We start from the raw sequence: 72,089 nt of genomic DNA on the forward strand, positions 1-72,089 counted from the left end.
TAAGAACCCAGGGATACCTAATATGACTCTTCAGCCAAACATGACTCCACAGGTGAATGAAACATGAAGACATTGAGACATCTGCAAGTTGGAAGCATCCCAGGTGACAATTCACTATTAGGTAGGGCTTTAGACACAACTCCTGATCAAACTTGAGTAAGCTGTCATGGACACAAATGAATTGCAAGTCTCATATGCTGTATGAGCCATCTATGAATTTGATTCCTTTTAGCCTCATCACCAAAAGCCACACTCTAATTGTTGTCACGACATATTTTGCTCTCTGGGCTAATCCAAAGCTGTATCCGGTGTGTCAGACAAGTATTTAACAACACCCGTGAGATCCTGGGAAGTCCTTCATCTGGCTGAGAGGGTCTACCAGGCATCACCTTAATTATTTATGAATTCTTAAATATTTAAGCTTTGACTTCAGGTTTAATTTGACTTAGAGAATTCTATTTCCTAGGGAGAGTCTAGCTCAGAAACAGCTTTAGTTTTTACTTGGCAATTTGAAGATCTTCTCTATGTATGTCCTGCTTGTAGACTTACACTATGTACAGTTGATCCTTGAACAACATGGGGTTGAATTGCACAAGACTACTTATACGCAGACTTTCTCTACTCCTGCCACCCCTGATATAAAAGACCAGCCCCAAATCATCCTTCACCACCCCAGGCTACTCAACATAAAGATAATAAGGATTAGACTATATGATGATCCACTTCCACTTAATGGATTGGACATATATTTTCTCTTATGCTGTTCTCAATAAAATTTTCTTTTCCTCTAGCTTACTTTATTGTGAGAATACTGTATATAATACATATAACATACAACATATGAGTTAATCAACTGTTTATATTATCCGTAAGGCTTCCAGTCAATAGTAGGCTATAAATAGTTAAGTTTGCAGGAAGCCAAAAGTTGTACATAAATTTTAAACTGCATGGAGGGGTGGTTTTCCCTCACCCCCACATTGTTTAGGGATCTGCAGTACCTATGACAACTAGCTGTTATCTACAGCATACTGACTACAGATTTGTTCAGTTAAATGAAAAGTTTATTTGATACTTTTTTTTAACCTTTCAAAATGCTGTAGGCTATGTTTCTGCCATTTACTTTGATACTCCATGAAAGGGACTGCCATTTACCCAGCCAGCTCCAAAAGTTACCTCAATGTTTTCCCAGCCTGTGGTGTTTCCACGCTTTTCAGCTTCTTTCTGCCACTCTTTATCAAAGCCAATGAAATATACTATGTTAGTTCCCGAGTCCTAGATTCCAACTTCTGTATCAGTTAGCTATTACTGTTTAACAAAAATCTCAAAACCCAATTACTTAAAATTACCATTTATTTAGCTCGTGATTCTGTATTTTGGAAAACGTCTGGGTTCAACCTTTGCTAAACTTTTGGCTTTGCTCTGTTTTGTGTCTGTGGCTTGTAGTGGGAAGTTATCCTAACTTGTCCTGGCTCATGTTGTCTTTTATTTTCCAGCAGGCTAGACCATCTGGCCTCCTGATGACTCAATAGCTGATTGCACGTACATGAGTGAGCAAAGCTGGGAAATAAGAATCACCCATTTGAATTCAGATAAAATTCCCAACTCCGAATTTTAAAGCTAAATATGTGGTTGTTGTTTTAAGCCCCAGTATTTAAGGGTGTAAAAGCTAACTCTTATTACTACAGGACATGTCAAAAACCTATAGAACATATACTTCCCAATGTCTGTGGAATTAAGGCAGAAAGGCTACTGATATGTCTGCATACTTAAAAGTCTCTTGCGTATCTATATGGAAACAAGTAAAAATAAATGAGTAATAACTAAATAAATAAATAAACAGGAAGAAAGAATGAGAGAGAATTGGTTAGAAAAAAACTAAAAGAATAAGTGAAGGCCGGAAGTGGTGGCTCACACCTGTAATCCCAGCACTTTGGGAGGCCAAGGCAGGCAGATCACAAGGTTGGGAGTTTGAGACCAGCCTAACCAACATGGTGAAACCCTGTCTCTACTAAAAATACAAAAATTAGCTGGGTGTGGTGGCCTGCACCTGTAATCCCAACTACTCAGGAGACTAAGGCAGGAGAATTGCTTGAACCTGGGAGGTGGAAGTTGCAGTGAGCAGAGATTGTGCCACTGCACTCCAGCCTGGGTGACAGAGCCAGACTCTGTCTCAAAAAAAAAAAAAAAACCCACAAACAATAAGAGAAAAATGACTTGGACATTTCCAGATCTCAATAGAAAAGAACATAGATGCGATGTATGGGTAGAAGCAGCAGATAACTTTAATTTCCTTCTCCAGAGATCAACATTGATTGTTGGTTGCATGTCAGAAAGTGTGTATGGGGTTGGGACCTCCATTATTGTTTGGTTGGCTTAACAAGAGGTCTTGAGGAGATGAACTACTAGGACAAGTGTTCAGAAATAAAATTGCATCTAAATTAATGATGACTTTCCCTTGCACGATGGGTCCTTTTTTTGGTCCTGGAAACTGGACTCTTTCCATGAAAACAGAGACACATGGCCCCACTACTACAATGAAGAGCAGTCTTCAGGTACAGTGATCATATCCCCCCATGCACACAAAATTATGTTCTGCAGGTGTAAGGGAAGTATAGGAAAAATACTGAGACAAGATTTTCTTACTACTCCAGAGAACATGTTATCCTTGAAAAACCTAAATTACAGTTCAGACCATAGGCCTATCAGTCAAGTTAATCCCTGAAGAGAATGAAAAGATGAACTTTTAACACAATCATAACTCTCTTCACTCTATCTCTTGCCCTTTCTCTCTCTCGGTGATGACTTTGTTGAACGTTTACATAACGTAACAACTGATCAAATAATCTGTCCTATAAACATTTAAACTTTCTAAAGTTGTTACTAATTACAACCCTACTTTTGCTGCACTAGAAACAGATTAAACGCCATGACAATAATCCAATGCCTTATGATAAAGCAGTAGGTGCATTAGCAAGAAAAATGTGGTTGTGTTTAATTTAGATTCTTCTTGTAGGCTCATGGCATATTCTAGCATAAAACATTTACCTTTAAGCCTTGGAAACTGGCTTTATGGATCTAGGCTTTTACATTTAGTGGTATATGTCAACAAAGAAATCTTGTATTTTCCCTCACATCCAACATTTGCAAATCGATGGAAAGGTCACATTTAATAAGCCCTACGTTCCAAGTTGGAAAACAATAAACAAAATTAAGTTAAAGTTACCAGACGGTGGGTTAATAGATGCTGAGTAGCAAAAATAACATTGGCCACTATAATTAACATTTTCTCATGCTGAATTATCCTATCTATTAAACCATGCGATAACCAGTGCTCTCTTTTGGTTTAATTATTGCCAAGACGGGCCAGGGACTCTGTAGACACTTGGATTATACAGCACTGCAGCTGTTGTAGCTGGCTCCCTGCAGTGGGCGCAATAGAGTGCCTGCTGAGGGCTGATCCTCCCCTGGAGGAATATTGAAAAAGACAAAAAGACAGTAGTTGTAGAAGACCAGGAGACAGACCTGTTGGAGCTCTCCATTGAGGAGGTGGCTCCGGAGGCATGTGGGGCTAAATAAATCTTGGAAATGGAAAAAACTGGGTTTTTTACAGTAAAGAATATTTGTTTTAATTTCAAACTACAGGATCTTAAAATATATTTCTCCTTTTCATTATATAACCCCCTGCACCATGAAGATTCGTTGTATTGTTTTTATTGATGTAACGAACTTCACTGATATTTACTTACATACAGCTGTAGCAATATTTATTTTAATTATGAATGTACTATTTGGACAGGAATTGGCAGTAGGTCATTACTGCTCCATTTGGCCTCAGCTGGCTCTGGGGGTGAGAACAGCTGGGACAATGTCTCCAGTATCATTCCCTTTGTGGATTCCCCAGCACGGTGGCTTCAGGTAGCTGGACTTCCGGTACGGCAGCTCAGGGTTCCAAAGACACATTGTGAGAGAGTTAGAGAGAGAGAGAAAGAGGTGGAAGATGTAGCTCCTTTTCTAATTTAGCCTCAAAAGTCACAATGCATTGCTTCCACCTCATTCTATGCATTATATAAAAGTCACTAAAGCAAGTTTATATTCAAGGAAAAAGGAATTATTCCTCACCTTTTTATGAGAGGATTGCCAAACATTTAGAGGTAAGGTTTAAAACCCCCACTCTTTGAATCTTAATATGTTAAGATTCTGTGCTTTATATAAGTTTTATTTATCTTTAACCAGATCTTTGGACAGATGCTCAGAACTTATTCTTTAATAATGTCATTTTTAACTGGTGTACCTCTTGGTATGGCTGGATTTTTGTTGAACTACACAATGTGTATTCCACTGTCCCTCTGACAGTTGTCTCAAGTGATCCTGCCAGTAAGATAATTGGGAGGTCATGCTTAGGAAAAAAAAAAAAAGAAAACATAACAGGAGAATATATCAGGCCACAACTTAAGATACTTTCCAATTAAAAACTTTTAAATGGAGGGCAGTCCATATATAACTTCTATATAAATAATCTCAAGATGAGTATTTTATTGAAAGGAGCCATGTCTATTTTCTAATAATGTAGCATGCCAAGTACCTTGGGATATAACCCAAACACACTCAAGAAATGGTTGTTAGCAGGATGTATAGTCCTCTCAAGATAACCATTATAAGGAATGTAACCATTAGTATCTATTGAACACTTCCTATAAGCCAGACATTGGTACCTAAGTAGAATCCCATAAATATTTTTGAATGAGGTGAAGCACAAAACAAAGCAAATCAAATAAATAATAATGTATTGTCATTATTTGACAGGCTTCTTCCTGAAGCCTCTTCCGAAGAGCTCCTAGCACAGTGCTGAGCTCTAGAGCCATTTGTGTTTGTGTGGGGGGGTGGGGGTGGTGCAGATCCCCATGCCACAGCCACAAGGAAAGGCAGAGGGGGCTCAATAGAGGTACCTGCAGTGGGCCATGTGCACGGAAGCGGTAATGAGAGTCCAACTGTTGTTGCTGGGGGAGGACATTTCATGATAGAGAAATCAATCCCAGCGAGAGTAAAAGTCTTCCTGTGTTCCAGAACTAACTGGTGGAGGAGCCAGGATATGCCCACATGGTCTAATTCAAGCCTTTATTTAGTGAGTGGTCTCCAGAGCGGCATGGTCTCATGGCACTGTCTCCAGTGATCCTGCCAGATTTACAGATTGATCTACTGGGGTGTCAAAGTAAAATAGAACAATTGTCATACATATTTTTCTCACATTTTAAAAATAAATTACTTAATATGGTTAAATGTATGCACAAACACATATATAAAGACCTTAAGATATATATATACACACACATACCTATAGAAAAAAATGTTCATTTTTTTAAATTTACATGTATATGTGAAAATGTTTTAAGGTGATCACTGAATTAAGTCATAATTGGTGCTGCCCGCTGGTGTTCTTAAAGTTAGAACCACTTGTTCCAATATTTACATCAAGAACACAAAGGTTGGGCACAGTGGGTCATGCCTGTAATCCCAGCACTTTGAGAGGCCGAGGTGGGCAGATCACCTGAGTTCGGGAGTTCGAGACCATCCTGGCCAACATGATGAAACCCTGTCTCTACTAAAAACACAAAAATTAGCTAGGTGTGGTGGCATGCGCCTGTAGTCCCAGCTACTCAGGAAGCTGAGGCAGGAGAAACGCTTGCACCTGGGAAACGGAGGTTGCAGTGAGCCGAGATCATACCATTGCACTCCAGCCTGGGCAACAAGAGTGAAACTTCATCTCAAAAATAAAAAAATAAACAAATAAGAAATACGCAACATTTTTCTGAATTGGAATAAGTGTTCAATTACTCTGAGTAGCTTTCCAGTTGATAGTCAAGTGGCATGATTATTTCAAAAGCTATTAGTTCCTATAGATTAAATTATATCTAACACTCGCCACGCTCAACCCCATTAAAACATCAGGACATTTTATACCGTTCTCTCAGCTTTCTCAAGGGCTCCATTAGCATCATAAGAAACTTAACACTGAACTGGCAAGTAATTAAATGAAGCATATGATGAGCTTCCAAAGCCCTGTTTCTTTTTGGAGGAAACCCAAGTGTCTCACCTGAGTTGAAGTATCCGAAGATTTTTGTCATCTGGAAACATTATTCCTGGAGCAGGAAAGATCATATTCTATTGTTGATGGGGGGATAATAGAAAATGTGCTTATCAGGAAGAACAAAGTTATGTTACCTGGCATGGCTGAGCGTTCACAACCTTTTGTAGCAGAGCTAAGACAATTCACTTCCTTTCAAGACACTGTGAAGCACTTACAATGTGTCAGATCCTATAGAAAGTGAATAAGCCAAACTCCCTATCTTGAGGGTCTCATATTCTAGCACAAGAGTCATATAAACAATAAAAACTGTATAATGCTGTGTCATAAATTCAAGAATAAATCACAACATAAGGTACGTAACTATTGCAATTTCAAACGTGACCTACACTTTTTCTGACATGCCCCACTGTTCTGGCATACAAATGTCATCAGAAGACTCAGACACTGTCTTACATAATTGCATCAAGCAATTCATCAAGTGTCTTATGGGTTACAATAAAAATATATACAGAAAAGAAGAGGGAAAAATATTATAATATTATACGCTTATAAGCATCCTCATCCCGTATCTCCTGGAATTAACCACTGTTAGAATCTAGGCATCGTTATTTTCATTTTAAATTTAAAAAGTATATTTTGTCATAACATCATACATGGTTATTAAAAATCGAAAAGCATTAAAACAATGAAATAAATCACTGCAAACCTCATTATTTAAAAATGACATCAGGTGCTACCGTAACAGGTATCTTTCACTAAGGGTGAACAAATATTAAGGGGATTGGATATGTTGAAGGCATGGAATATTTTATAAAGATGGAATAGTCTTTTTCTTCTTTAGCTACTCTTTAATTTGTGCCCTCTTTACTGTCTATTTTTTTTTTTTTTGGCTAGGTAATCTCACTCATTGTACTACATTTTGCTTATTTCCTTAAGTATTAGATGAGGGGTTCATTTTCTAATACATGTTCCACTCAAGATAGGGTCTACTACATGTTCCACTCAAGATAGGGTCTGCTTCATTTGTTCTTACCAGTTTTTCCTTGTTATTTTTCTAAGCAATACTTATGTTTTTTCTAAGCAATACTCCTGTTTGGCTAGGTTGGGATAATAGTTTTTATTTGATTACTTTTAAACTCCTTTTTTTAGTTCATGTCATTCATTTTTTAATACTGATTGGATAACTTTGATTTGTTGAGCACCATGCCAAGTTCTGGTTTTTGTTCTCCATGAGGGAGAGAGATATAAAACAAATAAACATACAAATAAAATTATTCCAAATATGTACAAAAAGCACAAGCACAGTGCTAAGGAAATAATCATGAAGAGATCTTATTTATATTTGAGGGGAAGACAATGCTTCTCTGAAGAAGTGAGAATTGAACCAAAATCTAAATAATGGTACTCCCAACAGTAGAATAGTGCCTGTAATGTACTAGCTGCTTGATAAATATTTGATGGTTTGTAACTCAAAGGATAAATGCTTGAAGGGATGGTTACCCCATTCTCCATGATGAGCTTATTTCACATGGCATTCCTGTATCCAAACATCTTATATACACCCTTAAATATATACATCCACTATGAACCCACAAAACTTTAAAAAATATTAGAAAAAAAAATTTGATAAATCAATTAATGGATAAATACCTTAGTATAAGTATTAGAAGAACTTTTAGGGAGAGAGGTCTACAAGTGCCCAGAATATTTTACTATACTCATATTTACTTATTAATTCTCCTTTTAGTTTTGACATCTTTTATTACTAGAATGATAATGATGATAACTACTATCTTCATAGCTATTATGTATGTATTGACACCATAAAACAGGCACTGAAATTGTGCCTGGATCTGTGTCCCCACCCAACTCTCATGTTGAATTGTAAACCCCAGTGTTGGAGGTGGGGCCTGGTGGAAGGTGATTTGATAATGGAAGTGTTTTCTCATGGTTTAACACCATTCCCCTTGGTACTGTCATAGTGATAATGAGTCACTGTGAGATCTGGTTGCTTAAAACTGTAAGACATAAGACATGCCTGCTTCTCTTTTGCTTTTCACCATGATTATAAGTTTCCTGAGACATCCCCAGAATCAGAAGCTGCTGTGCTTCCTGTACAGCCCACAGAACTGTGAGCCAATTTAACCTCTTTCTTTATTAACTACCCAGTCTATGATATTTCTTTATAGCAGTGTGAAAATGGATTAAAATAGAAAATTTGTGCCAAAGACTGGGGCATTGCTATAAAGATACCTGAAAATGTGGAAGTAGCTTGGGAAATAGGTAATGGATGGAGGTTGAAACAATTTGGAAGTTTGGACTCAGAAGAAGACAGGAAGATAAGGGAAAGTTTGGAACTTCATAGAGATTTGTTGAATGGTTGTAACCAAAATGCTGGTAGTGATATGGACAATGAAGTCCAGGGTGAGGAGGTCTCAGATGGAAATGAGGAACTTATTGGGAACTGTTGTAAAGGTCACCTTTGCTATGTTTTAGCAAAGAGCCTGACTGCATAGTGCCCCTGCTCTAGGGGTCTATGGAACCTTCAAATTCAGAGTGATGATTTAGGGTATCTGGTAGAATAAATTTATAAGCAGCAAAGCATTCATGCTGTGGCCTGGAGGTTTCTAACCACCTATGCTTATAGACATGAGCAAATAAATGACCTGAAGGTGGAGCTTATATTTATTTTTTTTATATTTATTTTTGTTTTAAGTTCCAGGGTACATATGCAGGATGTGCATGTTTGTTACATAGGTAAATGTGTGCCATAGTGGTTTGCTGCACCTATCAAGCCATCACCTAGGTATTAAGCCCAGCACGCATTAGCTATTTTTCTTAATGCTCTCCCTCCCCTCACTCCACCCTCCAACAGGCCCCAGTGTGTGTTGTTCCCCTCCCTGTGTCCATGTGTTTTCATTAGTACTTATATTTAAAGGGGAAGCAGAGCATATAAGATTTGAAAATTTGCTGCCTATCTATGTGATTGGAAAGAAAAGCCCATTTTCAGGGGAGGAATTCAGGCAGGCTGCAGAAATATTCTATAAGTAAAAAGAAGCCAAGTGTGAGTAATCAAGACAATGAGGAAAAGGCCTCAAAAGCATATCAAAGACCATTGTGGCAGCCCCTCTAATTACAGACCGAGAGGCCTAGGAGGATAGAATGGTTTTGTGGGCCAGGCCAAGGGCGCCACTACCCTGTGCAGTGTTGAGACACTGCTTCCTGCATCCTGGTTGCTTTAGTTCCAACCATGGCTCAAAGGGGTCCAGGTACACCTGAGACCACTGCTTCAAAGGGTATGAGACTTCAGCTTGGCAGCTTCTACATGGTGTTAAGCCTGCAGGTGCATAGCATACAAGAGTTGAGGATTGGGAGCCTCTACCTAGATTTTGGAGGATGTATGGAAAAGCCTGGATGTCCAGGCAGAAGCCTGCTGCAGGGGCAAAGCCCTCATGAATAACCTTTACTAGGGCAATGTCGAGGGAAAATGTTGGATTGGAGCCCCCTCACATAGTCCCCACTGGGCACTGCCTAGTGGAGCTGTGAGAAGAGGGCCACCAGCCTCCAGACCCCAGAATGGTAAATCCACTGGCACCTTACATACTGCACCTGGGAAAGCTGCAGCCATTCAATGCTAGCCCTTGGGAGAAACTGTTGGGGGCTGAAACCTGCAAAGCCACAGGGCCAAATCTTCTCAAAGCCTTGGGAACCTGCCCCTTGCACCAGCATGCCCTGGATGTGAGACATGGAGTTAAAGAATATTATTTTGGAGATTTAAGATCTAATGACTGCCCTGCTGGGTTTTGGACATGTGTGGAGCCTCTAATCCCTTTCTTCTGGCCCACTTCTCCTTTCTGCAACTGGGTTATTTACCTAATTCCTATACCTCTATTGTATGTTGAAAGTGACTAACTTGTTTTTGATGTTACTGGCTTATAGGCAGAAGGGACTTGCTTTGTCTCAGATGAGACTTTGGACATTTCAGTTAATGCTGGAATGAGGTAAGACTTTGGAGGACTGTTGGAAAGACATGATTGCATTTTGCAATGCGAGAAAGACATGATATTTGGGAGAGATCAGGGTGGAATTATGTGGTTTGAATCTGTGTCCCCACCCAAATCTCATGTCAAATTTTATTCCTCAATGTTGGAGATGGGGCCTGGTGGAAGGTGAATGAATCATGGTGGGGCAGGATTCTCATGGTTTCACACACCATCCTCTTTGGTGCTGTCATGGTGTTAGTGAGTTCCCGTGAGATCTAGTTGTTTAAAAGTGTGTGACACCTCCTGCCTCTTTCCCTTCCACCTCCTCCAGCCATGTAAGACATCTCTGCTTCCCCTTAATCTTCTGTCTTGATTGTAAGTTTCCTGAGGACTCCTCAGAAGCAGAAAATTCTATGCTTCCATTACAGCCTGTAGAACTGTGAGTCGATGAAATTGCTTTTCTTTATAAATTACCCAGTCTCAGGTGTTTCTTTATAGCAGTGCAGGAATGGACTAATACAGGCACTCTAATCACTTTCATTGATATCTCAATTAACCATCAGAAAATTATAAAGTAAAGCTTTGTATGTGTAAGATAATGTTGCATTTGGTTTTGTTTTTCCAGGTGAGGAAATTGCAGCTTAAAGGAGCTAAACTAATTTAGCCAAGGCCACAAAGCAATAGGAAATAACCCAAAATTAAAAACAGGCTTGCCTTTCTGCAAATCCAATGATTGACATCTCCAAGCCTAATATGAGGTCCTATGTGGACAACTGCTTGTCTCAGCCCAAATGCCACAAAATATAACAGGTCTGAGTAATTTATCCACCTATATAAAAGGTGGGTAAGAGAATTATGAGAAAAGGTAAAGCAGGGTCAGTTTGAGATCCAGTACTGGGGCCAGGTATATCTAGATTCAAATATAAGTCCAGACATTTACAAGGTGACTTTGGGTGAATAACTGAATCCAAGTTACCTAGGTTTCAACACTTGTACCATGAAGACAATAATACATTGATGTTTATGATGATTAAATTATATAATGTAAATAAAATGCTGAGCTCTTGGCTTGACAAAGGGTGGTTTTTGTTTAGAGTGCACATATCAAGATAAAGGAAGTAGTTAATTTTTATGTATAGAAAGCATTTGGGTGACTTTTTAGATGAAATGACAGATAAACTGAGATTCAAAAGACAAATGAAAGTTTGCAAGGTAGAGAGAAGGGAAAAATATTCCGCATATAGCAAGTGCTATGCACAAAGACAGGAGACAAACTCCTTATGTGGAAACCACATATCAGTAATCATTTTTTTCTTTGCATTTTATAGCAAGTTGGGGGCACTGGAATGCAATGTTTCTGCTTAACAGAAATGTTGGCAATATTCTTAAAATAGTGTTCATGATGAGAAGAATTATAATAAAAGGACTTCCCAGAAAAGAATAAAAAATTCCTCCTTAAATTGTGTATTCATGTTGTATTTGCAAACGGGACACTTGTTTTACTTTCTAAACCAACTGGGCCTGAAGGATTTATTTTTGGCTACTTTTTTTTAAGTGCCAAAATGTCTTCCTGTATCTTCCTACATTTATTGTCCAGATTATAAGTTCTCCTAGGCAGAGAGTTTTCAGAATTATAATGTTCACTGAGCATTAAATGCTAATAATTTTATTCTTCCTTTCCTAACACTTTGCAGTTCCAGCTGCACCGAGAACTCAGGGTGTGAAGCTAAAGTACAAAAGCTGGTATGAGAGGTATTTCAGGAAAGGAGTACAGGCTGAAGTATTGCAAATGTCTTTGAAGAATACTGGTGCTTTGCTGTTTCTAGCTTAATTTAGCAGCCTTGAGAAATTAGAGGAGATTTTTATTAGCATCTTATCCCTTTATGTTCACCAGCACCATTTGGTAGGAATAAAATTTAAATCTTGCTAGCTATTATCTTTGTTAGAATCATTAAATACTTTCGCTTGGGAGGAATTATTAAATAGAAAAGGGAGTATCTCTTCCTGACAGCCTGCTTGGTGTCACTGTGTTGGTTAATCCTCACAATGTTGTAATAGTTAGTGTTGTCCCCATTTGCAAATATCAAATGAATGCACAAGAGGCAAAACTGCTAAAAACAGGCAGCACTAGGGGTACTAGTACTTCTCACACATTAAAGGCCAACTTTAAAGACATCACCATGGATCAGCTTAGGCTGATCATTAAATAGATGTGCTTTACTGCTAACAAATTCTATGCATCATAATCATGGACAAATGCATTGATAGATAATGAACAAAGGACACTCATACATTAGTTTTCTTTTTGTAAACATTATGTCACCATGTGAAACAGGATTTGGAGTTACATACTTTAAAAATCACATGCATTTTTGAAAAATAAAAGGATACAAATGCTAAACTATGTTTTTTAAGTAAAGAATTGTAGCAGGGGATAAGAAATAAATCAATTCAACACCTAAAGCAATGGAAAAGCACAGCATAAACTATTTCAGAAAGTCTCGTAATTAATGTAACAAAGCAAATTGCATTATATCACTCATTACTTAATAAAAAATTGAGCATTTGTTTTCCAGGGAAGATAAATGTGGTTGGGGTTCCTACTTCATAACATTTGGTGTGGATTTTTACAAGATTATTATGCAATCCGTCAATGGACTGTGGGCAGTGTGGGGGAGCACGGATTCCAAATATTTACAAATCACATGCATTACCTTGAATTGTGTTACTACGGCCTCCACAACCATTGTGCCATCAACTCAAAGGAAGAAATATCTTCCTCAAGCTCTATTTGAAGGCCAAATATATCCTCCCACCTTTGTTTCTACCATTCTAATTTATCACCTGGTCATTTTCTGACATCTCCCTTTAATACAGCTTCATTTTACACCTCTAGGTCTTTTGATGCATGCTGCACACATCCACAGTGTTATTTAGACTCACATTTTCACCTACTCTTTCAGCTTCTCTCACACCTTTTCTCAATGTGAGCCCTAGGAGTCATCCTAACTACCAAGCTTGGTTAATCTGTATTATGGCAAAGAGATAAAGTCACTCTCTTCCAAAGCCAAGGCTTCTAATGATCACGTAGGTGGATAGTCACCTGTTTATATACTTGTTAGTCCCACTAGATTGTGCGTACGTTTCATGGGACAGTGCATGAAGCTTGTATTATCTTTGAAACTTTATGAGGAATGCCACAGGTCCATGTGATATCTGCAGAGGTGAGCAAGTAGCAGATGCACATGGGTATGAAGGCAAACAGGCAAGATCCTGAAGGTTGTGAAAGGTGACATTCCACGCTAGTGGAGGAGGTATCACAGGGTGGAGAGCAAGCCTCCTGTGCTCCAGCTTGCCTGGTCGCATCATTCTGCTGTTCAGTATCCTTTCATGTCTCTTTTTCCAAGTGTACAGACCTAGATGCTCACACAACCTGAAAACTCTGTCATAGTTTTGCACTGTCTAGCTCTGCAGCCCAATATTGACTTTCCCCCTTTTTTTTAATCTGCTCAGCCACTCCGTCTCTCTTTCACTTCCTTCCTGCTGCCAGGCCTCTGGCTGACTCAGCGCTTTTGCTCATGATGTACAGAATAAGTTTCCCCATTTTGCCTCATTCATGCTCTTTCAGGTTGCAAGAATCACCTCAGGGCAGGTGTGGTGGCTCATGTCCGTAATCCCAGCACTTTGGGAGGCTGAGGTAGGAGGACTGTTTGAGCCCAGAAATTCGAGACCAGCCTGGACAACATAGCAGAACCTTGTATCTACAATAAATAAATAAATAAATAAACAAAAATCTAAAAGCATTTGCTGTGTGCAGTGGCACGCACCTGTAGACCCAGCTACTCAGGAAGCTGAGGTGGGAAGATTGCATGAACCCAGGAGTTTGAGGCTGCAGTGAACCGTGATTGCACCACTGCACTCTAGCCTGGATGACAGAGTGAGACCCTGTCTAAGAAAAAAAAAAAAATCACCTCACAAATTGCTTCTTCAGGGAAATTGTGTTCACCCTACAAGCCTCTCTCCATTTTGTTTTCTAATAGCAATTTATAATTTTCTTAATAACATTAATCATAATTTATAATCATGTATTATTTGGGTACATATTTTGTGCTCAGCAAGCTGAGGCAATATTCTCACCTTAGTCTCTGGAGTAGCTGGGAATACAAGTGCATGCCACCACACCCAGTGAATTTTTTATATTTTTATATTATTATCTTTTTTTAGAGACAGAGTCCCATTGTGTTGTCCAGGCTGATCTCGAACTTCTGGGCTCAAGCAATTATCTCATGTCAGCCTTCCAAAGACTATAGCTTTTGGAAACCAAGGTGGATGTATTTTTTAAACTCATCATTTTATCCTCAGCAACTAATAACTAAAAGACATCTTAAAAATATTTATGAAGAATAAATTAATATGTGTACTTAGTTATAGAAGGAAAAAATTAAAGTTATTAAGGGTCCAAGTGAGCTGACATACATGAAACACCTTGGAAAGATTCTATCTCTCTATTATAAGAAATTAAATCAGGCCGGGAGCTCTGACTTACGCCTGTTATCCCAGCACTTTGGGAGGCCAAGGTGAGTGGATCACCAGAGGTCAGGAGTTTGAGACCAGCCTGGCCAACATGGTGAAACCTTGTCTCTACTAAAAATACAAAAATTAGCTGGGTGTGGTGGCAGGCGCCTGTAATCCCAGCTGCTTGGGAAGCTGAGGCAGGAGAATCGCTTGAACCCAGTAGGCGGAGGTTGCAGTGAGCCAAGTTAGTGCCATTGCACTCCATCCTCAGTGACAGAGCAAGACTATCTCAAAAAAAAAAAAAAAAGAAAAAATTAAATCAAGTTCTGAATATTCTACTTAATGTAAATCAAGGAACAATCTCAATCATCATCTATAAAAGCTGTTGATAATAGGATGTCCCTTACAATTTTGCCATGATGATTAAATAGCACCATACCTGTCACAAAACAGGCACTTCATATTTATTGAATGTATGAGTCAAAGAATGCATGAAAAGCTGTTAAAATATACCTATAATGTACTAAAATGGTGAGGGGTAGGAATGTATTGATGGCATTAATAAAAAGTAATACAAGAAGACAGTAGGGAGGGTGGGCGCGGTGGCTCACGCCTGTAATCCCAGCACTTCGGGAGGCCGAGGCAGGCGGATCACGAGGTCAGGAGATCGAGACCATCCTGGCTAACACGGTGAAACCCCATCTCTACTAAAACATACAAAAAATTAGCCAGGCGTGGCGGCGGGCGCCTGTAGTCCCAGCTACTGGGGAGTCTGAGGCAGGAGAATGGCGTGAACCTGGGAGGCGGAGCTTGCAGGGAGGCGGAGCTTGCAGGGAGCCGAGATCGCGCCACTGCACTCCAGCTTGGGCGACAGAGCGAGACTCCGTCTCAGAAAAATAAAAATAAAAAAAAGAGAGCAAGAAAATAAAATGGAGTGGAAAGAAGACCACTTAGACAAAGAAAAGGAACTGATTTTTCTCTTATTTGAGGATATGAGGCTTCAATAGCAGATTTCAGAATCCACAGATCTCAGCAAGTAGCTTGAGATATGTTATTTGAATGTTTCCCTTAATACTGCCATGGGAACCTCCCCCAAAACAAATAAAAGTCTCCAGACTTCCACTTAAAAATCTCCCTTGTATTAATAACTCACGGATGGTTGGCAGAATCTGTATTATTGACCAAGATCCATAGTCTGTTTGATGATGGGTCACATGGGGAAATACCTATTGGGGAAGTGTTTTCTCAGAAGAAGGCACAGCACTATGCCACGTAAAAGGAGGGGGACCTGTAAAGAGGAATTTGTACACCATAAGGCCATTCGGTTTCTATATAAAGATTGATTTTATGTTCACCAGACCTCCCAATAAAAAGCAAAGCTCATTAAAATATCTGAATTCCATGCCCTTTCTACACTTACTATTTAACTTCAGGCAGATGACATAATTGTTCTCCAACTCTATTGTACTAGTTATAATTCTCCAGAGAAACAGAAAGGAAATTTATTATGGGAATTAACTTACATGATCATGAAAGCCAAGAATTCCCAAGATCTGCTGTACATTAGCTAGAGACCTAGGGATCATTTACCATCACATCTATTCCTTAGGTAGAAAAATAGGGTAATAATTTCCATTTATCAGTATTGTTTTAAATACTATCTAAAATAATGTGGACAAATAACTAAGGGCAGTGTCGACAAACACATAATAGATGCTCCATAAAAGCCAGCAAAGAAAAAGAGGAGAAAAGAAAGGAGAAGAAAAATAAAGTTGAGGAGAGAGATGGGAAGTGTTTTCTTCTGTTCTTTCCTTCGCAAACGCTATATAAAATTATTTTTCAGAAATTAAATAACAATGAAGAGCATATAACCCAGCCAGCTGTCAATGAGAAATTTTAACCATATATGTATTTATATATTTAAGCTACATGGCAGGCCACGGATGTCTATTGATTTCTCTGCTCTGAAATAGATGGTTTTGTTTAGCTCTGAAAAGTGAACAATTTTCTTGACACCAACCACTTGTTTAATAGTTTTGGAATAATCCATATTTCATTAAGATGATGACTTATCATGCCCAACCTTCTGCTGTCTTGCAAACTATTGATTTAAGGCAGTTTAGCACTTGTATAGCATCTAATAAATTGGTCCCAATCGGCAGTGCTGTGTTATATACTCATTCCTCACACTGTAAACACTGGCATCACATATTTTAGAACATGTCCATAGATTCGTTTTCTCGACAAGATCCTTCCCCTCCAAACCCCTCCACTGAAACAGTCACTGCGTTTTTTTTTTTATAATCCACATAAAACTTTTAGATAAGTAGAGGGCACCACAATCAATATTCATAGTGTGATTTATTGGAAGAGGTAGTATTTCACTAAATCCTCCCTGTAAATACAGTGTGCAAAGTAGTTAGTACAGTAATCTATCTCCTGGATATTTGAAACAGAGCATTAATGGGCTTGGAAGGTAGATGGGCTGTGAATCATTTGCCTGTGATGGAGGTAGTTAGAGACTTTATCAGCTCAAATGCTTCAAACTCAGCTCTGCCTTCCGCCCCTTCCTCCCATCTTCCAGGCCAAAGCCCATTAGTCTTCACTTAGCTGCTCCTTTTCTCTGAATGTTTGCCCCTGACTTTCTTGGGCATTCCAGTTCTCTTTTGTATGGATGCAATGTCCTTCTGAAAGCCATCAAGGATACTAATTTGACTTTTATAGTTCTATTCCATTTTTAAGGCTTTTTTTTTTCTCCAAGGTCAGTTTTACACCCAAATTCTTGTGTTTTTTTTTTTCAAATATCTATTGATGTGGTTTGGCTCTGTGTCCCCAGCCAAATCTCATGTTGAATTCCAATCCTCAATGTTGGTGGGGGGGACCTGGTGAGAGGTGATTGGATCACGGAGGTGCATTTTCCCCCCTTGCTGTTCTTGAGATAGTGAGTGAGTTCTCATGAGATCTGGTTGTTTAAAAGTGTGTAGCATTTCCTCCTTTACCCTCTTTCTCCTGTTGCCATGTGAAGACATGCTTGCTTCCCCTTCACCCTTCTGCCATGATCATAAGTTTCCTGAGGACTCCCAGCCATGCTTCTTGTACAGCCTGCAGAACTATAAGTCAATTAAACCTCATTTCTTCATAAATTAGCCAGTGTCAGGTAGTCCTTTATAGCAGTATAAGAACAGACTAATTCATCTGTGTAAGAATTTGTTTGGCACACAGGTAACTTACATGACTTGCCTATTCATCTTTCTAGAATAGTTGAACTTGCAAAGTTGTAGACTGTTTGTAGGAATCTAACAAAATGCACATTAACTGCTTTAAAAAATCTTAGGTAATGTCATGAATGTAAAATTCAAACAAGATCTTAACAATGATTTGGTAAATCCTATGTAGAAAAATGAGTATTACAAATGAATATATACTTGGCCATTTAGAAACAGAAAAGGGCACTGTGGTTTCCAATAACTGTAATTAGTTCAGTGTTGTTACAATATAAGATGTACAACTATCCATGATAAGAGATAAGTGTAGAAAGAAAATCTGAGGCAAATTTGCAGATTCACATATTCAATAACCATTTGTTGAGTAAATGAATGTATGAATTAATTTCTCAACCAAACAATATATCAATGGATAAACTATTTCTACCCTTCTATTCACATGGTTGTGTTCTTCTTCATAGACAAAGTGCTTTTTGTTTTGTTTTTTTACTAATATCTCTTTTTTATTTGTATCATGGCATTTTACAAAGAATCCAGAACAATTGTCTTACCCCTTTGGGAGGTTTGCTGACCTTTGATATAGACTCAAAGTCTCTCACTGTTTCCTTTAAAGTACCTGATAGCTTTTGTGTCCTTGAAGGTGACAATAATTAGATCAGAAATATTGCCACACTTACTTCCAACTCTTCCCACCTTACAGTTGATAAAAATACACTGAGCCAACACATCAGCTGGTCTTTTCAATTTATTAATCCAAGAATCCATCTGTTCAAATTGAGGCTCTAGCAACACGACTGTTAAGGCCAGATGGGCTAGTTGTCCTTACGCTGCAAAGCAACAGCATCCTCAAAGCCTAGCACAAGGACTTTATGCTTTTGTATTAACAGATGGGGCGAGTGGCATTTCCTATCTGGGAGCTCTGCAATTTGCAATTTCTACCCTGAAGGCATTTAGGAGGAAAATATAGTAAGAAAATAAAATATTAGCATTTTCACTTTCTTTTATCTTAATACTTTATGGAACAGAAAGGTGTAGACAAAGAAGTCCTAAGATTGAGAAACTTTATTTAGAGAAACTTTTCAGAATGACATACAACTTAGGCCATTCTTGGGAATACTGGAATATGTCTATTGGGCTTATTGTTCCAGTTGCAATATCAGTGGGACATTTAGGGAATAATGACAAATCGTGTCAAATCCACTGCAAAGTCTTTGTGATGGTAGTATAAAATTCAGTTTTGGGGAAGCTGCCCAAAAAATGTCTGCCTGGATGTCCATCTGATGGCCTTTTCAGCTACAAGTTGAATTGATTCTTGGGGGTATGAGGAGGTAAGAGGAGGAAATGTAACTGAAGGGAAGACACCAAGGTGTTTCAATCCTAAATTCAGAAATTCAGTCCCTATTTTGCTAATATCTCAAGATTATTGCCCATAATTTAAGTGACTTATATGACTACTGTCAGAGACCTAGAAACATTTTATAGTTTGTATTTGCATTCTATTTTTGGTATTTTACCTGGGCTTTGACTTTTCTGTCCTCAGACCCTTTCATATTTTGTTGTCACACAACCTAATATCAGGTCTGGTGTTAGTTTCTAGAACTCATACCCATGGTAATCACCCAAAAAGTAATAAAATAATAATAATTATGAAATTATTACACACAATCCTATTCTATTATAAGCCAATTACACACAATGTTTTATAGATTTTAGTGTATGTCTTGCACGTTTGTTAAATTTCTAAGTATGTTATTCTTTTGTATACCATGTTTTTTCAATGTCATTTTCAGATAATTCTTTGTTAGTATATGGAAATCCAACTGATGTTTTATGTTGATACTGTATACTACAACTTTGCTAAGCTTATTTATTAGCTCTAATAGGTTTCTTTTTGTCTTGTTTGGTTTTCTTTGGTGGGAGAGAAGTAGGTCCTCCTTATATATAAGACAATGTCATCTGCAAATAACGATAATTTTATTATTTCTTCCTATGCAAATGAACACTTTTTATTCCTTTTTTCTGTCTTTTCATTTTTTTTTCTTTTTGTTACACCCTCCAATGCAATGTGAACAGAAATGGTGTGAATAAACATGTTTGTCTTACACCTGACCTTAGAAGAAAGACTTTTGCCTTTCACATTTAGGTATGATGTTTGTTGTGGAGTTTTCACAATTGTCCTTTTGTTCTTTTTCAGATTGAGAAATTTTTTTTCATTTTTTTTCTTTTTTTTTCTTTTTCTTTTATTTTTTTGAGACAGAGTTTCACTCTGTTGCCCAGGTTGGAGTGCAGTGGTGCAATCTCAGCTCACCACAGCCTCCATCTCCTGGGTTCAAGTGATTCTCATGCCTCAGACTCCCAAGTAGGTGGGATTACAGGCATGTACTACCATCCCCAGCTCATGTTTGTATTTTTCATAGAGACAGGGCTTAATCATGTTGGCCCAGCTGGTCTCAAACTCCTGACCTCAAGTGATCCACCCGCCTCGGCATCCCAAAGTGCTGAGATTACAGGTGTGAGCCACTGCGCCCAGCCAAGAAGTCTTTTTCTATTCCAAGTTTATTAGGTATTTTTACTATGAAAACATGTTGGATTTTGCCACATGACCATTTAGTGTGTGTTGAAGTGATCACGTGAATTTTATTATTTTTTACCTATTGTTGTTTACATATAATATACATATGGTGACTTATTAGGCTGGTGAAAAAGTAATTGCAGTTTTTGCCCCTATTACTTTTGAAAGTAATGGCAAAAACCATGATAACTTTTGCACCAACCTAATGGTTGGTATATGGTGTTGTTCACATCTTCTATGTCCTCACTGACTTTCTGTCTAGTGGTTCTATCCATTACAGAAAGTGAAGTGTTGTAGCCTCCAACTGTAATTGTTGATTTGTCTACCTTTTATTCTGTCAGTTTGGTTTTATGCGTTTTGGGGATCTGTTCTTAGGCGCTTATATGTTTATAATTATTATATCTTCTTGATTGATTGAAACTTTATCACTACATAATGTCTTTCTTTGTCACTCAACAATTTTTATTTTAATGTCTATTTTGTCTGATAACACAGTTACTTCAGCTCTCTTTTGAGTACTGTTTGCAATTAATTTTTTTATGTTTTTGCTTTAACCCTATTTGTACAATTGAATTTAAAGTGAGTCTCTTGTAGACTGTGTAAGGTTGGATTATGTTTTATTTTTAATCTATTCTGCTAAATTTAAAGAGTTTAATTTATTTATAATTAATTTAATTACTGATAAGGCAGAAGTTAGTCCTGCAGTATTACTATTTATTTTCTGTATGTGTTATGTCTTATTTGTTCTTTAATTCCTCCATTGCCGACTTTTTAAATTAAATAGATATTTTCTCATGAATCATATTAATTATACTTTTTTCTATATTTCCTTAGATACTTTATTGGTAGTTACTATGGAGATAAAAATTAAAATTTTAAATATAATAATCTGATTAGATTAATACAAACTTAAGTTTAATAGCATACAAAAATGTTGTTCTTATATATTTTTTCCTAAATTTTATGCAGTCATTTTCACAGATTGCATTTTTATACAGAGATTGCCCATCAGCCAGAATTAAGTATTATTGCTTTATGCAGTTGTCTTTTAAATTAGATTTTTAAAATACAAAGAAAAATGCATGTATAATGTCTTTCTTTTACCTATGTAGTTATATTTCCAATGTTCTTTTTTAAATGTGATTTGAGTTACTGTCTAGTGGTCTTTCTTTCCATCCCACAGGCTCTCTTTAGCATTTGTTGGAGAACAGGCCTTAGAGTAACAAACTCTTATATTTTATCTATTGATATCTTTATTTCCTCTTCATTTTTGAAGGACACTTTTGTCCAATATAGAATTCTTTGGTTCCCATATATTTTTCTTTCAGAAATTAGAGTATGTCACCTCACTGATTTTTGGCTTCCATAAGTTTCTGATGAAAAATTTGTTCTTCTTCTTATTGAGAGCCTTTTGTACTAATGATTGCTTCTCTCTTGCTGCTTTCTTGATTCTTTGTTCTAGTTCTCAACAATTTAATAAGGATGTAATTCCATGTGACTCTCTTTAAGTTTTTTCCTACCTGGACTTTGTTCAGCTTCTTATATATGTAGATTGATGTTTTATGTCTAACTTGATAAATTTTGAGTCGTTATTCTTTCAAGTATTGTTTTTTTCTCTTACTTTCTCTCATCCTTCTGGAACTTCAAATATGTGAATGTAATTGTGCTTCATGGTGTTCCACAAGTCTTTTAAGCACTTTTTATTTTTCTTTATTCTTGATTTTTTCTGTTCCTCAGAATGGATTACCTCAAATAACGTATTCAAGTTCACTGATTCCTTTTTTCTGTTTGCTCAAATCTGCTGTTGAGCTCCTCTAGTGAATTTTCATATCAGTTGTACTTTTCAACTTCAGAATTTTTATTTGGCTAATTTTACAAATTTCTATCCCTTTATTGATATTCTCTATTTGTTGCAATATCACTCTCATACTTTCTCTTAGTTCTTGAGGTGTGGTTTCTGGTTCATTTAGCATATTTAAAATAACTGGTTTAAAATCTTTCTCTAGAAGTTCTAACATTTGGGCTTGTTCAAGCATAAGTTTTTATAATTTATTTTTTCCTATGTATGAACCATTCTATCTTTTTTAATCCCTTGAAATTTGGGGTTGAAAATTGGAATTTGAATATTATAATTTGATAACACTGAAAATCATATTACTTCTCTTTCTCAGGATCTGTTATTGTTATTGCTTATTTCTGTTGTTGTTCATTTAGTTTAGTTACTTTTTTGAAATAATTCTTTTAAGTCTATATTCTTTGTTGTGTGTGGCCCCTGAATTTTCTGTTCCATTATTTTGGTGGTCAATGTCATATTGGAGAGAGGTTTTCTTAAATGCCTTGTACCATAAATCTTCCAGTCTTTCCATGAGGCTGTGTTTGTTTGTTGTGGCATGCCTTCATTGTTCACTGGGCAGTTTACAACTTTGCCTTATCTTTTACTTCCTGCTGCCAAAGACTGTCAATATCAGTAGGAGGTGAGAGCAGAGGGTCTTTTTAGATCTTTCCTGAGCATGTGTGTAGCATTCTATGTTCCTGGAATATGTTAGAGGTTTTCAAACCTCTTAAAGATATCTTATTCCCTAGACGTTTCTTCTAAGCTTTTTGGTTAGTCTATTGTTATCTATAGCCCACACGCAGCAGCAACTGAGACAACAGCCTGTAAATGTTTTCTGCAAATATTCCCCATCCAACCTAGGAAGCAACTTTGGCATTAAGCCAATTTCAAGTTAGGCAAAAATATGATAATCCATTTGAGCCAGTCTATCGGGGAGCCACAAGCCAGGTAAAAACAAATAATTATAATTCTTTATGAATAAGGTCCATTCATCTCTGTATCCTATAGACAATACTGGATTGTGGAACATGGGGCTAGGGTAAGTTAAAATGGCACAAAATTTATTGCTATTACCCAAAATTAGCCTTTTGTAATGAACAAGTGTTTCTTACTGGATTATAGAGGATAGGGCTGGGGTAAATTAAAATGCCACGAAGTTCACCGTTATTACCAAAAATTAGCATTTTGTAATGAACAAGTGTTTCTTTGGGTGGCTGCAGGCCTTTGGTTCATTTCCAGAATTCAGAAAATTTGATTCTGATAGTTTTCCAGTTTTTAATTGTCTTTGTGGAGGGGCAGAATTTGAAGTTCCTTATACTATCATTTTCACTAACATTCAGTCTTCATTTCTTGGCAGGGAAAATAGTTATAAATCAGGAGAAAAATATATAAGAATATATATTTACTAAAACACTTCTATATATGTTTAGAGCTATGCTACAGACTGAAAGCACAATTTTCTCCTTCCTGTTTCTCTCAGGCAGCAGTGTCTAAGACCACAGCTGACCCTAACGGACCTCCACAAGTGATCTATTTTTTTTTTTTTAACAATTTTCATTCTTATTTTAATTAAGGAATTTTATTATGTTTGTTGTAAAGGTCTAGCATAATTTCCTCCTTGCAAAATTAGTACAAACTCGTTATAGATATTCTGCAAGATAGACAAATTTGAAAAGAAATCAAAATAATTATACTGAATAATTGACTATTATTTCTAGTTAAGGACCATTCTGTGTATACTTCTTTTCACATAATTATGACATTCTTTAGATGGAAGTGTGCATACTGCTTATTTTTACTCAAAGAAGTGTTAGCTGGAGCATTTTCCTGTGTTAACAATATCGCTTAAATTCCAACTGGCATCTGTATATGATGTAGTATTACATAGCCATTGAAGTGCAGTCACCATAAAACAAGTTATCTCATATATGATGGTTATATAATATCTAATCTGTAGATATAATATAAGCATTTAATAATTCAGAGTTTATTGAATATTTAGAACATCTCCATCATTTTAATTATTGAAAGTATCATTGTTGTGGGATAAATAGTGTCCTCACAAAATTCACATGTTGAAACCCTAAGCTCCAGAACCTCAGAAAATGACCATATTTGGGAAAAGGACCTTTCAAGAAATGATTAAGTGAAAATGAGATCAATAGTGTGGACACTAATCTAATATGGCTGGTGTACCTCTCAGAAGAGAAAATCTGGAACTATGTAAAGACATCAGTGACGTGTGGGCATAGAAGAAAATCCATGATAGAACACAGAGGGGAGCCAGCCACCTATCAGCCAAGGAGAGAGGCCAAGGATACACCAAACCAACGAATACCTGGTCTTGGACATCTAGCCTCCAGAAAATGAGAAAATACATTTCTGTTGTTTAAGCTGCTGCTTCTGTGGTAGTTTGTTATAGAAGCCCTAGAAAATGAATACAAGCATTGTGATGTACATTTTGATAATTAGTAGCTCACTCATGATGTACAGCGATGACACTTTTTGGAACAAAACTACTAAAAATGGCACTTGCTAAAAAGTTCAAAATGTATTTTCATTAAATATATTTCCCATGATACAATGCTTGATAATTATTGCTTCACACAGTCCTTCCTGAAGCCCTATGAGTAAAGCAAAACATCTAATGATTAATTGTGAAAATTATCTATACTGCTGAGCTTTTCCAATATCTGTGTTTACTACCTTTTAAATGCCCAGTGGATAATATTTTACTTCCAAAGATATGAGAAGTGCTTTTGCTAATTGTATTTGGGTAGGGCAAAATGGACCATTATCTTTTTTGGCAAGTCACTCCAATGTAAAGACCAAAAATGCCCCTGTTGCAAAACAAAGGAAAATTATTTTTTTACTTATTTCTTTTTGTTGCCCTAGGGTATTAAACATGTTCTGATGTATTTGACCAGTAAAAAGTCAATAGAATAGACCCAACAGCAGATGGCATCTGGGTTAGAAAGACATCTTGCTGAAAAGAGAGTTCAGGTAATCAATTATTTGTGATGGAATTGTGGTGAGGAAGGAAAATATGATAGTCCAAAGGTGATTCTTTTTGAAAGTTTTTATCCATATCATGTGTGTAGTTATGTCCATATACTTATACATGGTGCATATTTTGATATAAATTACCCCAATATATCTTTGCACCCTGCATGTCACAATGTCTCAATTTATATTATTAGAAATATTGGGTGACAGGCACAGCATGGGGTATTATGCATACATTCTATTCCATTCTCAAAATTTCTCTGTGATACTCTCGTATAAGAAATTAAACCAGAGTTCTCTCAGTCTACATAACTCCAAAAATCAGAACATTTTCCAAAATTCTATGCTGTTTCTTAATGAAAATGTGATGGTGAATATAAGCCAAGGTGCACATTGCCAGCACTATTTGTAATGATAAAACAGTAATAAGAAAAAGAAAAAATATGTCTATGAAATACATTTATAATACCTATTTATTTGCACATAATGCAGCTCTAGAGAAACAGATCTATGTGTGCTTTTATGGAAAGGTATATTGCTTTATTTTAAGTTAAACAAGGTGTAAATTAATACATAAAATTGTACTAGTAAAAAATTACATACATACACACAAAATACATGTATTTACTCATTTTTCTATGATATGTATGAATACACATTTCTCAAACTTTAGTGTGCTTAAGAATTACCTGTGACCTGGAGAATAAAACTCTAAAGTAGAATCTAAAAATTTGCACTTCTAAGAATTTCCCAGGTGATGTTAACATTGCTGGTGTTCCAACATTGCAGTAGAATTGTTATATAAAATATAGTATGTATGCATGAGTCAGATTCAAGCACATATATCTATACACATATACATATATGTGCATGTATATATAATTATATGAAAGTTTGAATACTAATTAAAAAGTGTAGAAACATACATATGAAACTCAAAGTCATGCTTAATACAGGAGAATAGAAATGTGTCTATAAAGGGAAGAAGAAAATCCCTTTTCAACTTAATATACACTGTATCTCTGTATTTTACATATTTTTTAATAACTAATTAAATTAAAGCAATATATTTCTGTTGTACTCTTTAACAACATATCAAAGACATGCAAATTAAAGCAATGAGATATCACTTCACACCTGTTAGAATGGATATTTTCAAAAGGGTGAAAGATAACAAATGCCGTGGAGATAAGATGTGAAGAAAAGGGAACACTTGTACATTATTAGTAGGAGTAAACATTGCCACAGTCATTATGGAAAACAGTATTGCTAAGTATAGTTTCTCAGAACCTTAAAAATAGAGCTACATTATAATCCAGTAATCACACTTCTAGGTATATATACAAAGCAAATGAAATTGGCATAGCAGAGATACCTGCACTCTCATGTTCATGGCAACACTATTCACAATAGTCAAGATATGAAAGTAATCTAAATATCCATTGGAAGATGAATGGATAAAGAAAATGTGGTGCATATATATATATATCTATAGATACATAATATATCTCTATATATCTATAGATATATATCTCTATATATATCTATAGATATGTATCTCTATATATCTATAGATATGTATCTCTATATATCTATAGATATGTATCTCTATCTATAGATATGTATCTCTATATATCTATAGATATATAATATATCTCTATATTATGTATCTATATACCTCCATATTATATATCTCTATATATCTATATTATATATCTATGTATCTATAGATATATATAATATCTCTATATTATATATATATCTCTCTATATATCTATCTATATATATCTCTCTATATATATCTATATTGTATATATATTATATATATTAAATATATTATATATCTCTATATTATATATCTATAGATACATAATATATCCCTATATTATGTATCATTATATTATAAATCATTATATGATTTTTTCTTTTATAAGACTGAATGGTAATCCATTGCATATATACACACATATATATAATATAGATATATATAATATAGATATATAGAGATTATATATAATATAGATATATAGATATATAGAGATGTATATAATATAGATATATAGATATGTAATATAGATATATAGGGATATATTATGTATCTATAGATATCTATATTATATATCTCTATATATCTATATTACATATCTATATATCTATATTATATACATCTCTATATATCTATATATCTATATTATATATAATCTCTATATATCTATATTATATATATATCTATATTATATATATGTGTGTATATATGCAATGGATTACCATTCAGTCTTATAAAAGAAAAAAAAATCCTGCCATTTGAAACAATATGGATGAATCTGGAGGACATTATGCTATGTAAAATAAGCCAGGAACAGAAAGACAAATACTGTGCAATCCCACTTATATGTAGAATATAAAAATGTCAGACTCATAGAAACAGACAGTAGAATGATGGTTTCCACAGGCTGGGTGGAGGAGGATATGGGAAGATGTTAACGGAGGGGTCCAAAGTTTAAGTCATGCAAGTTAAATAAATTCTGGAAATTTAATGTACAACATGGTGACTATACTTAGCAATACTGTACTGTGTAATTAAAATTTTCTTACACATTAGACTTCAAGTGTTCTAACCAAGAAAAAAAAAAGCTTACTATGTGAGGTGATAGATATGTTAATTGATATATATTGTTAATATTATATATATACACAATGTATCAAGTTGTGCATCTTACATATAAATTTTTATTATCAATTATACCACAATAAAGTGGGGGAATAATCCTCTAATTTGTTTTCACAAGCCTCTAATTATCTTATTTTCTGGGAGTATTTTTTATTTAACCCCAGCCTTCCACCAGAATCTGGGGACATCTCTCTTTTGCAGAGTACATTGCCTCCCTTTGTCAGCCACAATAACTCAAAACTGATTTTTGTTAACAATAGCCATATGACATAGCAACCCAGAGCTCCACAAATCTCTCGGTGTAACAGTGTTCTAAAACATGTATTTCCATTTTTTGTACACAAATAAGCTTTTCATTTCCATCTGTGACTGAGTGACATGATGTGCTGTAGATGTTGTCAACTCACCCTTCTCTGCTAGCTAGTATTCACATATGTAAGTAGTAAATATTCAGTATGTATTAATTAAATGGTAGATGGATGAATGAATGAATGGTTATGGTCTCTATTTGTTCAGAAGCTGATAAAAACTCACAGTTTACTCACTATGAACTGAAGTGTAATGGAAGCATCAGCATTTTAAAAAACATTATCAGTAACTAAAGTCTATACTTTTTCCAGATTTTCTCAGTATTCACTTATATGTTTCTTTTTTATTATCCCATCAGATACCACATTACATGTAGGTGCCATGCTGCTTTAGACTCCTTCTGATTGTGGCCATTTATAAGACTTCCCTTGTTTTTGATGAACTTGGCAGTTTTGAGGTGTATTAATAAGGCATTTTGTAGGATGTCTCTCCTTTGGGATTTGTCTGTTGCGTTACCCTGCTTACACTGGAAGATCACAAAGGTAAAGCACGATTCTCATCTCAGCATGTCAAGGGGATATACTCCCATGTGGTTTGTTGCTCTTTATGTTCACTGTGATCACCTGGTTCAGGTAGTGTTTATCAGGCATCTCCCACTCAAAGTTATTATTTCTTTTTCTCTTTTTCGTACTCTAATATCTGGAAAGAAGTCACTCTCTACCACAGCTTAATGAATGAAAAGTTGTGCTCCACATCCTTGAGGGCAAGGAGTATCTACTTACATTACTTGGAATCCTTTTGCATGGGATATTTGTCCCTTCTGTCTATATTTTGCTAAACATTAGTTTCTACCAGTGCCTCCAACTCATATCCAGTAGCAGAGGGATCATTTCAGCCTCTGTCTGTTGCTTGTCTGTAACCTCCCACACCAACAGTGACAGCTTGATCTCACCATTTGACATTCACTTACCTAATTGTTCAATTGAAGTAAACTCGTAAATCGGTTTCAAAATTGTAAACCCTCACCCTCCCCCCACAGGGAATCAACTTTATTAACTAGAGTACAATACTTATACACAGTTCCTTTTACCTTTAATCTTTCAGACTTCACTCTTTTACAAAATTAATTAGACCTTTTCTCCTCTCCAGTAAATTCCATATGTTTATAATAACAGATTCTTTTATTAAAGTATGGGTTCATCCCTCCATCCTCAGACTTCCTAAAAAATGTCATATATCAAAGTATGCTTTAAATGTTCTAGTAAGTTCTGCATACTTCTATGGGTTTTGACAATTGTATGGCATCATATATCCTCCATTACATTTCATACAGAATAGCTTCAATGCCCTTAAAAGTCTCCTGGACTCTAGCTATTCTACTCTCTCCACAAACACTTGGCAAACATCATTCTCTTTACTATCTATAGTTTTCCACTTAATGTCATATAAATGAAATCATGCAGTATGTAACCTCTTTAGATCGGGTTCTTTCACTTAAACTCTGCATTTAAGACTAGATTAGTCCATATTTTTGCATGACTTGATAGCTCATTACTTTTTATTGCTGAAAAGTAATCAATTGCATATAAACGTATGACATTTTGTTTACATAGGCATCTATTGAAAGTCATATTGGTGACATCCACTTTTGAAAAACTATTTTAAAAAGTTATGAGTCTTTACATACAGGTATTTACATGACTATAGGGCTCCTAGGTAATAAAGAAAGCCTGGAAAGGGGTGAGTGAGGAGGAATTTTCTTCCCCTAGCTTGGATAATATTTTGGCAAATTCCTTTCCCCTGAAGAGTAGGCTTTGTTATAGACACGACTCTGAATATATTTAATAATGACTGTTTCCTCTAGTCCCCAAAGGGATCTTTGTTAGATCCTCCCATGGAAGTGTGGAGCATCCCCTAATACTGTGTCTTCAAGGAACTTCACCTTCTAGTAAGCAGATCTTGGCTGTAACTCCCTGGATTCACCTATGGCTCCACCATTTGGGGGTCATGATTTGCCTGGTGACCTCAGTTTTCTGATGAACCAAGAAAATTAATTAGTTTACAGATTTTTCAGCTTTTTATCATGAGAAAAAAGGAGGAATGACTTCCAAGTTCCTTTCATATCAGAGCTGACTCATATTTATCACATATTTTTCAATAATAATGTTCAAATAGTAAGACTCTGAGATAATACTGAGTTTTCAGTTTTTTCTTTTTTCTAAGAATTTGCCTATAATTTACCTAAGTCAGGAACCTGACTTTTAATCATTGTATCATTTTAATATTACCCAAATTGTATTTGTTTCCAATTTATTTTTAATAGCACATCTGCGTACCATCTAATATTATTATAATTAAACCACAATTTACTATAATATAATAATTTATATAATTCACCAAAATACTAACAATGTATATCACTTGATAATAAGAATATATGTGTGTATGTGAAAATATAAATATATACTTTAGTTACATATATATATTGGCATTTTTGGATTTACAAATAAATATATATTTACTACGACACTTATATATTCACTATTAAGATGGTTCAGATACTTCTGTTGCCCCTCAAGCCTAGTGATCTGTCTTATCAAGTGATTCTAAGACTTTAGTAGAAGAACTACTGGGGTGGCATGGTAAGCAGATTTTTGGGGACTTACGCTTGAGTTTCTGATTCAGTTCTTGAGAATTTCTATTTCTAGCAAGTTTTCAGTTGATGTTGATGCTAACTTTCAGGAAACCAAAATTGGGGAATCATTTTAATATGTTAAAGTTCAGGCACCAGTACTTATTACTTATTGAAAGTTCCCTACCTCATTGCAGTAGATAGCTTGGCCTAAGAGTCACAGGAAAAAAAATTTCTCAAACCCAAGTCCCCACAGTGATAACCAATATGAGCTAATTAGCTTTTTCATGTTAGATGTAGCCATCCCTTTACATAGCTTGCAATGTGTTTTGGGAAAGAGAACACTGTAAACATTAAGATCAATGATATTGACTCAGAATCTCATCATCAAAGCATTTAGCTTGTTATCATAGGGGACAAAAGGGTAATCCTTATAACTGAAGTGCTATGAGAGCATTGTTTCCTATTGAGTACACACAGGGCTGTCATCTGTTTTAGGAGTGAAGGACCACTATTGAATCTAGTCAGAACACAGCAAAGTAAACTATTAATTTGTATATGAGTAAATTTATTCATTCAATATGTTTCTCCAACATGGCTGCCAGACCATAAATTAAAAATTAACCTCTATGACTCATTTTGGTGGCAGTGTACCAAATTTCTTCAAAACCAGCCAAGATTATTAAATGTTATAGTGAAACAACAAGCTTTCTAAACATGAACTGTCAGAATGTAGGCCTTTTGTTCACTAATTATTCATGTAGCAATTGTTTATTAATTTATTGGTATGTGCTAAGGAATAATACTAACCCTGCCCTGGATTTCCCCAAAGTGTGAAATAATCATGGTGCTCTGGGATTGATGCTGATATGAACAAATAGGAACAACTGGAATCCATTTTATGTTTGGGAACTTTTATCTTTCTTTAAAAATCTATTTAAATTCCATTTTGATTTGTTAAATTAACACATCTGGAAAACAATTTTAATTTTATATTTCTGTGATAAACAGATTTTGAAAATGCTTCTGAGATGATATAGGGTGGTGGCAAGAGAAGTGTAGCTACCAATTCTAGAAGGTCGAGGTTTAAAGATCCTGGCATACACAGATGATGCTATAACCCACTTTTGAAAGGAAATGATATCATAATGTTTCTTGGTGAGGCTTGCATCATTTATTTGCTGGTTAGTTACTATTATATGATTATTCATGAGCTGTTGCATTATTGAATATACTGTTGTTAATATTTTGTCTCTGAAATTTTCGAAAGTGGTATATAATATCCAGTAGTCTTATAAAGTGCTGTGTCTGTCTATCTATCTATCTATCTATCTATCTATCTATCTATCTATCTAATCTATCTATATGAGTGTACAAAGTTAAAATTAATCAAGTGATAGAAAATTACTTAGCATCTGTTATGGGTTGAGTGGTGTCTCGTCCTAACCGCCCACTTCAGGATTTGATTTTATTTGGAAATTGGGTCATTGCAGATGTAAATTATTTAAAGTTAGTGGTACTGGAGGAGAATGCACCTTACTTGTAGTATGACTGCTGTCTGTCTTTCTCAAAGGGGGACATTTGGACACAAGACATGTGAAATCCACGTGAAGATAAAGGCAGAGATTATGGTAAAGATTTTACAAGCTAATGAATGTGAATGCTTTCCAGCAAATCACTAGCAGCTAGGAGAGAGGCCTGGGACAGATGCTTCCTTGCAGCCCTCAGAAGGAACCAACCCTGCCAACACCTTGATCTCAGCCTCTAGAGCTGTCAGACAATAAATTTCTTTTATTTATTTATCTACATATTTATTTAATTTTTTTTTTTTGAGACAGAGTCTTGCTCTGTTGCCCAAACTGGGATGCAATGGCACAATCGTCAATTGCTGCAATCTCCGCCTCCCATATTCAAGCGATTCTTGCACCTCAGGCTTCCAAGTAGCTAGGACTACAGAGGCACGCCACCACCCCCAACTAGTTTTTGTATTTTTTTAGTAAAGATGAGGTTTCACTATGTTGGCCAGGCTGATCTCAAACTCCTGGCCTCAAGTGATCCGCCTACCTCAACCCCGCAAGGTGCTGGGATTACAGGCGAGAGCCACCGTTCCCGGCCAGTTTATGTTATTTAAGACACTTGATATCCTGTATTTTGTTAAGACAAACCGAGAAAACACCAGCAAATCACCAGCAGCTAGGGGAGAGGCCTGGGAGAGATTATTATTAAATCACATCGTTTTATTATTTTATGTTGTATATAAATAATAAAAATATAAGTACATACATTTGGTCCTTTTGAATGTCAGAGTTGGCCTAAATATTCTGGTAGCCTTGTAAAATGAGGTGAGAAGCTTTTCTCTCTTCAGCACTAATATTTTATTTTTAACCCGAATATTTTATTTTTCTTGAAGATTTGGAATAATTTGCTTGTAAAAATTTCTAAGGTGCTTTCCATTTTTTTGTTTTTTTAATCAATCTAGATTTTCAGCCTATTGCCAAACCAATATTGACAATTTATATTTGAAATACATCTTTTACATTTTTTCTAGATTAAATTATATATAGTGCTCTTATGTATTTATTTAAGCTTCTCAATATTTCTAGTGATTTATGTTCCTCACCGTCAATGTTTTATTAGAATGTCTCTTTCTAGAACACAATTTAAAAGTTTTGTTTACTCATGCTCATTTTCTCTCACACTTTGTTTTTCCCTCTTCCATCCTACCTATATAATACTTCTGCTAAATACTGTAATGTAACGCCTAACCGTTTCAATAAGCAAGGATAAGAAACTAAATTATTAAGTTTTGAAACCAAAGACAAAAATCTCCTATTTTTAACATATGAGATGATTTTGTGTGTGAAAAATAGAAATAAATTTAAAAATATAATACTAGAAATAAAAACATCCCTTAAATTTGTCAAGGTCAAATATAAATTTTAACAATAAAAATCAATTGCATAATGATTGTAACAAACAATTGGAAAACTAAACTTAAAATATCACTCATAATAGCATTATAAAACATTGAATACCTAGGAGTAAACTTAACAAACATTTGCAATATATATATACCATGAAAACTACAAGTAATTCTGAGAGAAAGTAAGAAAGACCTAAATCAAAGAATAGACATATCATTGTGAAAGACTCAATATTTCAAAGATGTTGATTCTCCCAAAATGGATTTATAGAGTCAATGCAACCCTAATCAAATGCTATCTGTCTGTTTTCAAGTTTTGAGCTGATTAGAATATATATGTGTAAATACAAAATACCTAGATAGCCAAAAACATATTAGAAAAGAAGCAATTTAGATGATTTATACTACCAGATTTAAAGACTTTCTTCAGACGTTAAATTTCATATAGTCCATGGCATATCTATATAGTAGCACCAAAGAAGTCTGCTGACTCTGTTATTGTTTGTGGTTCTGCTGTTTTGTTTTTGTTTGTTTGTTTGTATTTTTTAGCTAATCATTTCTTCAGCAGCAATTATGTTTAACAAGCTCTTCCTCAGAGAGAGAAAAAGTATTTCTCTCTTTGTACTTCCCCCACCCTCATTGGACTTATATTGTCTTCCAGAGTAACACAAAATAACTTAGTCTTAAAATGAGGGAATGAGATGAGAGTTTCCAAGGTATTATGCTTTATCTTAATTATTAATGTTATAGTAGGACTTGCATGTTTCATTATCAAAGTAAGATGCAACTGCAGGTGGGTGGATGACCCTGTTCCAATTATTTTTAATAAAATGGCAGAAGGCAGAATCCAAACCCACCAAAAACACTAAAATAGCACCATCACATCCAACACACCTTAGACTAGTTAGTTACATTCCCTCATCCAGCTTCCAGAGCTACAGAGGAAGAGATGAACATCCATTTTATCCCTCCTACACAAGGAAGGAGCCAACATTTATTATACTGTTCAGGGCTACTGGCAAAATTAATATCATGACACATAACAAAGTTGAATTAGTGCCTTAGGGATTAATTAATGTTTGAGAAAAATTAACTCCAAAACAGTAAGGTGTCTTTGTTTTTCCTTTACACGTTTTTCTTTCATTTGAATGTAACCTCAAGTAATTATTAAAGTGGCATGTATTCTTCATTTTGTATGTAAAAAATTTGGACAGAAAATGTCAAATATGAAATTTGAAAGATTCATTTAAAATATCATTTAAGAAACATATAGCTTCCAAGGAAATGTCACTTTAATTCTACCGAATAATGTCATCAGTACTTGATATACTGCATTTTCTCTTTCAGGGAACTTTGCTATCTTAGGAATAACTTTCAAGACCCTACTGCATCATTTAGAAAGAGAAAAAAAGTAAGGAGCTAACTACCTTAGGGTTAAACCTAAGATTATTTTGAACTTTTGGAAGTGACCCCATGAGTATGGATCTGAGAAAATGAAATAAGACAAAATAAAGCACAAAAATATATCTAAAACTGTGTAACTTCTGGCAAAGTGCAATTACTTTGCTTGTACCCCTTGGATTCTCGCTAAAAGCCTATTTTGTTATAAATACAGAAAGTTTGATTATCTGGCCTTAGTAATCACTAATTATTTAATATTTACTTGTTGCTTAGTTATTGTTCAGGCACTGTACCCTTAAATACTAAGATGAAAAGATACAGACTTTGATTCTAAGCAATGCAGCTGAAGAAAGGACATTACATGAGAGGAAAAAGGTGTAAGAACAGAACTGAGAATAGCATGTGGCTATCAGTAAGGCCATTTTTTTAAAACAATTTTTATAAAACAAACTACAAGAGTTATGGAGATAAGAATGAAGGCCATTTGGAGTAAGGTTGTACCACTATGTAGAACTAGCATATAACACAGCTTAATAATTCATGTTCATAATACCCATGATAAATCATCCACAAAGCATTTACTATTATAATCAAATAATTATTTCTGATATTACCAATGCATTCTTAAACTATAAGTGGAATATTTCTTAAATTATAAGTGAAATATTGTATTTTATTATAATAAGCAATTATTACATTTTAAAATAATTCCCAACCATATGTTTATATATACATATTTTAGATAAAATTATCAAAATGTATCCTGAAATTTTGCTCACAATAAACTATTTGTTAATAAAACCAGTATGAGGCACACTATTTTACAGTTATAATAACAGAAATTATCTTTTAATATTTGATAGAAATTATTTTTTGGATAAATTATAAAAGTATAAATTATTTTATACTTTTTTCCCTTTTATACCTTTATTTCTTTTAGTTTTAACCCATGCACACATAGAAATACACAAATATTACAAGTAATTTGCCACACACAAACACAAATTATGTGATTGTCACTCATGAATCAGCCACACACATTTCAGTATTGTTGTGTGCTTAAATTACATTCTTTTTTTTTTTTTTCAGACGGAGTCTCACTCTGTCACCAGGCTGGATGCAGTGTCGTGATCTCAGCTCACTGCAACCTCCGCCTCAAGCAATCCTCCTGCCTCAGCCTCCCAAGTAGCTGGGACTACAGGCAAGTGCCACCACGCCCACCTAACTTTTTGTATTTTTAGTAGAGATGGGTTTTCACCATGTTGGCCTGGATGGTCTTGATCTCTCGACCTGGTGATCCACCCACCTCGGCCTCCCAAGGTGCTGGGATTGCAGGCATGAGCCACCACGTCCAGCCATAAATTACATTCTTTTTTTTTTTTTTTTTTTTTTTTTGAGACGGAGTTTCGCTCTGTCACCCAGGCTGGAGTGCAGTGGCGCGATCTCAGCTCACTGCAAGCTCCGCCTCCCAGGTTCACACCATTCTCCTGCCTCAGCCTCTCCGAGTAGCTGGGACTACAGGCGCCCGCCACCAAGCCCGGCTAATTTTTTTTGTATTTTTAGTAGAGACGGGGTTTCACCGTGTTCTTGATCTCCTGACCTCGTGATCCGCCCGCCTCAGCCTCCCAAAGTGCTGGGATTACAAGCGTGAGCCACCGCGCCCGGCTAAATTACATTCTTGTCTTTACCATAGCTACCCAAGACAAGCTTTTTCATCACAGTGTATTACACCTCGCTTTTATTACTCCTGATTATATTACATTAATTTCCCTTGAATCCATATAGTAACTAACATATTTTCATGTTTTTATAATATGTTAGCAGAATCATGTATCATAATGATTCATATGTATTGATGTTTTGCATTGTTTATTTGCCATTTATAGGTAACACTGTGGTAAATATCCTAATACACAGTGTTTCATGTGTCTGGATTTCTCCCTTAGGTTAAACTGGAAGAAACAAAGATAAAAGCTTTGAATGTTTCTATGATTATGTTACACATCTTTTATTTTATATTTTAAGTTTTTTATCAAACTTATTGTATCAAGTGTTAGAGTTTATCAGCAATTTTTCTAGGGTCATTCATTCTTGCACATATTCAGCACATTTATTTGATGATGCATTCCACTCTCATTAATAGCACCATCACGGTTTCAACTAGATTCACATTTTTAAACTAGATTACTTTTAGATTGTGAAGGATACATTGCTATAGTTTTGCCTTTTTTAATACTGGCAACTTTTGACTACTTTTTTCAAATATCATTTCAACTTTGTGCAAATATACTTGATAAATTCACTATCTATCTCTTCATCTCTGTTTATCTACCTAATTGCTAGAAATAATTTTGCATATATTAGTAGCAATATTTCAATTTTATTTAAAGAATTTCTGAAAGTGTCTAAATTACAACTCAGGAAAAATTGAAAATTTTTAAAAAGCCACCAAATGAGATAAAGTAGGTGAAATTATTTGCAAAATATAAAGCGAAGTCAATGTATTGTTATTCATATTTATCTTCTGATGATCTTCATAAAATTAGTCAAAGTTTAAGGAATTTAGTTGTATGTGCTGTAATAAAAATAGAAGCCTATAGCTTAAAGTGATTAAGTTACAGATCCAAGAACCTGAAGAAGAATAATTAAGCTAATGAATCTAATCCCAAAACGACATTCATTAACTAATATCCTATTGGAACAAAAAAAGCATTTGCAGTAGAATATAAAAGTAAGCCCTAAAAAAGCATAGGGAATTAGTATTAAATACGCAGCAGCTTTCTAATTCTTAGAAAGGACAAAGTGCTTTGAGCTTTAAAAACCCACATTCTTGGATAGTTGGGTAAGCAAGGTGGTACTAGAAATTGACAATGTGCGTTTACTGAGCAGGACGTTTTGAGCAGTTATATCTCTAAGCTTTATTTCTCAGTGTGTTTGTTTGTTTCGTTTTGTTTTTTTGAGAGGGAGTCTCCCTCTGTTCCCCAGGTTGGAGTGCAGTGGTGCCATCTAGACTGACTGCAACCTCTGCCTCCCGAGTTCAAGAAATTCTGCCTCAGCTTTCTGAGTAGCTAGGACTACAGGCACGTGTCACCACATCTACCTTTTTTTTTTTCTATTTTTAGTAGGGATGAGGTTTTACCATGTTGCCAAGGCTTATCTCAAACTCCTGACTTCAAATGATCCTCCCATCTTGGCCTCTCAAAGTTATTTCTCAGTTTTTGAAAATCATTCTCAAATCTATAATATCCTCTCCTGTCCAATATATATGTCAGAATGAATTTAGCAGATTTTAGAATGTAAGCTTTTCCCAAGAATATTAACCAGACCCATAGTAGGCATTTTATAAAATTTGCTACCTAATTAATAATGTACTCTGAGCATGAAATTTGGCCATGCTTCAAATTAAGTAATTTAAAGCCAGAATATTGGAATTTCAATTACAATTTTGTCATCTGTGAGCTTACTTTAACACTAGTTTGCTTTAGTTAATTTTAGTTTAGCAACAACAATAGAAGAGCTATTGGGCATCTGCTGTGTTCAGGACATTGCTGGGACATTAGTTGGGGTGAAATTTAAGGATATTACCATGTAGATAAACATTTTGAATAGCAATGTGGTGAGTATGAGGATAAGAGAAGAGTTTTGATTTTCACAACCAGAGGGAATTCAAGCAAGCTTCCTGAAAAGGTGATTTCCAATATGAATAGAAAAGATAAACTGGGGTCAGGCGCGGTGGCTCATGCCTGTAATCCCAGCACTTTGGGAGGCCAAGGTGGGCGGATCACAAGTTCAGGAGATCGAGACCATCCTGGCTAACACGATGAAACCCCATCTCTATAAAAATACAAAAAATTAGCCAGGCGTGGTGGTGGGCACCTGTAGTCCCAGCTATTCGGGAGGCTGAGGCAGGAGAATGGTGTGAACCTGGGAAATGGAGCTTGCAGTGAGCTGAGATTGCACAACTGCACTCCAGCCTGGGTGACAGAGCGAGACCTGTCTCAAAAAAAAAAAAAAAAAAGATAAACTGGGAGTTAGGTAAATAAATAATAGAAAGTAGAAGGATATCTAAGTAGAGAGAAATATGCAAACCATAGAAATATAAAATTCAATTTTAGGTTCTTTTTTTTTTTTTTTTTTTTGAGAAAGGGTCTCACTCCTGTCTTCCAGGCTGGAGTGCAGCAGTGTAATTTCGGCTCACTGCAGCCTCAACTTCCCAAGCTCAGGTGATCCTCCTACCTCAGCCTCCCACCTCAGTCCTATCCCTAACTGGGACTACAGGTGTGCACCACCATGCCTGACTAATTTTTTGTATTTTCAGTAGAGACAGGGTCTTGCTATGTTGCCCAGGCTGGTCTTAAACTTCTGGGCTCAAGCGATCCTGCTGACTCATTACAGGCGTGAGCTGCCACTTGGCTGATCATAGATTTAATGCAGAAAATGGAAAGTCAGTTGATAAAAGTGAAGTGTAGAGCAGAGAAGATTGTCTGAAGGTGATGAAGAGGAATTCAGGGGTCTGTTGAATGTAATTCAGGCTTTTTTTTCCCACACTTTAGAAAGACTTTGTTGAATTGTAGGCTGGAGAGTGGTATGCAAAGTGGTTTGTTTAGATGGATTGCTCTGGTATTTGTGCTTTTACAAATATAAAAATTGAAGATATAAATAATACTTGAGATATTGGATCAGTAGCTTGCTAAAAACGTAAGACATCCTTAAGCTTGGGTAACAGTAGTAGATATTAAAAAACCAGAGTGCTCTGGGAAATATATAGGAAGTAAACATAAGACCGCCATAGCTTATGACTGCTGTGAAGTGATAATTAGGAATGGAAAGCATTCCCTGTTTTCCAGCCTGTGGTCTGAACGGACAGTGATGTCGACTCCATGCAGGGGAATACTGATGGAGGGATCCATGTGATGTTTGGAAGAAGAATATAGTAATCTGATTCAGATGTGTTAGGGTTTAAAAAGTCTAAAGAATATTCTAGTGGATATATTATCTTTAAAATTAGGAGATATATATATATACACACACACCTATATACACACACACACATATATATATATATAATAATTGTAGCTGTCATTTGATTAGACATTGTGGTCAAATACCTTTCTAATTATTTTTCACCCACACCCATGTATTTTATCTTTGTGAAGCCTTCACAGTGACTCTGGGCTAGGCCTTGTGATTTGTTTGGGCCAGTGGGATGTAGTAGACATCACACAATCAGAGACTTGAAAAAAATCAATGTGCGTGTTTTTATTTGTAGTCCTTGCCTCTATCATCACCATGGGGAGAGACAAACCTACAATAGTGGGATGCTCCCAGCAGGAGTTCCATGGAAGAGCCAAGCTCCCCCTAATGTTTCAGCCAAGGGCCATCTCAGATCAACTAAAAGGCAGCTGATGTTAAGATATCTGGATGAAGCCAGGCAAGATCAGCAAGCTATCTAGCTAACCACCTCAGAGTATTAGCAATAAACACGTATTTTTATATGCCACTGAGGTTTTCTGGTTGTTTGCAGCACCACAAAAGTTGTATTGTAGCAAATGTTAATTATTATTATTATTCTCCTTATGGAGAATAATAATAATAATAATAATAATAATTGTTTTTCCAGTTTACTGCTTGAAATTGAAACAGAGTAACAGATTGGTGTGAAATCTACAGAGTCTCAAGACATACTATAGTAGAATGTGATTATCTGTACTGTTTAAAATAAATACCTACCTCCTTTTATCATTCAGCATTCCTGCAGAAAATAAATGACACATTTAAAAGGACAGTTTAAACAAAAGATAATAATATTTGAAAAAAATATAGGCAGGTTTGAAGGAAGCAACAAGGAAAAGTGAGGCACATGAAATAGTAATAGCAGGAAGCTGTTAGCACCCCTGGACCTGAAGGTCAAAGAGGTGGAGCTGTTGCAGAAATAGGACCAATAGCCAATTGGAGGAACTGAGGACTTGAGGTGGGCCAAACTGTGATCCGATCCAGATGGACAAAGATGGTGCATTTCTGAATTCTTTATTCTCTTCTCTCAGCGGGGAAAATACTATGTAGAATTTGATTAGGGCATAGGAGGCAAACATTAAATGGGGGAAGGTGGCTAACAAAAATGTCTAGCAAAGTCCGCAACCTCTTTCCTCTATATCTACTTTTGCCTTTTGTCTACATGAAAAATCTGAAGCCCTAACACAAGCCCCCCCATTTGATTATGGAGTGATATTAATTCAGTGACATCACCACCTAAACATGTTAGCCCTTACCAGTGCTCTTCATAAAAGATGGCAATCAAAACTGAGGACAAAAGAAATAAATGACATACAACATATAACTTTTGACTTGTGCATTTACAAGTAATTAGATATCAATAAAATCAGCAATCAGTTATAGAACATTTACCATTTTGCATATAATAATATAGAAAACAAGAAATATTTCTATTTTATCAAGTTCCTCAGTTTGAATACTGCATCCAAGGCCCACAGGTATAAAAATTAGCCGGGTGTGGTGGCGGGCGCCTGTAGTCCCAGCTACTCGGAGAGGCTGAGGCAGGAGAATGGCGTGAACCCAGGAGGCGGAGCTTGCAGTGAGCCGAGATCGCGCCACTGCACTCCAGCTGGGTGACAGAGCGAGACTCCGTCTTAAAAAAAAAAAAAAAAAAGAGATGCTCTCAGCTGTGTCTCTCAGTAATATTCTATCTATCTATCTATCTATCTATCTATCTATCTATCTATCTGTCTATCTTTCACATATATAAATAACACATGCATCTTGTGTGTCTATGTGTATGTATGTATATATATTTCTTATATATGTTATATATATATTTCTTGTATATGTGGGGGGTGTGTGTGTATGTTTGTGTAAGCAAGAAACCTACAAAAACCAAATATATAGAAATATTCTTACAGGTTGAAATTATTTGATTTATCTCTATGTATTATTTAAATATAATACAGAGAAGTACAAATAAAAATATTTTACTTGTATTTCAATAAGTTTAAATTTTTGGATGCAAGAAAAGCATACAAACCTTGAAATAATACAAACCTTGAAATAATACAAACCTTAAAACAATAAAGAAAATTATATTATTGATCTGTTTGAATAATTTTTAAATAAGAATTTTACTGCCTTCTCAGTTTTAGCTTGTCTTGAAGACTTTGTAAAAAATAAATCTTCCTGTTTTACATAATAATAAAACTTAAAAGTTAGGATGGCTTTCATCTTCAAAACCTTTTATAAATGGCTACAAATATTGCTTTAGCATTAATTTAATCTGTGAAAGTATCCACTAGAGAACACCCATTATTCCTGATTTATGTCAATTTTATTAGCTCCAGTTACAAGAACACACATATAACAACCTTTTAAACCAGCCTTTCTAACCGCTGTAAACTGTAAGTACAATCTCAATTTATCTGTTGGTATAAACTTGATATCTACTCTACTCTGGAAGTCTTAATTTAATGAGCTATAAGAAACCACAGGCGATGAGAAAGTGTTTCATGACCAAGAGTTCATCAGATCTCTGGACTTGTTGAGAGAGCTGTGCCTATAAGCAATATAGATTTTTCATTGAGGGGATTGAACCGTTTTCAGTTAGAGACTAGTTTATCAGCCAAATAGAAATATTCATATAACGTGCCAATATTTTTTCTGACTACTCTTTTATTTTGCTTTCCTTCCCCCAACAAACAATAACACACTAAGACCTGGAGAAATAACTCTCAGGAGAGGTCCTTCTCTGCCTATTAATTCTCCCGCAGGTCTTCTTGCAAAGGGACATGAAGATTTCCAGTTCGGACTTCACACTGCCTACATCCAAATGTGGGATCCTGAATTATAGTGATGCGATTTGAGCTTGGCTCAGTAACCTCTCTGTACCTCAGTGTTCTCATTTAAAAGGATGACTAGTAACCTTGCTTTACACTTAATATTACTCAACTGGAGAAAGAATTTACCCAGCACTTAGAAAAATTCCTAGGCCCTCAATCAATGTTTGCTCTTAATAATTATTATTAGAATTATTAAGGTTATTTTTGTGTTAGGTTTCTTTTTTTTTTTTTTTTTTTTTTTTGAGACTGAGTCTCATACTGTCACCCAGGCTGGAGTGCAGTGGCGCCATCTCGGCTCAGTGCAACCACCACCTCCTGGGTTCAGGTGATTCTCCTGCCTCAGCCTCCCAAGTAACTGAGATTACAGGTGTCTCCTACCACTCCTAGCTAATTTTAGCTTTTTTTTTTTTTTTTTTTTTTTTAGTAGAGGTGGGGTTTCACCATGTTGGCCAGGTTGGTTTTGAACTCCTGACCTCAAATGATCCTCCCACTTCGGACTCCCAAGGTGCTGGGATTATAGGCATGAGCCACCATACTCAGCCAAGTGTTATCTTTCTAAATATAAACCTGACACTTAATGGCAATTCAATAAATATTCATGGAATAAATGAATGAAAAGTTAAAGAATAAGGACTCACACAGCCTGTATATAAAGCCCTCTGCTATCTCTCTGTTGTCTATCAAATAATGTCTGTATTCTAACTAGCAAGGGCAGTCTGGCATGGGCTCCACATCCACATCTCTGACCCCTTTCAGCTGCCCTCTACCACGTACACCCTATGCTTTGCCTAGGGAGCCTGTCCAGCACTATCCTAATATGAGCTGCTCTAGTGCTTTCTTCCTTCACACTGCAAACTGCTTCTCATCCTTTTAGAATCAGCTCAATTATGGCCCCACTGGAAAAGTCTTTCCTCATTTCTTGTGGTGATGGTATTTATCTCCTCCTCAAGGCCTGGGAGATGCTACCTATTGTTGTTGTTATATCCCATATTGTCTGCCTGGTATGGTTTCCCAGTCAACCCAACCATTCTTGACAATGACTATTTCAAACTCTATGATCCTGTTACCCTTCAATCACCAATGCTCCATCATGTTTCTTGTATTTTCACCAGATAATCTTGACACATACTTCACAGTCAAAATAGTCTCCAACAGAAAAGGACTTTTGTCTTTTCTCCACCAAATCTGGAACTTACAGACATTTCTTCCACCCCCTCGATCTAGCTAACTTTTCTCTCAGATCCTATTACATGCTAAGTGAGTGTTTCAGAAGGCTATACATTTGACCCCAGTGCTCAAAGCTCAAAAATACTTTTTCATTTTACTTAAAGTAAATGTGTCACCGATCATGTTAGTAAGATTACATTAAAGCAAGCCGTATTTTCCTTAGCTGACTGTGGCCTGGTCAGTCCCACTAGTGGAAGAGGGTGACGTATAATTGCAGTCAGAATGGGTTTGAAAGAACAAAGAAAAGAAAAATAATAAAATACGTAATTGTGTTGATATATATTTGGAAGACCTTGGGAAACTAAACTTGCCTGCCATATTTTGTATTGGTCAAGGGTGAGGTACCATTTGAAAACAAACTTACAAGTTTGCATGACTTACTGTGTTGCACCTCTGTTACTTGTCAGCAGTGAATATTTTTGCACACATTATCCATTTAACCCTTATGAGAAGCCTATGAGTTAGCCTACAATTCATCTCAATTGTACAGATTTTATAAAACGATGCTCACAGAATGAAATGTCTACCATATGGGGAAGCCTGGTCTAGAATCCATGCATACTGAAACCAGGGTACAATTCCTCAAACACCAAATTGTTATTTGATGTTGGAAAATTTTAATTGTGTCAAGACGATGTAGGCATAGGGTATGTGTTTGTTAATAAAATCCTTTTAAGCCAGGATAAGTAAATGGAGATGATATAGCAAGGATATAGGGGGATCTCATAAATACCCAGAGCAGGAAGTGCTTCAAAGCTTCAGGAAGGGTTTGAACTGGGGACTGAATTGTTATCAGGAAGCAATCGACTCCTCTCAGCATCCCTGTCTCTGCCTCTGCATCTCTGAGTCTCTCTCGTGCTCTCTTTTCCTGAGGTAGCCGGGATTCTAAACATTCCCCCAAAGATTCCAATTCCCTGGTTATTTAATTAAACATGAACTTAAGTATTGCTATAAAAGCATTTCTATAATTAAGATCAGGGACCATAAAATGCCAGTATCCTGGATATCGGATGGCCCCAGTATAATCATTTGAGCTTATAAGAGCAGGGGAGGATTTCTTTCTGGACCTAATAGGAGAAATTAGCTACAGGAGAGAGAGCGCAAGGAACAGAAGAGGCAGAAGGGGAAGTGAGAAAGATGTGAATCATGAGAAACATTCGACACCGTTCCTGACTTTGAATAAGAAGGAAAAAAGCCACAGTTCAAGGAAAGTAATTAGCTTTTAAAAGCTGAGAGGGATCCCTGGTTAACAGCCAGCGAGCCAGCAGGGGCTCCAGTCCTGCAATCACATGGAATGGAATTCTGCCAACCGCTTGAATGAGCTGGGACATGGATGCTTCCCAGAACCTCCAAAAAGGAGTGCAGCCCTGCCAGCACCTGGATGTTAGCCCAGTGAGACCCATGTCAGCCTCCTGACCCACAGCACTGGGAATTGTAATTGTATGCTTTTCAAAACCACCTAATTTGTGGTAATTTGCGGTAGTTTGCAACAGCAGCAATAGAAAACTAACACATTTGTATACTTTTAACTATGCATCTCCCATATTTGTGCATTTTATAATTTTTACTCTACGTACAGGTTCCCTCATTTTTTTTGTGTATTCCATTCTGGAAGTCGCTGACTTTGCCTGCAGTCCTGAGTCACATGAGACTTTCATCTAGTCTGTACCCTATGATTAATTAAACCCATCTCCACATTTCACTTCCAAATTTCTAAGTGAGGGAAAATCAAATTTTGCCAACCCAATCACTGAGTTAAATCCCCCTGGTCAAGACACCGATTCCCACCCGGTCACATGGAAAAGAGTCATGGAGAATGTTGACAGCTCATTCCAGGACTTGGAAGGTCAGGTTCCTGAAGAGGGTCAAAGTGAAAGGGATAAGATGTCAGGGAGGGAAGGAAGAAGCCTATCTGTAGTAGAGATATTTAGAAGGCATAAACTGCATGGGATAAATTCAAACTGATGACAATGTAGAACAGATGAAGATGCTGAGAAAAGGACATGTAGGAAGGAATAGGACTGTAATTTTTTTTTCTAAATAACAGTTAGGTTTACATCTATTTTCTAAATCCAGAGAGGACTAAAATCAACACTAGACCCTCACTAATGCAGTATATAGGGGTTAATTATGAGTCTTTTGTGTAAGTATGTGAGCTTGTGCTAAATGTATACAAGTACGTATTGATCACTTAATTTTGCTGTACATCAATTTTTTCTCCATTTTTTCAACCCTAGAGGCTCAGCAAAATAAAATGGCAAGAGGCACAATGAAAAGCACAACCAGCTGAGATTAAGTTCTGCAAAGATTAGTTCTGGCATAGGTTTTATTTAATGTTGTAGAGTAGTGACCCGGGGAAATAAAAATGCATCCATTTGAGGAACTATTGACAAAACAAGAGTAGAAATGCAACAAAATTCAAAGTGCAAAAGTGGATCTGGAAAATTGCATTCTGTGCAACTCAAGTAAACACTGACTTCATAAATCCAAATGTCCACCTCTGTTATGTAAAGCTTCCCCTATGGTGCAGTTAGGGTGCTTGGCAATGCACGAGGTCAGTATGACTTATGCTGGATAGGCAGACGCTGAGCAGACATTTATGAATCCAATTTTTTATTTTTTGACTCTTCACCATCTATTGAAAACCCACATTTTGAGGCCCACTTTCTGTGAAACTTTCTTGGCATCTTGGACATATTCCTCTCAGAAGGGTGCATGTTTTAGTGAAGAAAAGCACCCAAGAAGGAGAGTGGCTTAAACTGAAGAACAGTTTGATAACTTTTCATCAATGCATTTGCCATCAAATACAAGCATCAATGTAACCATGAAAGACATAAGATATTATAGTACCTAATTTTTAAAATTCAATTAACTCAACAAATAGTTACTTGTTATCGATTACGTGTCAAGGGCTGTTCTGAATGTTGGTGATACGTGAGTGTGTAACTAAAATTAAGTTTTTGTCCTCGTGGAACCTTGAACTGTCAGATAAAGAAATTGAAGTCCAGATAGCAGCTTGTCTAAAGCTACCTGTTGTATTGAGATGGAGCTACAGAGTCGAGCTTCTGTCTCCGTATTCCTCCTTCAATTGTGTTTGAAAGCAGATGGAATATACAGCATAAATAACAACATAGAATGGCGTTCTTGTTGCACTACACTAAGGTACTGCTTCTCTGTCATTTTTCTTCAGGAAAGAATTTGGCCACCTCAAAATAGTTTTTACCACTTTTAATAATATGGAAATTAAATTGAATTGAATTGTAAATAAAGAGCAAGCAGTTACTATTTTTAATTTAAAAAATAAAACTTGGTCAATAGATTTAACCACATGTGAGCTTGAGACCCATAAAGAGAAATACCTACTGAACAACTGCACCTGGAAATTACAGTTGATATTTTCAAGACTGAACTCATTACCTCTCTGAACATAGGTGACTCTCATATTTAGCATTTTGTTGAATAGCACCCTTCTCTTTCAAGAAGTGCCAGTCAAGAACCATGAGAATCATCCTAGATGTCTCCATCTGTTTGATCATTCTCCCTCAAGCCCTACCTCACTGGCCCACGCAATGAATGAACTTCTAAGTTAATTTCATTTTATCTCCTGTGATGAATTACATTTTTGTTCTCAAACATTCCCTCCCCTTAAAGGATTATATATCTCCATTTCTAGAGGGCTTGGCCATAAGAGTTGCTTTATCCAAAGGTGTATGAAAGGGTATGATATATGCTACATCGGTGCAAAAGCCTTAGTGTCATAGAATATTGGGGCCATTCTCTTTCCTTTCCTCTGTGCTATAATAATAGATGTCCTGTATAGGGCTGTTCCTTCAGTTTAAGCCAAAGCATGAGAAGAGACATGAGCAAAGGCCCAATGACCTAGAGAAACCAAAATGAGTGAGAAATAAGCCATTTTTGTAAGCCACTGAAAATTGGAGTGGTTTGTTACTGAAGTATCTCCTAGAAGCAAATGACTATAACCTCCTAACCTTTCTTATAACTGATGTCTTCCCTCCAGTCTCACTGTCACATCTTCACTCAGTCTGTTGTCATTTCTTCCTGGAACCCTGGAATATCATTAAGACTATTTACCTTCCTACTTCCATTCACCTCCCACTTACAATCAATTCTCAATATGGAAAAAAATAGTGATGTTTCTAATTATAAATCTTTTTATTTGAAGTTGTTTGAGGTCTCCCAATCATTATTGTGGCAAATTCCATCTCCTTCGCATTCAACAGATACGTCTTTATAATCTCCTATGTAATTACTTTACCATCCTGATCACTAGATATCTTAGCGTTGAGATTCTGCAGTGCAGCCACATTGAAGAGTATAAAGTTATGCAAAGACAGCTTAGGATTTTATGTACCTTCACATATGTCAATTTTTTTCTGAAACATCTTTTATATCTTCAGCCACATAGTAAATTCTGATTCATCCCTTAAGAATGATCTCAACAACACCTGTCATTCCTTATGTGTCCCCTTCTCTGTTCCTGTAGTACTTTGTATATATGTGTGTTATCACATGAATTACACTTTGTACTGAGTGCTGTTTTAATTTTCTGTCTTCTCCTCTGAACGATGAGAAATCTGAAGAGAGGTGCATGTCTTACTAATTTGCACATTCCAAATGGCAAGCATAGTGCTTGGAACACAGCAGATAATAAATGTTTGATGAAATGAATTTATTAAGTTATGAAAATATACTACATTGGAGCACTTAAGGACTTATCTATGTTTTGTTTATGTCTAAAATTAACCAAACCACAAAATTTAGTGTTTGGGGCTTTCTGCCAATATTTCAATATTTAACCAAATCTGTATTTTTGAACAGGAATAATTAGTTGGTTTATCTGTGTTAGCAATGAAAAGTGTTTTCTGTTCCTCATGAGCAGAACTTCACTGCCACCCTTGCCCCATAAGTGTAAGCTGGAAGGGTTTTTGTTTCCGTGTTGGTTTTCCAGGCTTGTCGTTCATCCTCCTAGAGGCCTTGGGAAGATTTGCATGCCAACACTGACTTGCCTCTTCACCAGGCATCTTGATCCCACTGGATAATTTTAGTGAAAATAAATATTCCAGTCTCACTGAAATAAATATTAACATAACAATGTGGTACCATGTGTCAACTGCAAACTAGCCAAAACAAAAATCAATGTTTGTAATGAGCAAAGGTTGAAATGACTGCTCTCATGCACTACTGGTAGACATATAAAATATCAAATACTTTCTAGCCTGCAGTTTCGCAATACTCATCAGCAGCCTCAAAATAGACTTAGTTTAATTTATATTAAGGAATATTTCTTTAAAAAAGTCAAGCATGATTTTGATGGTCTCCCAATGTTCTGAGACCTGTCACTCAATTATCCCTCTGTACTTATTAATGAAGATATTTATTCATGATGGTAATATTAGTAATTTTGAAAATGTTGAAGGTATTTAAATTTCTCTACTTCAGAAATTAGTTCAACAAATAATAGTATGGCCCAAGATTGCATGTTATGCATCTATTTTCATGGTGTATCGAAGAATGTTTAATGCTATGTTAAAGCACTCTTGATGATAATGTTAAGTAAAAGTGTAAGATGTGCAGCCTTATAGAAAATACAGTCCCGATTATATAAATATCCATTAATCCAATAAAGGTGTTTTAAGAACCTGCTATATGTGCCAGGCATTATGTTAGAAATCAGAGATATAGAACTGGAGAAGGGAGTTAGGGACAAAAAACAAAAACAAACAAAAAATCCCACGTCCTAAAAGAGAACGCCTAGAAAGAGTGACTTTCTCTGAATATGAGGTCATCATTGATTTATAGTTTGCCTTCCTTATTTGTTTATTTGCCAAATTTGTAGTGTAAATATATAGTACTTTTATCATGATTTATGAAGAAGAAAAATTATCACAATTATTCATCTCTATCAGCCAGGTCTAATTCAGCCAAAAAAAAAAAACCCTGAAATCATAATTTGTAACTAGTTCATCCTGAAAACCTCAGCAGGCTGCAAAGTATTGTACAATCAGATTAACTACACTGTGGTTCCCACACCCACTGTGGACATTATTTAATGCTTCTGTGGACAGAGTCCAGTAGGAACCCCTTCCCCAGGACAAATTACAGAGTGAAGAAAACACGTGCATGCTGACCCTTGCAATGTGCCTTCTCCTAGTATTTTCATCCTTGATTTTAAAATATTCTCAAAACAAATGTTGGACACGGGTGTTGTCTTCACTGCACAGATACAGAAAAGGAGACTCGGAGAGTTAAGTTGCTTCCCAAGGTCACACAGTGTGTGAAACCAGATCTTCCTAATACCGAAATGTATTCTTTCAATCGCATTGCATCATTCTTTCTTTGTTTCTTTCCTTCCCTCCCTCCCTCCATTCCTCCTTTCGTTACTTTGTTCTTCTTTTATTTCTTCCTTCCTTCCTTTCCCTCTCTGTGTGCTAGGCACTCTTTTCACTAGGCATATAATAAAGTTCTCAAGTATTCTGTGAGGCACTGCCCCCCACTTGTAGATTTCTAGAAACAAATAAATCCCTTGACAGAAGTGATGGAAAAAATAAGAAATAAAACGTGTAACTAAACGAACAAGGAGAACCATACATTTCTCCAGCCTGAAAACACTGAAATGGACTAGAACCAAGTTCATATTAGAAAGAAAAGGTAATACATGGGTGAGTTTGGGGATACAGATGGAACGGAAGCCAGCGAAATAAATATTTTTGATTCCTCTATTTGTATACGTTAAAATATAATGACCAAGTTGGACAAGCTATATAAACTCTCTCAGTTAACATGTTCTTACCTTTAAAATATCTACCCATAGGTTTGTGCAAAGATCAATGAAGCTTACTCACCTAAGGTACTCAACGTCATATATAGCAAACTAAATAAGTGAAGCCCTCTCTATCCTCAGATATTACCTGCCAGCCATTAAAATCCCTGAATTAAAATGTTTATACTCTTGGGAAACAGATTACTATACAATCAAGTTATTACAAGGCAGCACCATTGACCTTTACTAATTCATTCAACAAATATGTAGAACTTGCTTTGAGTCATGCCTTATTTTAGGTGCTAGAAGTACAGTGTTGAGCAAAATAGCTAAAATTAGAAGTGCAGATAAGTGGTTAGGAAAACACTGCAGAGGCAATGATTTGTTCTGCCTAAAGGTGGAATGCAAAGAAAGATTCAGAGAAAGTGCCATTTAAGAAAACTGAAGAATTGGGGAAGTTTGGTGAGGCAATGCATTCGCTGCAGCCCTCCTTGCCTGAAGCTGTCTAAGTGCTTGCTTCCTCCAGTGTGGTTTAATATAGTATTCACAAGCAAAGGACCATCTGGAGACCTTCAAGTAGCCTCTCACCATGACCCTATGTAGCTTAAGAGTTGATAGTTTTATGGAAATCTGTTCTCATGATTGTATGTTTTTCCTATTTGCAGGTGCCATTGCTTGGCTTTTCCATTCAGGTTTTAGCTTGCCCTTCTTTGCTCCAAGGGCGGAAGATCCAACTAGTCGATGAAATTAGAAAGAGACTTTTTTTTTTTCTCACAAATTAAGAAACTATCAAGAACACTCAGAAACAGAATAGGTGATCTGGAAAGGCAGGCAGGTTTTTGTCCCAAACATATTCCCCTGAGGAAGAGTAGATAGCTGTCAATGATATGCCATTGACATCTACGCCAAATAGAATGGGTCCTCCCTCTGTACTTCATTTTACTCGTCAGTAAAATGGAGACAAAAAAAAAAAAAAAATCCCACCTACATCATAGGGTTATTGTAAAGATCACATGTAAACAATGATTTGCACATAAATAAAAACCTCAAGAAACATTTAACTCATCATAGTAATAGTAATAGATGGATTAGTGGTGGCAATGCTACATCATGACAATTAGCACTAGCGTTATTAATATTATAGTTCTTCTCAAAATGCTGGATTAAGATTGTAATTATTCCTTTGCAATTTGTCTTTCTGATTTTTCTTTTCCCCCTCATTTTCCTTCTAATAAATATCAAGTCAGTATTTTCTATATAATGGCACAGTTTGGGGGCACTTTGGATAACATAGTTAGATCAGGGAATAATCATGTGCTTAAGATATTGTAGGACTGTCCCCTTAGTTCAGCTAAAAGCCGGGCTCTTGTCACATGGCCATGAGAGATTAGGCTTGCAGACACATTGAAGGGTGAGAAAAATGGAATGTACTGGGCAAAAAGCAAAAAAGGGAAACAGGGACTCTCAGCAAACCTAGAGTCCTGCTAGCCAGTTTTCCGCCTCACAGATTGAATTCCAGGTTCCACCCCAGTACAGGAGAGGCCAGGCTCCTCCTGGCTGCAAAGGGCTGAAACTTCCGTGGCTCCACCTTGTTCTCCCAGTGCACAGGCCAGTCGGAGTTTCTCCGGGGACCCCTTAATACTTGGCTGTTTCAAAAAGATTTGATCCTGGATGTCTGCGGGACAAACTCTAGAACCAGAGAGTCCATTTGGAAGACATCAGTCACATCAGTCTTTGTATATTTGAAATAGTTAGAATTAAATGACATCAAAACTCAGTCTTTTGTTCATAGGAGCTACGTGTGGTCAGTGGCTAGCAAATTGGAAAGTGCAGACATGGAATATTTTCATGATGGCAGAAAGTTCTATTGAACAGTGTTCTTCTAGAAGAGCTTGGATGTGCACACACATAAAAATGAGAAATCAACAATCACAAGGATTTGGGGACCTTCCCTCTGTGGCCACCCCACCCCCTTACTTCACCACCTCAGACACATCATGTTTCTTTTGCTGCAGGGCCTTTTCCCCTTTCTGAAAACTCCTAAAATGCACCTGCTGCCCTCAGTACACACCTAACACCCATAATCTTTCTCTAAACACACACAAGCTTACATCTTTATCTGCCAGTCATTCTCTCTTGTTTCAGACTTTAGCTCAATGATGGTTTCCTCAATTAGCCTTTCCCACTCTGACTTACCTACCATTTCTCTGTTACATACCCACATTCCATTATCGCCTCTTTGCAACACATTATATGAGTGTGACTTTACATTTATTTATGAAATTACTTTATTAAAATCTGACCCTCCTAACATACTGAAATCTTCACAAAAGCAAATATTATGCCTGGTTTTGCTCACCATTTTATTTCTGTACCTGACATAGTGCCTGGTCCATAGTAGGGTCACAATAAATATTAAATTAATAAACAAACTGAGGTCTTCAGGTGGACCTCAGCAGGCCTCAGGGAGAAACGGATGCTTTAGCTACACTGGTAAGTCTAGGTTCTAATAGCTCATCAAGATAGGCATGGCCCTTGTTAGGCAGAGAGATGAGATAATTTCTAGTTACCAAAATATGGCTGGATGGGATAACCATTGACCCATAGCAGGGAGAAAAGACCAGCAGGTTTTTCTTTCCAAAGGCTGTATTATTTATGCAACAAGCATGCCGAATTACATCACTTCAACACAACTTAGAAATACAGGAGGAGTGCTTTCATTATAGATGTACTAAAGTAGATGTACTAAAAGTAGAGTCAGCCTTCTGTTTAAAGCTTTCTGTTCCAGGCACATCACTCTTCACTTATTCTCTGCTATACCCTTTCTGCTAATAGTTAACGAACAACCACCACTTTCTTACTCTCTTTCACCCTGCAAATGCTGAGATAATAAATGGCCAAGGCTTACAGAGCAGTTCACCCAGTATCAGACACTAAATGCTTTACTTGTGTCATCCCATCTAATCCTAAAAGCAGCCCTATGGGAGAGCTACTATTATTATTTTAAGTGAGATTTTAAGATAAGAACTTGATGAAAAAGTAAGTTTAATAGTTTACCCAATGTGATACAGCTCTTCTTCCCTAACGGGATGCCCCAGCCAATGGTAAATGGGACTACTAGCTGACCTAGACTGTTGCAACTCTTAGGTCGATTATTGTAATCCTGTATGACCACAATGGCAAGGTATTCTAGCTGCTGGAAGGAAACACAGCGAAGGCAGCCTGCCGAAAAGACCTTGGAAGAATGAGGGTAAGTGTTATGTTCTGCTGATGGAGCTGGGTTTTTATTTTACTGCAATTAGTGCCTCCACCTAAAAACACACATCTGACATGATGTGTCATGTGTGCTGTACATGACGTGTACATGATGTGCTGTAATCTCAGCACTTTGGGAGGCCAAGGTGGGTGGATCACATGAGGTCAGGAGTTCAAAACCAGCCTGGCCAACATGGCAAAACCCCGTCTCCACTAAAAATATAAAAATTACCAAGGCATGGTGGCACCTGCCTGTAATCCCAGCTAATCAGGAGGCTAAGGCAGGAGAATCACTCGAACTCAGGAGGCGGAGGTTGCAGTGAGCCAAGATCACGCTATTGTACTCCAGCCTGGGAGACAAGAGCAAAACTCTGAAAAAAAAAAAGAAAGAAAGAAAGAAAAGAAAAAGAAAGAGAGAAAGAAAGAAAAAAGAAAATAGAACGAAAGAAAGAAGAGAAGAAGGAAAGAAAAAAGAAAAAGAGGTAATGAAGTAGGTAGTGTTAAAAATGTGCTTTAGAGAGAGACTACCATCTTTTCAACTACTTAACCTTTCTGTGCACATATTCTCATTGACAAAATGTGAATACCCATGAGCATCACTACACTGATAGAAGGATTAGATGAGATGGTATCCATAAAACCCTTAGAAGCCACTCAAGGCATACTATTATTTCAATTACAGTTAACTCATTGGCTGCACCGTGAGTCACATCTGCCCTCTGATGGTCCATGGGCTTGCTCTAAAATCACCAACTTTCACAGCTGAAAGAGGTTTCAGAATCTAGAAGGTCATTTCACTGCATCTCAAGATGCACCCCAAGTACGTGTGACTGGTGTAAGGGGGTATCAGACTGTGGCATCTGCCCCCCAGGGATGGCACTGAGCATATCACATGTGAAATCTGATTTCCTTTTCACACAGTCCTCTAGGAGGTGTGAAAAACCTGACAGTTAAAGAAGCAGGCTCAGGGAGATTATGTAAATTTCTCAATGTCATGCAGTTAATGAGGGAAAGGAAATTCCAGCACTTTATTAGGCAGGATCATATATTTTTATTTGGGTTCTAATTAATGAGACGTGTCTAAGGAATTTTATAATTGTACTTAGTAAATTGGTTTCAATTATTTATATTTTTAAAAATTCATTTTATTTCCGTATTGATGAAATACTTTCACTATTTTTTCCTAGACTACTTTTGGAGGTGTGATAGCAATAATCCCAAATCAGATAATACTTTTCTGGAAAAAAAAAAACCACATGTAAAAATATGTTTCCTTTGAAACATTTAAAAAATAGAAATCAGACTTTCTATTTTGTCTTACAAAAACTGTTTTAAGTTTATCTGTAAAATATCTTTTTGTTTTACTTTCATGAATTTAATTTCTTTTTTATAGAGATGGAGTCTTGCTGTGTCACCCAGGCTGGAGTGCAGTGGTACGATCATAGCTCACTTTTAACTCGAACCCTTGGAGTCAATTGATTCTTTTACCTCAGCCACTTGAGTAACTGGGACTACATGCCTGGCTAATAAAGATCCATTAAGCTGTGTTAAGCAGCTATTTTTTTTGTTTCATTCTAAGATCCTCTGACAGGTAACACGTTCACATCAGCCAGAGCATTGCAGTGGCAGTAGAAGTCTCCTAGGCCATGTTACACACAGAAAATTCCAATCACAACAGAAAAAGTGAAAATAAAACCATAGCAGATGGTCACTACATATATGTTTAATATTAAACTAATACTTAGTCATCAGTTAGTTTAACAAATGACTAAATACATACTACCTCAGTCTTTACATGTATGATACATGTTTGTGTTCCAAAATAACATGAAATATAGTGTCAGCTGCGGCCAGGCATGGTGGTTCACACCTGTAATCCCAGCACTTTGGGAGGCAGGAGATTAAGATCATCCTGGCTAACATGGTAAAACCCCGTCTCTACTAAAAACACAAAAAATTAGCCAGGTGTGGTGGCGGGCACCTGTAGTCCCAGCTACTCAGGAGGCTGAGGCAGTAGAATGGCGTGAACCTGGGAGGTGGAGCTTGCAGTGAGCAGAGATTGCGCCACTGCACTCCAGCCTGGGCGACAGAGAGAGACTCCATCTCAAAAAAAAAAGGTATATATATATACACATATATATAGTGTCAGCTGAGCTTTCCTCATTTTAGTACCTCCGCATTACATTTATACCTACCATGCCAAATGCTCATTGGTTTTAGTGAAACTGACCTTTTATTCAGTCCTCAAATTAATCCTTATTTGGACAGCATTTAATTGCATCTCTATTATATAAATAAAACAAAAGCAATATACAAAATTAAGTACTCTCTTACTGTCTCCAGAAGATTAGAAAATTTGGATATGCTTAAAATCTCATAGAACCTAAATCCTATTCTGTGTTTTAGACTTCAAACCCCACAAACTCAAGCTACAAAACGCTCCCTTGATTTAAGAGGTCACTGAAGGGGGTTGAATAATATCCTCCAAAATTCATGTCTGTCTGATTGGGAATAGGGTCTCTGCAGATGTAAATAAGGTATGAATCTGAAGAAGAAATCATCCTGGATTATGGTAGGTGTGAAATCTAATGATTTGTGTCCCTATAAGACACAGAGGACACATAGATACACTCGGGAGAAGGTCAGGTGAAGATAGAAGCAAAGATTGGAGTTTTTGCTCTCGTAAACCAGGGAAGCCTGGAACTATCAGAAGCTGGTAAAAGTAAGGAAGAATGCGTCTCTAGATTGTTCACAGGGAGAGTAGCCAGGTCAACACTTTGATTTCCGACTTTGGGCCTCCAGGACAATGAAAGAACACTTTTCTTCTGTGATTTGAAGCCACCTAGTTTGTGTTAATTTGTTACAACAACCCTAGGAGATCAATAGAGTCACTGTCCTTAGATCTCCCTGGAAACATGGACCTACTGGAATGCGCTCTTCCCTCTGAAACCACAAGCTCCTGCAGATGCTCTCTCTTGAGGAGCAGCCTTGGCCATATTCCACAGGGCAGTTCTTTCTCCTCCAGGGCCACGTCCAGATGCTAGCCCAGAAAAAAGATGCTGTGCTTCATGTTTTAAAGATCAAAGGTTCCAACCTTGCATTTTACTACAAGGAGCTTGGTTTTCTCCAGGTGCTCATTCCCAAGCAGGTGGGCAGAAGCCACATGGAGTGCTTAGACTCTATTGTTATTAAGAGGCAGTAGAGACAGTGAATTAGACAGAGAGGTTGCGTGTGACTACTTTGCATGCTGTTACATGCCTCTACTAAACAACTCTGGGGGAGATTCTGCTGAGTTGCATTTACTATTTCTAGACATCATCTCAAGGTTTTGTGCTGTACAGGGAAGGCAATGTTAGTGCTTTTACTCATCAGACTTACAAAATATCTTCATATTTTTATGTAGAACCACCTAAGAAGGGGAGAGTTCTGGGGGATGGTGAAGATGGATTTGGCTTTTCATCTGAAGGAGCTCACTTTCTCTCTGGGGAGAAGCACAAAAGCTGTAAGAGTTTCTAGTCCCACATATAGAGCTTGGTATGCATATCTGCTCTTCCTTCTCCCCTCTCCTCATCCTCATCACCTCAGCTGGCATAGATCATCCAGTGCCTTTTCTTTGGGATACTGTACAGACTTTTGTACCCTTAGCTTGTGGCTCAGCCCAGTTGTCACATTTCTAAGAGGGCCTCTGATGGCCTAATCCAATGCCACCCCACCCTTCCATCGCTCTCTATCACATTGTCTTTCATTTGTTCTTGGCATTTTTTTATTATTATTGTGTAATATATATATTTTTCCTTTGTTTGTACTGCATTTTCATCTTGTACCCTACCCCATCACCACACAACTTGATAAGGGTAGATGAGTCATTTTTTTCCTCTGCTGTGTCCCTAACCCCTTGAAAAGTGACTTGTTCAGTGAATGTGTTCAATAAATGAATAAAAGAAGGGAAGAGTGTATGTTTCACAATGCAACCCTACAGAATTCTGTAACTACCCAACAGGTTCTTCCTGCCTGCTGCACAAACAAAGATCATGACACTGCAGTAAAGAAAGAGTTGAATTGATGTGAGGCTTGCTATACTATATGGAAGACAGAATTATTACTCAAGTCAATCTCATAGAAGGTTTGGAGGTTAGAGGTTTTTCAAAGGTAGTTTGGGAGAAGGGGCAGGGGCAGTTTGGCAATGAGTGCTTGCCACTGATTGATTAGGTCAATATGAAATCATAGAGACTTGCAGCTGTCCTCTTGTGCTGAGTCACTTCTGGGTGGTGCAGTAGGAGCTGTGTCAGGTCCAGGTGGAACCATGGGTGTCAGACATGCAAAAAACCTAAAAAGATACCACAAAAGGCCAATCTTAAGTTTCACAATAGTGGTGTTATCTGCAGAAGTAATTGGGGAAATTGCATATCTTGTGACCTCTGCAATAATGGATGCCAAGTCTTTATGTGTATACCTTAGCAGAATTCAGATTCCTCTATCCTCATATCCCAGTGGTCTCTCATTAACTTGACAAAGGCATTTGAGTTTTGGGGAAAAGCTATGATCATTTAAACTATAAACTCAACACCTGGCAGCTTGAAGGTTAAAGGCAGGATGGAGATTGGCCAGATCAAATCTCCCCCACTGCCATAATTTTGTTACTGATGTAATTTTCGCAAAGATGGTTTCAATTCCAGGACCATCTACTACAGAGTGGCACTACCCTTCATGTACTCCCAGGTCTCAGCTGGTAGTTTTCCTATAACCTGAGATCAACATTTCCAGGAAGAATCTTGACGTACTATTTGTAAGTGGTGCCTCAGAGTCTTAATGAATGAGTCTTAATAGTCAAAATGAATCCACCATGAGCCAAGGCAAGAAGGTTTAGACCACGGAATGTGATTGGCTAAAACTTGCCTCGGGGCTTTGTTCTACCCCTAACAAAGACTTCCAAATCTAATAGACAGAAGTGTTAGTTTTATAGCTAGGAAGCACTTCATGGGTGCTGAACACATCCTAGGTATTTTTCATCTATGCATGAACTCGGGGATAAATGTAAACCCCTTTTTATGGCTTAGAGAAAGAAAAAAATGCTCAAGACTACATAGTTTGCAAATGAAGTGGGGAGCTGAGACCAATCTCTAATGCCTTATCTCTCACTGTCTCCACTTCTTAAGGTCTTGTAACCCTATCTTCGGAAAATCACATCTTATTATCAAGTCCAAAAGTTAGGGGTTTCTTGGGGCAGTTTTCAAGACAATGACTCCCTGCCAGCTCTAGCCAATTCCTAGGATGACAAATAGTGGCAAACTCTCTTGAATACAGTAGACCAACGGCAATGTCTAATGGTGAGGGGCCTGACTCTTTGGAGCACAGCAGAACCAACATTTCACTGACCCAGGCCTGGATAAACATGGCAAGCACCTCTGGAAACAAAAAATAAAAAAATAAGAAAATTCATTTTACCTCTCATTTTTATTAAGAGACACTTTTGAATAATTACTATTCACGGAGGTGGGCCTTGAATTTGTGCGGCTGGATGTTGTCTTTCCCTAAGCTACTGACATTTGGAAGACACTGCTTAAGGTTCTTTGTGGAGGCAAATCAGCACTTGGCATTTTCTGTGAATGTCCTTCTTCTGTGAAAAGGGCCTCCTGATCATCCTCTCTGGAAAACTTCCAGTCTCAAGAATGAGAGCAACCCTGACATAAAATGTTGCTCCTCTTGGCAGGTGGAAGAAATGACATCGTTTATCACAATAGGAACTCCTAAAGAGCACTCACTGGAAGTGCTCAGAGTGGGACCCACTCTGCGTGCTGCCAACTCCCAGCTGATCCTAGCCTGGTCACTTGCTCTCTAGGTCACCACTATTTCTGTGCTCGCTTCGGCAGCACATATACTAAAATAGGTCACCACTATTTCTATGTAGAAGAAAGAGGGTGGTGACGATGACAATCACTAATGGTCTCTTAGCAATAAAATTCAGTTTCTAAACAAGTCCATGCCCCTTTGTGTTTTACAGCATTTGGGACTTGTAAAGGTTTAATCAAGGGTAACCACACACTAAACAGTATCCTAGATTTGTGTGTGATTTCTTGCCAGAGTAAACATTGTGTCTCTCGAGAGTCAGGTTCATTATTTTCTAACACTGATGAGAGTACCTGGATTACATGGGACCTGGTGCCTCTGAGGCTAGAGGACTTGCGCAAGGGCACGGGGAGTTAACTGTGAGGCAGGGTTAGCATGCAGTATCCTGACTGAGGTCAAATTCACTTTTCACCAAACTGTACGCATACCTTGGTGTTATCTTTAGATTGTTAAAGCTGATCTAAATTAAACAAATCGGCATTGCTGTGTTTGAACAAAGAATAGAATGACTGCACTAGTCAGGGTTCTCCAGAGAAACAGAACAGAGAAAGAAAGGGAGATTTTAAAGAAGTAACTCATATAATAGTGAAACCATCTTTGCAAAAATTATAACAGTAAGAAAATTATCACAGTATAACAGTAATAAAATTATCACAGTAAAAGAGATCTTCATCTTGCCTTTAACCTTCAAACTTCCCTATCATTTCTGGATTTGGGCCAAGTTAACTTTAGGATAAACTTAGTTTCTAGTTTAAACAATCATAGCCCTCCCGCAAAACTATTCCATGTATGTAAAGCTAATGAGAGACCACCAATTTAGGAGGATGAGAGGAGCCTGGGTTCTGCTAAGGTATAGATGTAAAGAGATCACATGATTTGTGCCTTCCCCAATTACTCCTGCAGATAGTATCACTATTGTGGAACGTAAGATTGGCCTTTTGAAACGTCTTTTTTCTGTTTTTTTGCATTTCTGATGATTGACCCACCAACCTGTCCTGTGGCCCCAACCAGAAGCGAACTCGGCATGTGGGAGGACCACTTTCCACGCCCCTATGATTGCATCCGCAACTAATCAGCAGCACCCATTCCTTATCCACCTACTCCCCCCAGCCCCAGAATATCTGAAAAATGCTAATTTTCCTTTCAGGAAGGCTGATTTGAGTAATAATGAAACTCCAGTCTCCCATCTAGCCAGCTCTGGGTGTGTAAAGATCTTTCTCTATTGCCATTCCCCTGTTTTGATAAATCGGCTCTATGTGGGCAGAGGGCAAGAAGAGTCTATTGGGTGGTTACAATAGTAGGGCCTGGCATGTCTGAAATCTGCAAGATAGGCTGGCATGCTAGAAATTCAGGTAAAAGCTGAGGTTGCAGTTTTGAGTTTGAGTTCCACAGAGCAGCAGGCTGGAAACTCAGGCAAGGGTTCCATGTTGTGGTCTTGAGGAGAATTCCAGAACCCATTCTTCTTCAGGAAACCTCAATCTTTTCTTACAGTTGTAAATTAATTGGATGAGACCCATACGCATTACTGACAACTTTTCTCAAAGTTACTAAACTTAATTACATCTAAAAAATACCTTCACAGCAATATCAAGACTTGTGTTTGGCCAGACAACTGAGCATCTTAGCCTAGCCAAGTTCTATGTGACACATAGAACATCACAGTGACCATATTTAACCTCTCAATGGGGAGGAATAATTGGGTGGCATGAACTTCAGATTCGGACAAACAGGATTACAAGGTTGAATCTGCTATTGACAAGTTGTGTGACTTTAGACAAGCGTCTTAACTTTTCTGAATTTCAGGTTTCTTGATCAGATGGGATATTAATAGGGTTCCTTGAGATAATTTGTATAATTCCTTAGCAGAATGGCACCTGGTTTGTACATACAATCTGTTATCTTTTCTCTAAGACACCTTTTCTAATCCTGTCTAAAGCGGCTCTATCTCTTTTTCCCCTGTGGAATGTAGTTTCAATTTTGATTACATGACATCCAGAGTCTGTATTAGGAAACATTTCTATTATTTTTTCTCTATATTTACTTATTAATTCACTCATTCATTCATTCATTAAACAAATATGGTATATAACCATAAAGATGGCCACTAGTTACTGACCAATTTATTATAGGCCAAGAAGAGTATTCAACATTGACCATGTATTAACTTACTTAAACCCAGGAATAACCTTAGAAAATAGGCATTATTGTTATTACTTTCATTTAACAGATGAGGAAACTGAGGCCCAGAGAGGGTCAGTTAACTGCCCAAGGCCACACAGCTTAGAAAATGTGAAAATGGTGAACTAGAATTCAAACCTGGGACTTAAATTACAAATAAATATGAACCTAATAAAAGGAGCTGGTGTTTGTCTTGTTTACAATTTCTATCCACCCTAGCTCAGTAACTGCTTATGGTCAGCAGAATAATAGCCCCTCCAAATATGTCGATGTCTTCACTCACAGAACCTCTGAATATGTTACATGGCAAAGGGAAATTAAAATTGCAAATGGATTAAAGTACCAATAAGCTTACATTGGATTGTCTGGATTCCAAATGTAACCACATGGGTTCTGATAAGTGGAAGAGAGAAGCAGAATAGAGAGAACCAGAGAGATGGCCATGTGAGAAAGACTTGGCCTGATGTTGCTGGTTTTGAGGGTGGAAGAATGTGGCCACAAGACAAGCAATGTGGGTGGCTTCTAGAAGCTGGGGAAGGCAAGGAAACAGATTCTCCCTTAGGGCCTCCCAAAGAAGTACAGCCCTGCAGACACTTTGATTTTAGCCTAAGGATACCTATTTCAGACTTCTGGCTTCCGGAATTGAAAGATAATAAGTTTGTGTTGTTTTAACCCACTAAGTATTTGACAATTTGTTATAGCAGCAATAACAAACCAATACGCCCTTTATTCCTTCATTGATGCAAGTTGCATATTAAAAAAAAAAAGAGCTTCATCTATGTCCCTACAAAGGACATAAACTTATCATTTTCTATGGCTGCATAGTATTCCATGGTGTATATGTGCCACATTTTCTTAACCCAGTCTATCATTGTTGGACATTTGGGTTGGTTCCAAGTCTTTGCTATTGTGAGTAGTGCCAAACTACAGCAAGGACAAAAAACCAAACACTGTTCTCACTCACAGGTGGGAATTGAACAATGAGAACACTTGGACACAGGAAGGGAACACCACACACTGGGGCCTGTTGTGGGGTGGAGGGAGCGGGGAGGGATAGCATTAGGAGATATACCTAATGTAAATGACGAGTTAATGGGTGTAGCACACCAACATGGCACATGTATACATATGTGACAAACCTGCACATTGTGCACATATACCCTAAAACTTAAAGTATAATAAAAATATATGTTAAAAAAATGTAAAAAATAAAGAGCAGACATATTCACAGTGCTTCCCGTTTCAAAAGTATGTCATATGATTTGACCTTCACTCTATTGTCATACCCATTTTATGAGAGAACATTGATTAAGAGCAGTGTGGCATTTTCTTAAGGTTGTGCACTGAGTGAGTGATGGAGCGGCCCTGGAGTTCAGCTTATGCTTGCGGAGGCGATATCTGCTCCCTGCACCAAGAAAATACTTAATCCAAGTTTGCTGTGAATAAAAGAGTAGGACAAGACATTTTACTTAGACTGTGCCAGATGCCAAAAGAGGATTTCGAAGGAATATCTGTGTAAGAGAGAACTCATCACCTAACTCGCCCCTCAGACCTCTGTGGCCCCATTGGTGTCACATGTGGCTGGCTGCTTTCATTACTCTGATTTTCTAAATCTTCTAATCAGGGCTGATGCCTCCAGCGGGCTTAGACAGAACCCTCAGGGCTGGGAGGGAGCTGCAAATGCGGTCTTTAAAATAGCGTTCTGTTTATGTCTTCATATCACACCCTGGCTGACCAGAATGCCAGAGTGCATATTGTACCCCACCCCTTGCTTTTATTTTATTTTTTTCTAAATCAGGCAAATGACAGAGCCATGTGACTCTACTTCAGAGTCCACTTAACTTAATTGAACAGAATGTGATTTCTGTGAAGCACAGGTGGCTGGCAATGAAGGCAGCACCCCGGCAGCTTATTATCTGATTGAGGTGGTGGCCTCCAAATGAATGGCTTGGGGAGTGTATTTTAATGTGCAGAGCCTAGGGGAGGCACTGGGCTGGGAGGCAAGGTGTGGAGGGCTATTTGCTGATAAGGACTGCAGTGAGCTGGGGATTTAGAAGGAACCATCCCAGTTAGTGATCCCAATAATCCCCAAGTGGGAGGATTATTATCCTGAATAAGAGATGAAGAACTGACATTCAGAGAGCTTGTGTACATTCCTCAAGTTCACACAGCAAAAAAGAATGTGTCTTTGTCTAAATTCCCAGCCCAGCTCTCTCCCCTAAAATCCCTAGAACATGCCCCCTTTTTGAAGTACCATAATTCTTCAAGGGCTGGGTGATATGAGGGATTGTGAGGAGTAAGAGGTCAAGTCCTGTTTCTGATGGGCAGGTCATTGAAAGAAGAAAGCTGGCCATCTCCGTGACCCCAACGCCTCATATTGTGCATATAGTCACAGGCTCTACTCTTAGCAGGGCTGGGTTGAATCCCAGCCCTGCCCTTTCAAGCTGTATAAACTCCAGCAAGTTATTTATTCTTGCTGAGCCTGTGTTCTTGTCTCTATGTTAGAAATATTAACAAAGTATTTCTCTTTTATTTTTTATTGATACATAATATTTGTACATATTTATGAGGTTCATGCTATATTTCGTTACATGCATAGAATATATAATCATCATAGCCGGCTATCCGGGGTGTTCATCATCTAGAGTATTCATCATTTCCATGGGTTGGGAGAATTTCGAGTTCTCTCTTCTAGCTATTTTGAAATATGCAAGACATTGTTGTTAACTGTCGTCACCCTACTCTGCCATCAAACGAATTATTTCTCATAAGGCTGTTGTAAAGATGAAATGAAATAACACATGTAAAATTGTAGCCTAAGACATACAGGCTCAGATACTGTTAGCAGAGCTGACTATTATCAATAGTGTTGTTCTTCTCTGTCCTTGTTGGAAAGGCAATCACTTAGCTGGGAGTACTTTAGGGGCAGTGGAATAGGCCCTTCATCTTCTTTTCAACAAACTTTACTCTCTTGTTAATAAAACTGACTCTAAAGTAAAAGTGTGTTCTCCAGAGCTGTCGGATCCTGTGGTGGTTCCGCAATGATCCCTGTGGCAGGAGTAAATAGTTAAGAAGTAAGTTGAGATGCACAGTTTGCAAACGCCAGTGCTACTTTAAGTAGAGGAGCTCCACTTTTATTTTCATCAAAATCGGCATTTCTCATAAGATTGCATCTGAATACAAACGGAGGTGAGCTTACAGGTCCCTCTCCAAGAAGGCCTCCTTGGCCATCTCTGACACATTGATTCTTCCTCTGACCTCCCCATTCCTCACCACTTGATATGGTTTGGATGTTTGCTCCCTCTAGATCTCATGTTGAAGTGTGAATCTCATTGTTGGAGGTGGGACCTGGTGGGAGGTCATCAGATCATGAGCATGGATCCCTCATCAATGGTTTAGCTCCATCCCTGTGGTGATAAGTGAGTAGTGTTAAGTTGTTATGTTGTTAAGTTGTAGTGATAAGTTAGTTCACGTGAGATGTGGTTGTTTAAAAGAGTGTGGGACCTCGGCCCCCTCTCTCTTGCTCCCACCCTGTGACACGCTGTCTCCCACTTCACCGTCCGTCGTGACACTAAGCTTCCTGTGGCTTCATTAGAAGCAGGTGCGGGTGCCATGCTTGTACAACCTGCATAACCATGAGCACATTAAACCTCTTTTCTTTATCAATTACCCAGCCTCAGATATTTCTTTATAGCAACACAAAAAAGGGCTAATACACCACCGTTTCACTGACCTGTGTCACCTACAAATTCCTTTTTGTGAATCAAACCAAGTCATTGCAGTCTACTCCAAAGTATGAACCACTTTCATATCTCCCCATTAGGAAACAGGCTGTTCCTGCTCCCAGAACTGCCTTCTCGTCGTGCCTTTGGGAGTCTCCTACCACTCTTTCCAGCTCAGCCCTTATCTTCTCAGTATTTTCTGACTTCTACTTCTTTGAACAAGCAAAATTACCCTCCACATTTGTAATCCTACAGATCCTCAGATTCTCCCTTATCACTTCATTTTATAGCTAAAATACAGCTTTTAGAATGACTGCAAATACTGACTTCTCTGCAAGAATCTGGGAAATATTCCACAAATCACCTTTGCTGTAAACATCTTAGCGAAGAGTTATTACAAAGGGGCTTCCTGAACAATCATACACTATATAACACTACTTGAGCATTAAGTGTTATGTAAGTTAGGATTTACTCTAGCTCTTTGTAACAGAAACTGAAATATAATAGCCTGAACAAGAAAAGTCTTTATTTTTTCTCATGTAGAAGTCCAGAGTTAGATGGTCTAGGGCTGATGTGGTGATTCTATTGTCTGGGACCTAGCCTGCCTTTATATTTCTAATTTTCCATCCTTGGAAGATGACTACCTCATACAATATGGCCGCTGGAGTCCCAGTGCTCATGTCCACATTCCATGTAATAAGAGAATAAGAAACAAAAAAGAGGAGTAGTGCAGAATGGCTTCTATCTTAAAGCTGAATCACTCATCTCCCTGTAATTGTTTAGTAGAAAACCGCTCTTGTTGGATTATTTTTATACACAATTGACCACCCTTATATGTAGGAGAGTTTGGGAAATGTGACATACAATGTTAATCCAAAGTTTCCCTCTTCATATAGGAATCTGTTACAAAGAAAAAAAGGGAGTCTATTATACACTGGGCAGATAAACAACGTCATATAAACTGAGAGGATCCCAGCTTCCCTGGTAAACAATCATCAACATGTTTCTCTGGTCTGCCTAATAATGCTTGGGGTGCATGTTTCTCTCTAATGGATGCTGGAGATGTACAGTGACTTCCAAGAAGTTCACAGTCTACTGGGGCAGAGTAGACTAACACACTTCTTACGATAGTAGAATATATTAAAGGCAAACACATGGAATTTGGGCATTTAACTCAGGCACTGCAGATCAAGGAAGCTTCCTGGAAGAGGTATGCTTCAGCTGTGTTTTGCAAGATGTGTAGGCAGTAGCCAGATAAAGAGGTACTGAGAGGCATAACACCATGATACTCTATTCCCACATGTGGGTGGACATTAAAGTCATTTCTCATCTTTTCCGTGCTCTGATTCCAATGCAGTCATGCACTCAGTATTTATTCAACTAAAAATATTTATGTCATTTATATATTTGTGCCAGCTGATATTTAAAAGATTGGGTTTAAAAGACCCAATTTAAAAGATTGGGTCTATCCATGCTGGATGACACCAGCATTGGGATGTGCAGAGCCCTGGAAGGGCTGGTGCAGATTGGCTCCACGTGCAGGAGAGAAGTCAGGGCTTCCAGGGAACTGCAATATTGTGACATCTGACTCACATGTCACATTTGTGTAAAATGGGCTATTCTTTAAAATAGTGTGGATAACTGGAATAGTGTATGTTTGCTTGGAGGTGTTTGTGTGAACCTACGACTGTTACCAAACAGATGTTGGATTGGGAAAAATCCAAAACACAACTTCAAAATAAAATACATTTTTAGGTTTCAAATATACATATATTTGAAACATTCATATATAATAAATAAATTGCACCAACTTAATAAATCCAAATTTATATATATACACATACATATGATATATACACACATACATATACATACATTCATATATATATGGTCTGGAGTATGGTCTGGAGGTCATCTATTTACAAGAAACACAGAAAAAATATTGCTCATCTCCATCTATGTTTCATATCAAATTAAAATTCTTCAAACCTTTGTTTCTGTTTTGCTAATGATACCTTGTCCAGGAAACAGAACCCAAGCAATGAGTCATTGCCAGGCTTTCAGACTAAATTGATAAAACAGTATAGTCTCTGCCTGGCACCCAGTGGTCTCTGTGCTATGATCTTGTCCCATCTAGATACTGACCAGAAACAGAAGTGGCCAACTGAGAGCTGAGAGACACAAAAAAGTGTCATGTTTGTAATATAAAAACAAAGAAAAACAAAATGAAAGTCAAAACACAACCGAACAAGACAAAACAATACATGAAAAACCTAAACAGCATTCAAGGAATACTTTGATCTTTTGTCTATCTTTTTTACTATGGAAATGAATGTATATACAAATAATAAATACATATGTATATATATGAGAGAGTAACAAAGTATATTAAAACCAATGTACCTGTCAGCTCCAAAAATTATTGCAAAAGCACCAATCTTTTTTATCAATATTCAAAATTCCTTTCTTCACTTCAAATTATTTTACCAAAGATCCCATACCTAATGGCATTTTATTTTGTAAATCTCTAAGTAGATTTCTTTAAAATATAAGAATTCCTATAAACACAGCACAATACCAATTTTATCTTTAAAATGTATTCTGTCATTGATAATTCTAAGATATAGTCTCATGTCTTCCAAGGCCCTATATTTTATTTAAAAGTTTGTTTATTTGAATTAGAGCATAAATAAGCTACATACACTATAATTACTTGATATGCTTCTTCATTTCCTGTATATAAAGTTGCTCCCACACAGATTACCTCCTTTGGAAATTATTTGGTTGATGAAACTGACAGGCCCATTGTGTAGAGATGACCACAGTGTGGATTACACTGACGGCAATGCCGTGGTATTATCTACCGTGTACTTCTGTCCCTTGTATTTCCTGTAAACTGATCAATTGATCTAAAGTCTTAATCAAATCCAGGTTTTTTCTTTTCTTCTTTTTTTTTTTCTTTTTTACAAGACTACTTTAATAGTAGTTTTGTGTAACTCTCACAAGAGGCTCATCATATCTAGATGTCTCTCTTTCTGTGATGCTAATAGCTATTGACAGTCATCCATTAGTTAATTAGGGGTTTCAGAACAGTGCTATTCTAATTGTATAATTTTTTCTTTCATTATTAGATAGACTACTTCTAAGAAGAGAAACTTTCCAGGGGAACATACTGCATGCACATTTCACCAGCATTAACATTATTATAAGCATTAAAGCTTTCCTGGTCCGGATTCCCCTCTGAAGCCTGGTCAGTCTGAGTTTCGATAATTTGCATTTTAGTGCGCAGGATTCCCATTAATATCTCCCTAATTACTATCCATTTTGAACGCCTTCCTCCCTGAAGTTTTTTGATTTTTCCCATAAAGACATTTCCAATTGTTCCTTTTGGATTTGTTATTTTTCTTCTTTCTTACCACAAGAGTAATGACTCTTTATTCAACTTACACTCAGCTTTCTTAATAATAGGTCAGGATTACAACCCTATCAATGAAAAGGGAAGTAGAAAAAAGTGTTAGTTGAAATTATATGCAAAAGGGTGAATTATTAAGAGAACATCTGGCATTAGCATCGCTTTTCTTCACCACTGCCCCAGGAAAGAAAATTCAGCATTGTATTTACAAAAGTCTATTTCCTACCCTGTGGAGGAAATCTAGAACCTCTGTATTTTTTTTCTTGTTTCAATTATTTATTTTTAATTAGCAAATAAAAATAGTATATATTTATCATGTACAGCATTGCTCTTCTGAAATATGTATATATTGTGGAATGGCCAAATTGGGCTAATTAACATATGCATACTTATTTTTTGGAATCTGTATTTTAAAATCTTTAAAGATTAAAGAGGTGACCTCAAATGGGGGCTGCTTAGTCAGCTGCACAGAAAAAAAATGGCTGCCCATTAAAGAGTGCCAAAGACCAAGAGAGATGATGGAGTTATAGGTTTTAAGACATCTGTGATTTTCTTTAGAATCCTTGTGCATGGATAGTATGACATCATGCATGTGATAGTTTAAGCTAAACTGCAGAAGTTATGGCTTTTTTTAATCAGAAATACATACTCCGCAGATGGCAACGAGGGATTTCAGTTATCTTGAACTCTGGTCAACACCAGATGTTTTGCTAATTAACATAATTAACATTAGAAATAAGTAGTCAATGGTGAAATTAAGGAGCTTATAAATAGCGTAATGGACTTTAGAAATAGATGCTGAGTGTAATTAATAGTACTAAAGGTAAGTGAACTGGCTAAAATATTTTAGAGACAGTCTCAACATGGCACAGAAAGGACTACAGATCTAGGAATGTTTTTCTGTTCAATACCATATGGATTGGCATTAGAGGTATAATACAGTAAATGTCTTGAGTTCACCTTGAACTTTGAGGATTTCATTTGCTGACAATAGCTAGGTCTTACTGACTCCTCCTCTAGAATATTGCTGTTTTTCCACAAAAGAATTTTTCATGCAAAGTGCCCTCAGAGTACCTAAAAGAATAGTGAGTTGAGATTTTTTTTCAAGCCGTATGACTGTCTTTTTATTTGCTTGATAACAAATGTTTGTTTTCAAAATGTCTTATGGAGCAGTCCTTGTATCATTGTACTGGTCACTTGGAGTAAAAATGACTAATTAATAATGCCCCAGCTTCTCGAAGCTCATGATCTGCCAAGAAGAAAACACTAATGGGTGTATGAATAATTACATAATTTGTGTTCATGATATGGGAGGGACCTTTTTGAAAGGGGCAGAGCCAGTCCACTCTGGGCCTGTGGTCCTCACTGGGAGCCACTTCCCTCTGCTCCCTTGTTCCATGGTTCCCCCTCTTCATCCTCTGGGTTTGATGGCCGGCTAACACTCTTCAACTCAAGTTCTCCTGGATTTTCTGCTAGACTCAGCCCTAGCCCCATCTCTCAGAGGGGTGCATCTGGCACACAAGAAGAATAGCTTACCCCAGGGGACATATTTGGATGTTGTGGGGGGTGGGGTGGGATCACCCAGGGAGAAGATGTGGGAGTAGAGGGAAAGAAGCCAGTTGCAGATCCCTGCTATTAGGGGCTGAGGGCTGGACATGGGCTGCCAATATGTAAGGAGCGAGTTGGGGAAAGTATGCAGGGGTCACAGGGAAAAGCAGAGAGAGGCCCAGGAAGTGAGGGGAGGAAAGGTCTTCCAGAAAGAGAGGGCAGAATAGCCATGCTTCCCTCTCTGTTTCCTGTTCTTGTCTGGTTTCAGTTTCCCCAGGGGACTTTGTAAGACTATTTTTATGGAAGTTTTCTCTTTACCAAGGTGGGCTGCTGCCTTCTTTTAGAGCCAGGGAGGAAAGACACCTAGCTTTGAAATGTTCATACACATTATGCTTTCTTCTAGTAATTGATTTCTCATCTTATTTTATCCCAATACCTGCATATTCTTTTCTCTTTCCCTGTCAGCCTCATTAGATTGATCTCATTCCAGCACAGACATCGATTAGCGAGTGTTCTCTGAAGAGCTCCACATGCTGATGCTTGATGCCAATATCTGGAAGTGGAGTAGGTGAGGACTGTGCAGAGAGACCAAAAAACACAGCAGGGATAAGAGATGCCAATTGTCAATAAGAAGGGGGCTTTGCACCACTGAACGTGGCTTATGCTGTTGCCTGGAAAAAGAAGAAAAAAGGTCCATTATCTGTGATGTGTAGCAAGGTTGTGCTTGATACCAACAGCCTGTAATCACTGGCTGAGATGATAGGAAACCCTTTTATTCCATGGGCTGTGTAAACAGGGCATGGGGTGAGGATTGTTCTGTGTGTTTGAGAGAGAGGATGCTTCAGAGACTGACTCTTCCTCTTAGCTATTTACAAATAATTTCTACTAATTGGAGATGTTTTTGATTTATAAATTATGCTGTCGATTTTTTGTTAGTTAATCTTAACCAAACTCTGGAAGGTATTATTGGTGTTTTTCTCCAGTTAAAAACAATTAAGCCAAGTTTGGCCAGATGGATAATTGTGAAAGGATGCTCAAACAAGGGTTTCTATTTTCTAAGCTGATGTTCCCACCACTGCAACATGGTCTCTTCCTTATGATACCCAAGGTCTTTGCTTTC

Source organism: Nomascus leucogenys, chromosome 16, assembly GCF_006542625.1.
Source record: "Nomascus leucogenys isolate Asia chromosome 16, Asia_NLE_v1, whole genome shotgun sequence".
Classification (NCBI taxonomy): Eukaryota; Metazoa; Chordata; class Mammalia; order Primates; family Hylobatidae; genus Nomascus; species Nomascus leucogenys.